The sequence below is a fragment of the Anomaloglossus baeobatrachus genome, chromosome 2 (assembly GCF_048569485.1).
Source record: "Anomaloglossus baeobatrachus isolate aAnoBae1 chromosome 2, aAnoBae1.hap1, whole genome shotgun sequence".
NCBI lineage: Eukaryota > Metazoa > Chordata > Amphibia > Anura > Aromobatidae > Anomaloglossus > Anomaloglossus baeobatrachus.
This window is the reverse complement of record NC_134354.1, coordinates 356,019,966-356,075,595: the sequence shown is the minus strand read 5'-3', so window position 1 is coordinate 356,075,595 and position 55,630 is coordinate 356,019,966. Positions and strand designations below refer to the sequence as shown.

General features: G+C 43.5%; 7 non-coding genes across 7 annotated transcripts; all 7 read left to right on the top strand.

Annotated features, from left to right (window-relative positions):
- Positions 1-12,996: 12,996 nt before the first annotated feature.
- Positions 12,997-13,069, top strand: TRNAV-CAC (transfer RNA valine (anticodon CAC)). The gene has a single exon. It is a non-coding gene; the product is annotated as a tRNA-Val (tRNA).
- A 417-nt stretch (positions 13,070-13,486) lies between these two features.
- Positions 13,487-13,559, top strand: TRNAV-AAC (transfer RNA valine (anticodon AAC)). The gene has a single exon. It is a non-coding gene; the product is annotated as a tRNA-Val (tRNA).
- A 5,281-nt stretch (positions 13,560-18,840) lies between these two features.
- TRNAV-UAC (transfer RNA valine (anticodon UAC)) lies at positions 18,841-18,913 on the top strand. Its single transcript has one exon. It is a non-coding gene; the product is annotated as a tRNA-Val (tRNA).
- A 22,472-nt stretch (positions 18,914-41,385) lies between these two features.
- On the top strand, positions 41,386-41,458 carry TRNAV-UAC (transfer RNA valine (anticodon UAC)). Its single transcript has one exon. It is a non-coding gene; the product is annotated as a tRNA-Val (tRNA).
- Positions 41,459-41,632: 174 nt separating this feature from the next.
- Positions 41,633-41,705, top strand: TRNAV-CAC (transfer RNA valine (anticodon CAC)). Its single transcript has one exon. It is a non-coding gene; the product is annotated as a tRNA-Val (tRNA).
- Positions 41,706-43,110: 1,405 nt separating this feature from the next.
- TRNAV-UAC (transfer RNA valine (anticodon UAC)) lies at positions 43,111-43,183 on the top strand. Its single transcript has one exon. It is a non-coding gene; the product is annotated as a tRNA-Val (tRNA).
- Positions 43,184-46,064: 2,881 nt separating this feature from the next.
- Positions 46,065-46,137, top strand: TRNAV-UAC (transfer RNA valine (anticodon UAC)). The gene has a single exon. It is a non-coding gene; the product is annotated as a tRNA-Val (tRNA).
- The last annotated feature ends 9,493 nt before the right edge of the window (positions 46,138-55,630 follow it).

Below are 55,630 nucleotides of genomic sequence, written 5' to 3'. Positions count from 1 at the left end.
CTTCTTTTAAAAACAATGTAAGCAAGGGTTACTCCAAGCGGAGTCTCTCTTTTTTTCCAAAAATTGGGCCACACAGACACCCACCCCATCAGTGGCAGCACTTGGGCCCTAGTTGCAAACAGGATGTTTTGATTTGCATCAAGCACATTCAAAAATACGCCATTCTTATCCGTCCCCAGGATGACACCGGGGTAGGTAGCAAAGTCTTTCCTGATCCCAGCTCTGTTCATCTTGGCTTCTTTTAAAAACACAGCAAGCAAGGGTTACTCCAAGCGGAGTCTCCCTTTTTTCCAAAAATTGGGCCACACAGACACCCACCCCATCAGTGGCAGCACTTGGGCCCTAGTTGCAAACAGGATGTTTTGATTTGCATCAAGCACATTCAAAAATACGCCATTCTTATCCATCCCCAGGATGACACCGGGGTAGGTAGCAAAGTCTTTCCTGATCCCAGCTCTGTTCATCTTGGCTTCTTTTAAAAACACAGCAAGCAAGGGTTACTCCAAGCGGAGTCTCCCTTTGTTCCAAAAATTGGGCCCACACACACCCACCCCTTCAGTGGCAGCAGTTGTGCCCCAGTTGTACACTTCACAGCTAGATTTGCATCAAGCACATTCAAAAATACGCCATTCTTATCCGTCCCCAGGATGACACCGGGGTGGGTAGCAAAGTCTTTCCTGATCCCAGCTCTGTTCATCTTGGCTTCTTTTAAAAACACAGCAAGCAAGGGTTACTCCAAGCGGAGTCTCCCTTTTTTCCAAAAATTGGGCCACACAGACACCCACCCCATCAGTGGCAGCACTTGGGCCCTAGTTGCAAACAGGATGTTTTGATTAGCATCAAGCACATTCAAAAATACGCCATTCTTATCCGTCCCCAGGATGACACCGGGGTAGGTAGCAAAGTCTTTCCTGATCCCAGCTCTGTTCATCTTGGCTTCTTTTAAAAACACAGCAAGCAAGGGTTACTCCAAGCGGAGTCTCCCTTTTTTCCAAAAATTGGGCCCACACACACCCACCCTTTCAGTGGCAGCAGTTGTGCCCCAGTTGTACACTTCACAGCTAGATTTGCATCAAGCACATTCAAAAATACGCCATTCTTATCCGTCCCCAGGATGACACCGGGGTAGGTAGCAAAGTCTTTCCTGATCCCAGCTCTGTTCATCTTGGCTTCTTTTAAAAACACAGCAAGCAAGGGTTACTCCAAGCGGAGTCTCCCTTTTTTCCAAAAATTGGGCCACACAGACACCCACCCCATCAGTGGCAGCACTTGGGCCCTAGTTGCAAACAGGATGTTTTGATTTGCATCAAGCACATTCAAAAATACGCCATTCTTATCCGTCCCCAGGATGACACCGGGGTAGGTAGCAAAGTCTTTCCTGATCCCAGCTCTGTTCATCTTGGCTTCTTTTAAAAACACAGCAAGCAAGGGTTACTCCAAGCGGAGTCTCCCTTTTTTCCAAAAATTGGGCCCACACACACCCACCCCTTCAGTGGCAGCAGTTGTGCCCCAGTTGTACACTTCACAGCTAGATTTGCATCAAGCACATTCAAAAATACGCCATTCTTATCCGTCCCCAGGATGACACCGGGGTAGGTAGCAAAGTCTTTCCTGATCCCAGCTCTGTTCATCTTGGCTTCTTTTAAAAACACAGCAAGCAAGGGTTACTCCAAGCGGAGTCTCCCTTTTTTCCAAAAATTGGGCCACACAGACACCCACCCCATCAGTGGCAGCACTTGGGCCCTAGTTGCAAACAGGATGTTTTGATTTGCATCAAGCACATTCAAAAATACGCCATTCTTATCCGTCCCCAGGATGACACCGGGGTAGGTAGCAAAGTCTTTCCTGATCCCAGCTCTGTTCATCTTGGCTTCTTTTAAAAACACAGCAAGCAAGGGTTACTCCAAGCGGAGTCTCCCTTTTTTCCAAAAATTGGGCCACACAGACACCCACCCCATCAGTGGCAGCACTTGGGCCCTAGTTGCAAACAGGATGTTTTGATTTGCATCAAGCACATTCAAAAATACGCCATTCTTATCCGTCCCCAGGATGACACCGGGGTAGGTAGCAAAGTCTTTCCTGATCCCAGCTCTGTTCATCTTGGCTTCTTTTAAAAACACAGCAAGCAAGGGTTACTCCAAGCGGAGTCTCCCTTTTTTCCAAAAATTGGGCCACACAGACACCCACCCCATCAGTGGCAGCACTTGGGCCCTAGTTGCAAACAGGATGTTTTGATTTGCATCAAGCACATTCCAAATCCACAAGCATTTACTCTCCCCAGGATGACACAGGGGTAGTAAATTCCTTCTGGATCCATGACTTGTTCATTTTGATGAACGTCAGTCTGTCCACATTGTCACTGGACAGACGCGTGCGCTTATCTGTCAGCACACACCCAGCAGCACTGAATACACGTTCAGAGACAACGCTGGCAGCTGGACACGACAAAATCTCCAAGGCGTAACTGGAGAGCTCTGGCCATTTTTCTATGTTTGAAGCCCAAAAGGAGCAAGGCTCCAGTTGCACAGTCATGGCATCGATGTTCATTTGGAGATACTCCTGTATCATCCTCTCCAGCCGTTGAGTATGTGTCAGACTTGTTGTCTCTGGTGGCCTTGCAAAAGAGGGTCTAAAAAAATTATGAAAAGATTCCATAAAATTGCTGTTACCGGCACCAGATACGGTCCTACTGGTACGGGTAGACTGGTGAAGATGACGAGACCGTCCCATGTTTGTCAAGTTACAACTGGGAGATTCCCTCCCTGCACCTGCACGGTTGTTTAGTGGAAAAGCCGAGCTAAGATCGAGTAACAGCTTCTGCTGATACTCCTGCATACGTGCGTCCCTTTCTATGGCTGGAATTATGTCACAAAATTTGGACTTGTACCGGGGATCTAATAGTGTGGCAATCCAGTAGTCATCATCACTTCTAATTTTGACAATACGACTGTCATGTTGGAGGTAGTGCAACAAGAAGGCACTCATGTGTCTTGCGCAGCCATGCGGACCAAGTCCACGCTGTGTTTGTGGCATAGAGGTGCTAACCGTTCTTTCTTCCTCTGACATCTCCCCCCAACCTCTTTCAACTGAAATTTGACCAAGGTCTCCCTCATCCGCTGAGTCTTCCATGTCCATGGACAGTTCGTCCTCCATTTCTTCATGTTCTCCTGCACCTTGCTCAACATTTCGCCTGCTGCTATGCGCCCTTGTCGATCCCTGTTCCCCATGGTCCCATGCCTGCTGCGTTGGTGATGATGAACGTCTGGATCTTGGTGATGTTGTTGTCCCTTGCACATATGAATCCTCCTGTAGTTCCTCACCTTCATGTTGTCCCACCCCCTGACTCCGAATAGTGTTTAGCGTGTGCTCCAGCATGTAAATGACTGGAATCGTCATGCTGATAATGGCATTGTCAGAGCTAAACATATTCGTCGCCATGTCGAAACTGTGCAGAAGGGTGCATAGGTCCTTGATCTGAGACCACTCCATCAGGGTGATCTGCCCCACCTCTGCATCTCGTTGGCCCAGGCTATACGTCATGACGTATTGCACCAGGGCTCTGCGGTGCTGCCACAGTCGCTGTAACATGTGTAGAGTTGAATTCCAGCGTGTCGCCACATCGCATTTCAGGCGATGAACCGGCAGGCCGAAAGACTTCTGGAGCGATGCAAGTCGCTCAGCTGCGGCGCTTGAACGCCGGAAGTGAGCAGACAGTTTTCGTGCCCTGTTCAGAAGGCCATCTAGGCCGGGATAGTGTGTTAAAAATTGCTGCACGACAAGGTTCAACACGTGAGCCATACAAGGTACGTGTGTCACCTTGCCCAGGCGAAGGGCCGCACCCAGGTTTGCAGCATTGTCGCACACGGCCTTACCAGGCTGCAGGTTGAGTGGAGACAACCATTTATTAAACTCGGACCGCAGAGCTGACCACAACTCCTCAGCTGTGTGACTCTTATTACCAAGACATGTCAAGCTAAAGACCGCCTGATGCCGTTGCGCTCGGCTGCCAGCATAGTAATGAGGCGTGCGTGATTCCTTCTGCGCAGTGAGAACGCTGGTGGCCTGACCAGGCAGGCTTGGGGCGGAGGTGGAGGACCCAGATGAGGTGGAGGATGCAGAAGCTGTGGCGGAACTTGGACAGACAGAGGATTGACACACAAGTCGTGGGGACGGCAAGACTTGTGCAGCAGACCCTTCACCATCTATCACCATAGTTACCCAGTGCCCAGTCAGCGACATGTAACGTCCCTGTCCATGCTTACTGGTCCAAGTATCGGTGGTGAAATGCACCCGTTCACACACAGAGTTTCTCAAGGAAGCGGTGATGTTGTGTGCGACATGCTGGTGTAGCGCGGGCACACCTTTCTTAGAGAAGTAGTGGCGACTAGGCATCTGGTACTGGGGCACAGCGACAGACATAAGGTCTCTAAAATCCTGTGTGTCCACTAGGCGGAAAGGCAGCATTTCGGTAGCCAACAGCTTACAGAGGGATAGAGTCAACCTCTTAGCTTTGTCATGGGTCGGAGGAAGTGGCCTTTTATTTGACCACATCTGAGGGACAGAGATCTGGCTGCTGTGTGTAGACGGTGTTGAGTAGGGTGTCCCTGGAAAAATGCAGGTTTGTGAGGAAAGTGCAGGCGGAGACATGATGTTGCCTTCATCCAACGTTGGTGCTATCGATGTCTGAGAGAGCTGTACACACTCACTTGTTTCCCCTTCCAAACCAACTGACGACCTTACAAGCAAACTGCCTGTTGCGGTTACAGTGGTGGAAGTTTTGCGTGGAAAAACAGGTGTGACAGCTGTCCCCACAGTCCTAGAAGATGAAGAGCGCGCGGATGCACTGAAAGGGGCGGGCGGTGGATGGTTCGCTCCGCTAGCCGGCATTGCAGCACGGTGAGCTTCCCACCGGGACTTATGATATTTATTCATGTGACGATTCATGGAAGAAGTTGTCAAACTGCTGAGGTTTTGACCTCTACTAACAGAATCATGACAAATGTTACATATCACATGAGTTGGGCGATCTTTTTCGATGTGAAAAAAGGCCCAGGCTAGGCAAGGCTTAGAGGCCATGCGACCTGTTGATCCACCCCGAATAATGCTCATAGGCAGAGTGGTGGCTGAGGATGCAGTTGTAGACGTGCTACCAGTGCTCCGACTCTGTCCAGGAAGGCGCAAGGTAACTTCGTCGTCGGTTGCATCCTCCTCCACCGCCTCTGTTGACCTCCTCGAGTGCCTGACTGGGGGTTGACAGTAGGTGGGATCTAGAACGTCATCATCAATTGTTGTGTTTGCACTCCCCTCCCCCTCAGACCGAGCCTCTTCTTGCTCTGACCGAATATTTAAGTTGTCATCCCAATCGGGTATCTGCGTCTCATCTTCATCAGTATGTTCCTCATTGTCTATAACCACAGGTGTTACAGTTTGTGACAAAGGGTCAACATTATGCTCAGAAACTTGGTCCTCACGGCCTGAATCTGAGTCACAAAGGTTCTGGGCATCACTGCAGACCATTTCCTGTTCTGTACTCACTGTAGCTTGGGAGCAGACCTCTGATTCCCAGGCTATAGTGTGACTGAACAGCTCTGCAGACTCAGCCATCTCAGTTCCACCATACTGTGCAGGGCTGATGGAGACTTCAGAGCTGGGAGAAATCAAGTGTGATTGGGATGACAACTCAGAGGAATGGTGTTTTTTGGATGCGGTACTTGAAGTGGCTGAGAGGGCACTTGTTGGACCACTTGAGATCCATTCAAGCATTTTCCTTTTTTGCCCATCATCTACCTTTGTTCCTCTTGTTCATGTCCGTAAAAAAGGGAGCACATCGGATTGTCCACAATAAGTAGTAGACATCTTACTTTTGCTAGTAGATGGTCTATCTTCAGCAGATGATAATGGAGCTTTGCCACCTTCCCCACTGACAAAACATTTTTTGCCTTTTCCACCACGCCTCTTCCCCTTTCCACCAGCATCTGTCATTTTGCCACTCATGTTGATTGCGACAAGATTGTGGACTGAAAATGTGGTAGTAAAAATTGAGAGGTGGTGAAGATTGCAGTGGTGGTCTAGCTTTATTAACAGCAGAATAATAAAGAATAAATATCCCTGACAATGTAACTTAGTTATAATTCGTTGGAGTGTGCAACGCAGGCAGACGTGCTGCAAATGTCTTGGCACTAGTGGGACTATAGCAAAGTCCAATAGCCACGTATAGGATGCCACTAGGTACACTGAGTGTTTGCTAGTATAATGGCTTCGTTATAATTAGTTGGAGTGTGCAACGCAGGCAGATGTGCTCTGCAAATGTCTTGGCACTAGTGGGACTATAGCAAAGTCCAATAGCCACGTATAGGATGCCACTAGGTACACTGAGTGTTTGCTAGTATAATGGCTTCGTTATAATTAGTTGGAGTGTGCAACGCAGGCAGATGCGCTCTGCAAATGTCTTGGCACTAGTGGGACTATAGCAAAGTCCAATAGCCACGTATAGGATGCCACTAGGTACACTGTGTGTTTGCTAGTATAATGGCTGAGTTTAAAAAACTTGGAGTGTGCAATGCAGGCAGATGTGCTCTGCTAATGTCTTTGCACTAGTGGGACTATAGCAAAGTCCAATAGCCACGTATAGGATGCCACTAGGTACACTGAGTGTTTGCTAGTAAAATTGCTTAGTTTAAAAAACTTGGAGTGTGCAATGCAGGCAGATGTGCTCTGCAAATGTCTTGGCCCTAGTGGGACTATAGCAAAGTCCAATAGCCACGTATAGGATGCCACTAGGTACACTGAGTGTATGCTAGTATAATGGCTTCGTTATAATTAGTTGGAGTGTGCAACGCAGGCAGATGCGCTCTGCAAATGTCTTGGCACTAGTGGGACTATAGCAAAGTCCAATAGCCACGTATAGGATGCCACTAGGTACACTGAGTGTTTGCTAGTATAATGGCTTCGTTATAATTTGTTGTAGTGTGCAACGCAGGCAGATGCGCTCTGCAAATGTCTTGGCACTAGTGGGACTATAGCAAAGTCCAATAGCCACGTATAGGATGCCACTAGGTACACTGAGTGTGTGCTAGTATAATGGCTTCGTTATAATTAGTTGGAGTGTGCAACGCAGGCAGATGCGCTCTGCAAATGTCTTGGCACTAGTGGGACTATAGCAAAGTCCAATAGCCACGTATAGGATGCCACTAGGTACACTGAGTGTTTGCTAGTATAATGGCTTCGTTATAATTAGTTGGAGTGTGCAATGCAGGCAGATGCGCTCTGCAAATGTCTTGGCACTAGTGGGACTATAGCAAAGTCCAATAGCCACGTATAGGATGCCACTAGGTACACTGTGTGTTTGCTAGTATAATGGCTGAGTTTAAAAAACTTGGAGTGTGCAATGCAGGCAGATGTGCTCTGCTAATGTCTTTGCACTAGTGGGACTATAGCAAAGTCCAATAGCCACGTATAGGATGCCACTAGGTACACTGAGTGTTTGCTAGTAAAATTGCTTAGTTTAAAAAACTTGGAGTGTGCAATGCAGGCAGATGTGCTCTGCAAATGTCTTGGCACTAGTGGGACTATAGCAAAGTCCAATAGCCACGTATAGGATGCCACTAGGTACACTGAGTGTTTGCTAGTATAATGGCTTCGTTATAATTTGTTGGAGTGTGCAACGCAGGCAGATGCGCTCTGCAAATGTCTTGGCCCTAGTGGGACTATAGCAAAGTCCAATAGCCACGTATAGGATGCCACTAGGTACAGAGTGTTTGCTAGTATAATGGCTGAGTTTAAAAAACTTGGAGTGTGCAATGCAGGCAGATGTGCTCTGCTAATGTCTTTGCACTAGTGGGACTATAGCAAAGTCCAATAGCCACGTATAGGATGCCACTAGGTACACTGAGTGTTTGCTAGTAAAATTGCTTAGTTTAAAAAACTTGGAGTGTGCAATGCAGGCAGATGTGCTCTGCAAATGTCTTTGCACTAGTGGGACTATAGCAAAGTCCAATAGCCACAGATAGGATGCCACTAGGTACACTGAGTGTTTGCTAGTATAATGGCTTAGTTAGAATGAGTTGGAGTGTGCAGAGGACAAGAGGGTACAGTGGCAGGATTGTGGTGCTCTGGGTAGAGGAATGGAAGCCTGCCTTTCTATTCCCTCCTAATGGTGAAATGCAGGGAGGAAATCCCTGACCTGGGCTACACAGACGCTGTTGCTGTTTGCAGGACCTGTCACCTATGGCTCTCTGACCCTGCCGGTACGAGCCCTTAAAAGGACTGCTAGAATGTGCTCTCCCTAAGCTGTCTAACGCTGTGTATGCAGCGCATACAGCTGTATCGGCGATAGGACAAAGGACGGAACTGCGACAGTGATGTCTGACACCAAAGACGCAGAAGGCAGATAATGGCGATCGTGAAGAAAATGTCCGGTTTTATAATGCAGGGACATGTGACATGCAGATCCTATCACACATGCCGTTGCTTCTCTGCCTCAAAGTCCACTTAGGTGTGTGTGTGTCTGTGATTGGCTGACATGCTGGCCAGCCCCACAAGACGCGCGCGCTTAGGGAAGGAAGACAAGAAAAAAAAAAAAAAAATGGCGATCGCCATTATAGAAACAGCAGTGATCTGAAGGCGCTGTTCACGCACACTATACACTGAAATGTGATAATAGTTTGATTCACAGAGTGACTTACACTATTACAGCAGAAACCAAGCTAAGATTTAGCTGTTTTTTGGCTGCTAGAACCGTTCTCGAACGTTTCTAGAACTATCGAGCTTTTGCAAAAAGCTCGAGTTCTAGTTCGATCTAGAACATGCCCCAAAATCACTCGAGCCTAGAACTGGAGAACCACGAACCACGAACCGCGCTCAACTCTAGTGAAGACTACGTCATTTGTTTTCTAATTATTTAATGAAATTCATGAAATAATAAAAAAAGGGCTTCCCTTTATTTTTGGTTCCCAGCCGGGTACAAATAGGCAACTGGGGGTTGGGGGCAGCCGTACCTGCCTGCTTTACCTGGCTAGCATACAAAAATATGGCGAAGCCCACATAATTTTTTCAGGGGGCAAAAAACTTCTGCATACAGTCCTGGATGGAGTATGCTGAGCCTTGTAATTCTGCAGCTGCTGTGTGTCTGTATGGAGAAGAGCAGACAGCAGCTGCAGAACTACAAGGCTCAGCATACTCCATCCAGGACTGTATGCAGAATTTTTTTGCCCACCAAAAAAATGACGTGGGCTTTGCCATATTTTTGTATGCTAGCCAGGTACAGCAGGCACCCACGGGCTGCCTCCAACCCCCAGTTGCCTATTTGTACCCGGCTGGGAACCAAAAATATAGGGAAGCCCGTTTTTTTTAATTATTTCACTTATTTCATGAAATAATTAAAAAACAAATGACGTGGGCTTCGCCCCATTTTTTATGTCCAGCCGGGTACAACTAGGCAGCTGGGGATTGGAATCCGCAGCACAGGTTAGCCCGAGGTTTCTGGGCGCCTCTGCTGCGAATTTCAGTCCGCAGCCGTCCCAGAAAATGGCGCTCTCATAGAAGCGCCATCATCTGGCGCTGTATCCAACTCTTCCAACAGCCCTGAAGCCGGGTGGCTTGTTGGTTAATCATGAGTTAATACTGGCTTTGTTTTACTAGCCAGAATTAAGCCAGAGATTCTTAATGTCAGGCACGTTTGACCCGGACATTAAGAATCTCCAATAAAGGGTTAAAAAAAACACCACACAGAGAAAAAAATACTTTAATAGAAATAAATACACAGACACATTAGAGACTCCATCTTTATTACCCCCTGTCAGCCCTCCACGATCCTGCTCTTCTGTCTTCTTTCTTTCTAGTGTAGTAGTAGTGACGATTGTAGTGAGGATGAGGTTCACCAGCTCATCACTTGGGGATGAGGAACCTCATCCTCACGACAATCCTCACTAGTGTAGTAGTAGTGACGATTGTAGTGAGGATGAGTTTACCCAGCTCATCACTTGGGGCTGAGGAACCTCATCCTCACTACAATCCTCACTAGTGTAGTAGTAGTGACGATTGTAGTGAGGATGAGTTTACCCAGCTCATCACTTGGGGCTGAGGAACCTCATCCTCACTACAATCATCACTAGTGTAGTAGTAGTGACGATTGTAGTGAGGATGAGTTTACCCAGCTCATCACTTGGGGCTGAGGAACCTCATCCTCACTACAATCATCACTAGTGTAGTAGTAGTGACGATTGTAGTGAGGATGAGTTTACCCAGCTCATCACTTGGGGCTGAGGAACCTCATCCTCACTACAATCCTCACTAGTGTAGTAGTAGTGACGATTGTAGTGAGGATGAGTTTACCCAGCTCATCACTTGGGGCTGAGGAACCTCATCCTCACTACAATCCTCACTACAATCGGGAAGCAGCGTGCAGCCTTCACTCCGTGAGTGATCAGTGCTGGCTGTCAGCGGTAACAGCGGTAACGCTGACAGACGCGTTACCATAGCAACGGTGCTCTCGGAGCCGCGGTTAGCGGTGACGTCACCACTAACTGCGTTGCTATGGCAACGGTGATCTCCGTTAATGACCGGCTATGTCAGCCGGTCCCCAACGGAATGGGGAGTCGACCGTGTGCTAGAGCATGTCGCCGGTACACGGCGATACACATATGTGCACCGTATACCGGAGAGATGCACTCGCAGGTCCTACATGACGCGTCATAGTCATGTGACCAGTCTGTAGCCAATGAGATAATAGCCACGTGACTGGTCACATGGCTATTTTGACGTCATGATAGGTCCTGCATCTCTGCTGGCAGTGCTGGTCACGGGGAGGATTCAGCGATCATCGGATGGAATAGCGGCAGGAGACAGAGTACAGGAGGGATCGCAGGGACCGGTAAGTGTTATGGCAATGTTTATTAACTGTTTGTGTACATTTATAATGCATTTTTATGTGTTTGTGATTGCCTCCCATTATAGCCTATTGGTTCGAGTTCGGTTCGTCGAACGTTCGACGAACCGAACTCGAACGGGACCCCCGTTCGGCGAACCGACTCGAGCCGAACCACGACCGGTTCGCTCATCTCTAGTCCTGGGTTTAATCCCCAGTGAAACCAATCTGTTCTTAGTGTTGAAATAATACGCTATCCAACTTCAATATATGAAGTTCTCGGCTTTGTTGCCGAATGACGAGATGTTTTGGCTTCCATCACAAACAGAACTACAAATTATTTTTTTTTTTCCCCTGGCGGTCAAAACTCGTCTCTAAATGCCATTACTTTGGAGGATTTCACAGGTTTCATAGTGGAGTCGTCATCACGTCTACTTCACACGCAGAAGGTCCTGGGTTCAATCCCCAGTAAAAACAAGCCGTTTTTGCTGTTGAAGTAATTTGCTATCAACCTGTAACATATGAAATTCTTTGTTTTGTTGCCAACTGATAATATATTTTGGCTTCCATCACCAAGAGAACTACAATTTTGGGTTTCTTTTTTATTGACCATTTTAGCAGAAAACATAATCCCATATTATAAAAATCCTATTTGTTTCAAAATATATAGTTCCCATAAATACAAAAGCAAAAGACCAAACTATGGAGAAAAAAGTAACACATTCAATATAAACTTCAATTTAAGCAAAATCCCTTTGTAGGAATAAAACTGGTAAAATATGTAATAATAATTGTAAATGTTTCATTAACCAAAAATACTTTCCTTCAGCAATAAAAAGGCCCCGTCAGTCACAATTCTGCTCTGCTAGCCAATACACAGTAACTTTCCATCAGGTTTCATAGAGTAGTGGTCATCACGTCTGCTTTACATGTAGAAGGTCCTGGGTTCAATCCCCAGTGAAATCAATCTGTTCTTAGTTTTGAAATAATACGCTATCCAACTACAATATATGAAGTTCTCGGCTTTGTTGCCGAATGACGGGATGTTTTGGCTTCCATCACAAACAGAACTACAAATTATTTTTTTTTTTTCCCCTGGCGGTCAAAACTCGTCTCTAAATGCCATTACTTTGCAGGTTTTCACAGGTTTCATAGTGGAGTCGTCATCACGTCTACTTCACACGCAGAAGGTCCTGGGTTCAATCCCCAGTAAAAACAAGCCGTTTTTGCTGTTCAAGTAATTTGCTATCAACCTGTAACATATGAAATTCTTTGTTTTGTTGCCAACTGATAATATATTTTGGCTTCCATCACCAAGAGAACTACGATTTTGGGTTTCTTTTTTATTGACCATTTTAGCAGAAAACATAATCCCATATTATAAAAATCCTATTTGTTTCAAAATATATAGTTCCTTTAAATACAGAAGCAAACAACTAAACTATGTGGAAAAAAGTAACACATTCAATGTAAACTTCCTTTTAAGCAAAATCCCTTTGTAGGAATAAAACTGGTAAAATATGCAATAAAAATTGTGAATGTTTCATTAACCAAAAATACTTTCCTTCAGCAATAAAAAGGCCCCGTCAGTCACAATTCTGCTCTGCTAGCCAATACACAGTAACTTTCCATCAGGTTTCATTGAGTAGTGGTCATCACGTCTGCTTAACACGCAGAAGGTCCTGCGTTCAATCCCCAGTAAAACCAATCTGTTCTTGGTGTTGAAATAATACTCAATTAAACTACAATATATGAAGTTCTTGGCTTTGTTGCCGAATGATGGGATGTTTTGGCTTCCATCCCCAACAGAGCTACGAATTTGTTTTTTTTTTCCCTGGCGGTCAAAACTCGTCTCTAATTGCCATTACTTTGCAGGCTTTCAAAGGTTTCATAGTGTAGTGGAAATCACGTCTGCTTTACACGCAGAAGGTCCTGGGTTTAATCCCCAGTGAAACCCATGTGTTCTTGGTGTTGAAATAATCCCCTATCAACCTGCAGTATATAAAATTCTTGGCTTTGTTGCTGAATAACGGGATGTTTTAGCTTCCATCACCAACAGAGCTACGAATTTGTTTTTTCCCCCTGGCGGTCAAAACTCGTTTCAAATTGCCATTACTTTGCAGGATTTCGAAGGTTTCATAGTGTAGTGGTCATCACATCTGCTTCACACGCAGAAGGTCCTGGGTTCAATCCCCAGTGAAACCAATCTGTTTTTGGTGTTGAAGTAATTTCCTATCGACTTGTAATATGTGAAATTCTTGGTTTCGTTGCCAAATGACAATACATTTTGGCTTCCATCACAAAGAGAACTACGATTTTGGGTTTCTTTTTTATTGACCATTTTAGAAGAAAACATAATCCCATATTATAAAAATCCTATTTGTTTCAAAAAATATAGTTCCCATAAATACAAAAGCAAAAGACCAAACTATGGAGAAAAAAAGTAACACATTCAATATAAACATCAATTTAAGCAAAATCCCTTTGTAGGAATAAAACTGGTAAAATATGTAATAATAATTGTAAATGTTTCATTAACCAAAAATACTTTCCTTCAGCAATAAAAAGGCCCCGTCAGTCACAATTCTGCTCTGCTAGCCAATACACAGTAACTTTTTGTCAGGTTTCATAGTGTAGTGGTCATCACGTCTGCTTAACACGCAGAAGGTCCTGGGTTCAATCCCCAGTGAAACCAATCAGTTCTTAGTGTTGAAATAATACGCAATCCAACTACAATATATGAAGTTCTCGGCTTTGTTGACAGATGACGGGATGTTTTGGCTTTCATCACCAACAGAGCTACAAATTATTTATTTTTTCCCCTGACGGTCAAAACTCGTCTCTAAATGTCATTACTTTGCAGGATTTCACAGGTTTCATAGTGGAGTCGTCATCACGTCTACTTCACACGCAGAAGGTCCTGGGTTCAATCCCCAGTAAAAACAAGCCGTTTTCGCTGTTGAAGTAATTTGCTATCAACCTGTAACATATGTAATTCTTTGTTTTGTTGCCAACTGATAATATATTTTGGCTTCCATCACCAAGAGAACTACGATTTTGGGTTTCTTTTTTATTGACCATTTTAGCAGAAAACATAATCCCATATTATAAAAATCTTATTTGTTTCAAAATATATAGTTCCCATAAATACAAAAGCAAAAGACCAAACTATGGAGAAAAAAGTAACACATTCAATATAAACTTCAATTTAAGCAAAATCCCTTTGTAGGAATAAAACTGGTAAAATATGTAATAATAATTGTAAATGTTTCATTAACCAAAAATACTTTCCTTCAGCAATAAAAAGGCCCCGTCAGTCACAATTCTGCTCTGCTAGCCAATACACAGTAACTTTTTGTCAGGTTTCATAGTGTAGTGGTGATCAAGTCTGCTTAACACGCAGAAGGTCCTGGGTTCAATCCCCAGTGAAACCAATCTATTCTTAGTGTTGAAATAATACGCTATCCAACTACAATATATGAAGTTCTCGGCTTTGTTGCCGTATGACGGGATGTTTTGGCTTCCATCACAAACAAAACTACAAATTATTATTTTTTTTTTCCCTGGCGGTCAAAACTCGTCTCTAAATGCCATTACTTTGCAGGATTTCACAGGTTTCATAGTGGAGTCGTCATCACGTCTACTTCACACGCAGAAGGTCCTGGGTTCAATCCCCAGTAAAAACAAGCTGTTTTCGCTGTTGAAGTAATTTGCTATCAACCTGTAAGATATGAAATTCTTTGTTTTGTTGCCAACTGATAATATATTTTGGCTTGTATCACCAAGAGAACTACGATTTTGGGTTTCTTTGTTATTGACCATTTTAGCAGAAAACATAATCCCATTTTATAAAAATCCTGTTTGTTTCAAAATATATAGTTACTTTAAATACAAAAGCAAACAACTAAACTATGTGGAAAAAAGTAACACATTCAATGTAAACTTCCTTTTAAGCAAAATCCCTTTGTAGGAATAAAACTGGTAAAATATGTAATAAAAATTGTAAATGTTTCATTAACCAAAAATACTTTCCTTCAGTAATAAAAAGGCCCCGTCAGTCACAATTCTGCTCTGCTGGCCAATACACAGTAACTTGCCATTAGGTTTCATAGTGTAGTGGTCATCACGTCTGCTTAACATGCAGAAGGTCCTGCGTTCAATCCCCAGTAAAACCAATCTGTTCTTGGTGTTGAAATAATACTCAATTAAACTACAATATATGAAGTTCTTGGCTTTGTTGCCGAATGATGGGATGTTTTGGCTTTCATCCCCAACAGAGCTACGAATTTGTTTTTTTTTCCCTGGCGGTCAAAACTCGTCTCTAATTGCCATTATTTTTCAGGCTTTCAAAGGTTTCATAGTATAGTGGAAATCACGCCTGCTTTACACGCAGAAGGTCCTTGGTTCAATCCCCAGTGAAACTTATGTGTTCTTGGTGTTGAAAAAATCCCCTATCAACCTGCAGTATATTAAGTTCTTGGCATTGTTGCCGAATAACGGGATGTTTTAGCTTCCATCACCAACAGAGCTACGAATTTGTTTTTTTTCCCCTGGCGGTCAAAACTCGACTCTAATTGCCATTACTGTGCAGGATTTCAAAGGTTTCATAGTGTAGTGGTCATCACGTCTGCGTCACACGCAGAAGGTCCTGGGTTCAATCCCCAGTAAAACCAATCTGTTTTTGGTGTTGAAGTAATTTCCTATCGACTTGTAATATGTGAAATTCTTGGTTTCGTTGCCAAATGACAATACATTTTGGCTTCCATCACAAAGAGAACTACGATTTTGGGTTTCTTTTTTATTGACCATTTTAGCAGAAAACATAATCCCATATTATAAAAATCCTGTTTGTTTCAAAATATATAGTTCCCATAAATACAAAAGCAAAAGACCAAACTATGGAGAAAAAAGTAACACATTCAATATAAACTTCAATTTAAGCAAAATATCTTTATAGGAATAAAACTGGTAAAATATGTAATAATAATTGTAAATGTTTCATTAACCAAAAATACTTTCCTTCAGCAATAAAAAGGCCCCGTCAGTCACAATTCTGCTCTGCTAGCCAATACACATTAACCTATCGTCAGGTTTCATAGTGTAGTGGTCATTACGTCTGCTTAACACGCAGAAGGTCCTGGGTTCAATCCCCAGTGAAACCAATCTGTTCTTAGTGTAGAAATAATACGCTATCCAACTACAATATATGAAGTTCTCAGCTTTGTTGCCGTATGACGGGATGTTTTGGCTTCCATCACAAACAGAACTACAAATTATTTTTTTTTTCCCCTGGCGGTCAAAACTCGTTTCTAAATGCTATTACTTTGCAGGATTTCACAGGTTTCATAGTGGAGTCGTCATCACGTCTACTTCACATGCAGAAGGTCCTGGGTTCAATCCCCAGTAAAAACAAGCCGTCTTCGCTGTTGAAGTAATTTGCTATCAACCTGTAACATATGAAATTCTTTGTTTTGTTGCCAACTGATAATATATTTTGGCTTTTATCACCAAGAGAACTGCGATTTTGGGTTTCTTTTTTATTGACCATTTTAGCAGAAAACATAATCCCATATTATAAAAATCCTGTTTGTTTCAAAATATATAGTTCCTTTAAATACAAAAGCAAACAACTAAACTATGTGGAAAAAAGTAACACATTCAATGTAAACTTCCTTTTAAGCAAAATCCCTTTGTAGGAATAAAACTGGTAAAATATGTAATAAAAATTGTAAATGTTTCATTAACAAAAAATACTTTCCTTCAGCAATAAAAAGGCCCCGTCAGTCACAATTCTGCTCTGCTAGCCAATACACAGTAACTTGCCATCAGGTTTCATAGAGTAGTGGTCTTCACGTTTGCTTAACACGCAGAAGGTCCTGCGTTCAATCCCCAGTAAAACCAATCTGTTCTTGGTGTTGAAATAATACTCAATTAAACTACAATATATGAAGTTCTTGGCTTTGTTGCCGAATGATGGGAAGTAATTTGCTATGAACCTGTAACATATGAAATTCTTTGTTTTGTTGCCAACTGATAATATATTTTGGCTTCCATCACCAAGAGAACTACGATTTTGGGTTTCTTTTTTATTGACCATTTTAGCAGAAAACATAATCCCATATTATAAAAATCCTGTTTGTTTCAAAATATATAGTTCCTTTAAATACAAAAGCAAACAACTAAACTATGTGGAAAAAAGTAACACATTCAATGTAAACTTCCTTTTAAGCAAAATCCCTTTGTAGGAATAAAACTGGTAAAATATGTAATAAAAATTGTAAATGTTTCATTAACCAAAAATACTTTCCTTCAGCACTAAAAAGGCCCCGTCAGTCACAATTCTGCTCTGCTAGCCAATACACAGTAACTTTCCATCAGGTTTCATAGAGTAGTGGTCATCACGTCTGCTTAACACGCAGAAGGTCCTGCGATCAATCCCCAGTAAAACCAATCTGTTCTTGGTGTTGAAATAATACTCAATTAAACTACAATATATGAAGTTCTTGGCTTTGTTGCCGAATGATGGGATGTTTTGGCTTCCATCCACAACAGAGCTACGAATTTGTTTTTTTTTTCCCTGGCGGTCAAAACTCGTCTCTAATTGCCATTACTTTGCATGCTTTCAAACGTTTCATAGTGTAGTGGAAATCAAGTCTGCTTTACACGCAGAAGGTCCTGGGTTTTGGGTTTCTTTTTTATTGACCATTTTAGCAGAAAACATAATCCCATATTATAAAAATCCTATTTGTTTCAAAATATATAGTTCCCATAAATACAAAAGCAAAAGACCAAATTATGGAGAAAAAAGTAACACATTCAATATAAACTTCAATTTAAGCAAATCCCTTTCTAGGAATAAAACTGGTAAAATATGTAATAATAATTGTAAATGTTTCATTAACCAAAAATACTTTCCTTCAGCAATAAAAAGGCCCCGTCAGTCACAATTCTGCTCTGCTAGCCAATACACAGTAACTTTTCGTCAGGTTTCATAGTGTAATGGTCATCACGTTTGCTTAACACGCAGAAGGTCCTGGGTTCAATCCCCAGTGAAACCAATCTGTTCTTAGTGTTGAAATAATTCGCTATCCAACTCCTAAATATGAAGTTCTCGGCTTTGTTGCCGAATGACGGGATGTTTTGGCTTCCATCACAAACAGAACTACAAATTATTTTTTTTTTTTCCCCTGGCGGTCAAAACTCGTCTCTAAATGCCATTACTTTGCAGGATTTCACAGGTTTCATAGTGGAGTCGTCATCACGTCTACTTCACACGCAGAAGGACCTGGGTTCAATCCCCAGTAAAAACAAGCCGTTTTCGCTGTTGAAGTAATTTGCTATCAACCTGTAACATATGAAATTCTTTGTTTTGTTGCCAACTGATAATATATTTTGGCTTCCATCACCAAGAGAACTACGATTTTGGGTTTCTTTTTTATTGACCATTTTAGCAGAAAACATAATCCCATATTATAAAAATCCTGTTTGTTTCAAAATATATAGTTCCTTTAAATACAAAAGCAAACAACTAAACTATGTGGAAAAAAGTAACACATTCAATGTAAACTTCCTTTTAAGCAAAATCCCTTTGTAGGAATAAAACTGGTTAAAAATGTAATAAAAATTGTAAATGTTTCATTAACCAAAAATACTTTCCTTCAGCAATAAAAAGGCCCCGTCAGTCACAATTCTGCTCTGCTAGCCAATACACAGTAACTTTCCATCAGGTTACATAGAGTAGTGGTCATCACGTCTGCTTAAAACGCAGAAGGTCCTGCGTTCAATCCCCAGTAAAACCAATCTGTTCTTGATGTTGAAATAATACTCAATTAAACTACAATATATGAAGTTCTTGGCTTTGTTGCCGAATGATGGGATGTTTTGGCTTCCATCCCAAACAAAGCTACGAATTTGTTTTTTTTTTCCCTGGCGGTCAAAATTCGTCTCTAATTGCCATTACTTTGCAGGTTTTCAAAGGTTTCATAGTGTAGTGGAAATCACGTCTGCTTTACACGCAGAAGGTCCTGGGTTCAATCCCCAGTGAAACCCATGTGTTCCTGTGTTTAAATAATACCCTATCAACCTGCAGTATATAAAGTTCTTGGCTTTGTTGCCGAATAACTGGATGTTTTAGCTCCATCACCAACAGAGCTACGAATTTGTTTTTTTTCCCCTGGCGGTCAAAACTCGTCTCTAATTGCCATTACTTTGCAGGATTTCAAAGGTTTCATAGTGTAGTGGTCATCACGTTTGCTTCACACGCAGAAGGTCCTGGGTTCAATCCCCAGTGAAACCAATCTGTTTTTGGTGTTGAAGTAATTTCCTATTGACTTGTAATATGTGAAATTCTTGGTTTCGTTGCCAAATGACTATACATTTTGGCTTCCATCACAAAGAGAACTACGATTTTGGGTTTCTTTTTTATTGACCATTTTAGCAGAAAACATAATCCCATATTATAAAAATCCTATTTGTTTCAAAATATATAGTTCCCATAAATACAAAAGCAAAAGACCAAACTATGGAGAAAAAAGTAACACATTCAATATAAACTTCAATTTAAGCAAAATCCCTTTGTAGGAATAAAACTGGTAAAATATGTAATAATAATTGTAAATGTTTCATTAACCAAAAATACTTTCCTTCAGCAATAAAAAGGCCCCGTCAGTCACAATTCTGCTCTGCTAGCCAATACACAGTAACTTTTCGTCAGGTTTCATAGGGTAGTGGTCATCACGTCTGCTTAACACGCAGAAGGTCCTGGGTTCAATCCCCAGTGAAACCAATCTGTTCTTAGTGTTGAAATAATAAGCTATCCAACTACAATATATGAAGTTCTCGGCATTGTTGCCGAATGACGGTATGTTTTGGCTTCCATCACAAACAGAACTACAAATTATTATTTTTTTTTCCCCTGGCGGTCAAAACTCGTCTCTAAATGCCATTGCTTTGCAGGATTTCACAGGTTTCATAGTGGAGTGGTCATCACGTCTACTTCAAACGCAGAAGGTCCTGCGTTCAATCCCCAGTAAAAATAAGCCATTTTCGCTGTTGAAGTAATTTGCTATCAACCTGTAACATATGAAATTCTTTTTTTTGTTGCCAACTGATAATATATTTTGGCTTCCATCACCAAGAGAACTACGATTTTGGGTTTCTTTTTTATTGACCATTTTAGCAGAAAACATAATCCCATATTATAAAAATCCTGTTTGTTTCAAAATATATAGTTCCTTTAAATACAAAAGCAAACAACTAAACTATGTGGAAAAAAGTAACACATTCAATGTAAACTTCCTTTTAAGCAAAATCCCTTTGTAGGAATAAAACTGGTAAAATATGTAATAAAAATTGTAAATGTTTCATTAACCAAAAATACTTTCCTTCAGCAATAAAAAGGCCCCGTCAGTCACAATTCTGCTCTGCTAGCCAATACACAGTAACTTTCCATCAGGTTTCCTAGAATAGTGGTCATCACGTCTGCTTAACATGCAGAAGGTCCTGCGTTCAATCCCCAGTAAAACCAATCTGTTCTTGGTGTTGAAATAATACTCAATTAAACTACAATATATGAAGTTCTTGGCTTTGTTGCCGAATGATGGGATGTTTTGGCTTCCATCCCCAACAGAGCTACGAATTTGTTTTGTTTTTCCTGGCGGTCAAAACTCGTCTCTAATTGCCATTACTTTGCAGGCTTTCAAAGGTTTCATAGTGTAGTGGAAATCAAGTCTGCTTTACACGCAGAAGGTCCTGGGTTCAATTCCCAGTGAAACACATGTGTTTTTGGTGTTGAAGTAATTTCCTATCGACTTGTAATATGTGAAATTCTTGGTTTCGTTGCCAAATGACAATACATTTTGGCTTCCATCACAAAGAGAACTACGATTTTGGGTTTCTTTTTTATTGACCATTTTAGCAGAAAACATAATCCCATATTATAAAAATCCTATTTGTTTCAAAATATATAGTTCCCATAAATACAAAAGCAAAAGACCAAATTATGGAGAAAAAAGTAACACATTCAATATAAACTTCAATTTAAGCAAATCCTTTTCTAGGAATAAAACTGGTAAAATATGTAATAATAATTGTAAATGTTTCATTAACCAAAAATACTTTCCTTCAGCAATAAAAAGGCCCCGTCAGTCACAATTCTGCTCTGCTAGCCAATACACAGTAACTTTTCGTCAGGTTTCATAGTGTAATGGTCATCACGTCTGCTTAACACGCAGAAGGTCCTGGTTTCAATCCCCAGTGAAACCAATCTGTTCTTAGTGTTGAAATAATTCGCTATCTAACTCCAAAATATGAAGTTCTCGGCTTTGTTTTGTTGCCAACTGATAATATATTTTGGCTTCCATCACCAAGAGAACTACGATTTTGGGTTTCTTTTTTATTGACCATTTTAGCAGAAAACATAATCCCATATTATAAAAATCCTGTTTGTTTCAAAATATATAGTTCCTTTAAATACAAAAGCAAACAACTAAACTATGTGGAAAAAAGTAACACATTCAATGTAAACTTCCTTTTAAGCAAAATCCCTTTGTAGGAATAAAACTGGTTAAAAATGTAATAAAAATTGTAAATGTTTCATTAACCAAAAATACTTTCCTTCAGCAATAAAAAGGCCCCGTCAGTCACAATTCTGCTCTGCTAGCCAATACACAGTAACTTTTCGTCAGGTTTCATAGTGTAATGGTCATCACTAGAGATGAGCGAACCGGTCGCGGTTCGGCTCGAGGTTGGTTCGCCGAACGGACCTCCCGTTCGAGTTCGGTTCGTCGAACGTTCGACGAACCGAACTCGAACTGCATAGGAAACAATGGCAGGCAATCACAAACACAGAAAAACACCTAGAAAACACCCTCAAAGGTGTCCTAAAGGTGACAAACAACTCAAACACATTGGAAAGTGACAAGGACATATACTCATGCAAAAACAAAACAGCTGGACAAGGAAAAAGAGGAGGACACACAGATATAGGCATGGCACGCCCTTCTAAAATCATGTAAAACACCGCAAGGTGACTCCAAGCGGAGTCTCCATTTTTTCCAAAAATTGGGCCACACACACACCCACCCCTTCAGTGGCAGCAGTTGTGCCCCAGTTGTACACTTCATAGCTCCATTTGCATCAAGCACATTCAAAAATACGCCATTCTTATCCGTCCCCAGGATGACACCGGGGTAGGTAGCAAAGTCTTTCCTGATCCCAGCTCTGTTCATCTTGGCTTCTTTTAAAAACACATCAAGCAAGGGTTACTCCAAGCGGAGTCTCCCTTTTTTTCCAAAAATTGGGCTGGGCCACACAGACACCCACCCCATCAGTGGCAGCACTTGGGCCCTAGTTGCAAACAGGATGTTTTGATTTGCATCAAGCACATTCAAAAATACGCCATTCTTATCCGTCCCCAGGATGACACCGGGGTAGGTAGCAAAGTCTTTGCTGATCCCAGCTCTGTTCATCTTGGCTTCTTTTAAAAACACATCAAGCAAGGGTTACTCCAAGCGGTGTCTCCCTTTTTTTCCAAAAATTGGGCCACACAGACACCCACCCCATCAGTGGCAGCACTTGGGCCCTAGTTGCAAACAGGATGTTTTGATTTGCATCAAGCACATTCAAAAATACGCCATTCTTATCCGTCCCCAGGATGACACCGGGGTAGGTAGCAAAGTATTTCCTGATCCCAGCTCTGTTCATCTTGGCTTCTTTTAAAAACACATCAAGCAAGGGTTACTCCAAGCGGAGTCTCCCTTTTTTCCAAAAATTGGGCCACACAGACACCCACCCCATCAGTGGCAGCACTTGGGCCCTAGTTGCAAACAGGATGTTTTGATTTGCATCAAGCACATTCAAAAATACGCCATTCTTATCCGTCCCCAGGATGACACCGGGGTAGGTAGCAAAGTCTTTGCTGATCCCAGCTCTGTTCATCTTGGCTTCTTTTAAAAACACATCAAGCAAGGGTTACTCCAAGCGGAGTCTCCCTTTTTTTCCAAAAATTGGGCCACACAGACACCCACCCCATCAGTGGCAGCACTTGGGCCCTAGTTGCAAACAGGATGTTTTGATTTGCATCAAGCACATTCAAAAATACGCCATTCTTATCCGTCCCCAGGATGACACCGTGGTAGGTAGCAAAGTCTTTGCTGATCCCAGCTCTGTTCATCTTGGCTTCTTTTAAAAACACATCAAGCAAGGGTTACTCCAAGCGGAGTCTCCCTTTTTTTCCAAAAATTGGGCCACACAGACACCCACCCCATCAGTGGCAGCACTTGGGCCCTAGTTGCAAACAGGATGTTTTGATTTGCATCAAGCACATTCAAAAATACGCCATTCTTATCCGTCCCCAGGATGACACCGGGGTAGGTAGCAAAGTATTTCCTGATCCCAGCTCTGTTCATCTTGGCTTCTTTTAAAAACACATCAAGCAAGGGTTACTCCAAGCGGAGTCTCCCTTTTTTCCAAAAATTGGGCCACACAGACACCCACCCCATCAGTGGCAGCACTTGGGCCCTAGTTGCAAACAGGATGTTTTGATTTGCATCAAGCACATTCAAAAATACGCCATTCTTATCCGTCCCCAGGATGACACCAGGGTAGGTAGCAAAGTCTTTGCTGATCCCAGCTCTGTTCATCTTGGCTTCTTTTAAAAACACATCAAGCAAGGGTTACTCCAAGCGGAGTCTCCCTTTTTTTCCAAAAATTGGGCCACACAGACACCCACCCCATCAGTGGCAGCACTTGGGCCCTAGTTGCAAACAGGATGTTTTGATTTGCATCAAGCACATTCAAAAATACGCCATTCTTATCCGTCCCCAGGATGACACCGGGGTAGGTAGCAAAGTCTTTCCTGATCCCAGCTCTGTTCATCTTGGCTTCTTTTAAAAACACATCAAGCAAGGGTTACTCCAAGCGGAGTCTCCCTTTTTTTCCAAAAATTGGGCCACACAGACACCCACCCCATCAGTGGCAGCACTTGGGCCCTAGTTGCAAAAAGGATGTTTTGATTTGCATCAAGCACATTCAAAAATACGCCATTCTTATCCGTCCCCAGGATGACACCGGGGTAGGTAGCAAAGTATTTCCTGATCCCAGCTCTGTTCATCTTGGCTTCTTTTAAAAACACATCAAGCAAGGGTTACTCCAAGCGGAGTCTCCCTTTTTTCCAAAAATTGGGCCACACAGACACCCACCCCATCAGTGGCAGCACTTGGGCCCTAGTTGCAAACAGGATGTTTTGATTTGCATCAAGCACATTCAAAAATACGCCATTCTTATCCGTCCCCAGGATGACACCGGGGTAGGTAGCAAAGTCTTTGCTGATCCCAGCTCTGTTCATCTTGGCTTCTTTTAAAAACACATCAAGCAAGGGTTACTCCAAGCGGAGTCTCCCTTTTTTTCCAAAAATTGGGCCACACAGACACCCACCCCATCAGTGGCAGCACTTGGGCCCTAGTTGCAAACAGGATGTTTTGATTTGCATCAAGCACATTCAAAAATACGCCATTCTTATCCGTCCCCAGGATGACACCGGGGTAGGTAGCAAAGTCTTTGCTGATCCCAGCTCTGTTCATCTTGGCTTCTTTTAAAAACACATCAAGCAAGGGTTACTCCAAGCGGAGTCTCCCTTTTTTTCCAAAAATTGGGCCACACAGACACCCACCCCATCAGTGGCAGCACTTGGGCCCTAGTTGCAAACAGGATGTTTTGATTTGCATCAAGCACATTCAAAAATACGCCATTCTTATCCGTCCCCAGGATGACACCGGGGTAGGTAGCAAAGTCTTTCCTGATCCCAGCTCTGTTCATCTTGGCTTCTTTTAAAAACACATCAAGCAAGGGTTACTCCAAGCGGAGTCTCCCTTTTTTTCCAAAAATTGGGCCACACAGACACCCACCCCATCAGTGGCAGCACTTGGGCCCTAGTTGCAAACAGGATGTTTTGATTTGCATCAAGCACATTCAAAAATACGCCATTCTTATCCGTCCCCAGGATGACACCGGGGTAGGTAGCAAAGTCTTTCCTGATCCCAGCTCTGTTCATCTTGGCTTCTTTTAAAAACACATCAAGCAAGGGTTACTCCAAGCGGAGTCTCCCTTTTTTTCCAAAAATTGGGCCACACAGACACCCACCCCATCAGTGGCAGCACTTGGGCCCTAGTTGCAAACAGGATGTTTTGATTTGCATCAAGCACATTCAAAAATACGCCATTCTTATCCGTCCCCAGGATGACACCGGGGTAGGTAGCAAAGTATTTCCTGATCCCAGCTCTGTTCATCTTGGCTTCTTTTAAAAACACATCAAGCAAGGGTTACTCCAAGCGGAGTCTCCCTTTTTTCCAAAAATTGGGCCACACAGACACCCACCCCATCAGTGGCAGCACTTGGGCCCTAGTTGCAAACAGGATGTTTTGATTTGCATCAAGCACATTCAAAAATACGCCATTCTTATCCGTCCCCAGGATGACACCGGGGTAGGTAGCAAAGTCTTTGCTGATCCCAGCTCTGTTCATCTTGGCTTCTTTTAAAAACACATCAAGCAAGGGTTACTCCAAGCGGAGTCTCCCTTTTTTTCCAAAAATTGGGCCACACAGACACCCACCCCATCAGTGGCAGCACTTGGGCCCTAGTTGCAAACAGGATGTTTTGATTTGCATCAAGCACATTCAAAAATACGCCATTCTTATCCGTCCCCAGGATGACACTGGGGTAGGTAGAAAAGTCTTTGCTGATCCCAGCTCTGTTCATCTTGGCTTCTTTTAAAAACACATCAAGCAAGGGTTACTCCAAGCGGAGTCTCCCTTTTTTTCCAAAAATTGGGCCACACAGACACCCACCCCATCAGTGGCAGCACTTGGGCCCTAGTTGCAAACAGGATGTTTTGATTTGCATCAAGCACATTCAAAAATACGCCATTCTTATCCGTCCCCAGGATGACACCGGGGTAGGTAGCAAAGTATTTCCTGATCCCAGCTCTGTTCATCTTGGCTTCTTTTAAAAACACATCAAGCAAGGGTTACTCCAAGCGGAGTCTCCCTTTTTTTCCAAAAATTGGGCCACACAGACACCCACCCCATCAGTGGCAGCACTTGGGCCCTAGTTGCAAACAGGATGTTTTGATTTGCATCAAGCACATTCAAAAATACGCCATTCTTATCCATCCCCAGGATGACACCGGGGTAGGTAGCAAAGTCTTTCCTGATCCCAGCTCTGTTCATCTTGGCTTCTTTTAAAAACACATCAAGCAAGGGTTACTCCAAGCGGAGTCTCCCTTTTTTTCCAAAAATTGGGCCACACAGACACCCACCCCATCAGTGGCAGCACTTGGGCCCTAGTTGCAAACAGGATGTTTTGATTTGCATCAAGCACATTCAAAAATACGCCATTCTTATCCGTCCCCAGGATGACACCGGGGTAGGTAGCAAAGTCTTTGCTGATCCCAGCTCTGTTCATCTTGGCTTCTTTTAAAAACACATCAAGCAAGGGTTACTCCAAGCGGAGTCTCCCTTTTTTTCCAAAAATTGGGCCACACAGACACCCACCCCATCAGTGGCAGCACTTGGGCCCTAGTTGCAAACAGGATGTTTTGATTTGCATCAAGCACATTCAAAAATACGCCATTCTTATCCGTCCCCAGGATGACACCGGGGTAGGTAGCAAAGTCTTTCCTGATCCCAGCTCTGTTCATCTTGGCTTCTTTTAAAAACACATCAAGCAAGGGTTACTCCAAGCGGAGTCTCCCTTTTTTTCCAAAAATTGGGCCACACAGACACCCACCCCATCAGTGGCAGCACTTGGGCCCTAGTTGCAAACAGGATGTTTTGATTTGCATCAAGCACATTCAAAAATACGCCATTCTTATCCGTCCCCAGGATGACACCGGGGTAGGTAGCAAAGTCTTTCCTGATCCCAGCTCTGTTCATCTTGGCTTCTTTTAAAAACACATCAAGCAAGGGTTACTCCAAGCGGAGTCTCCCTTTTTTTCCAAAAATTGGGCCACACAGACACCCACCCCATCAGTGGCAGCACTTGGGCCCTAGTTGCAAACAGGATGTTTTGATTTGCATCAAGCACATTCAAAAATACGCCATTCTTATCCGTCCCCAGGATGACACCGGGGTAGGTAGCAAAGTCTTTGCTGATCCCAGCTCTGTTCATCTTGGCTTCTTTTAAAAACACATCAAGCAAGGGTTACTCCAAGCGGAGTCTCCCTTTTTTTCCAAAAATTGGGCCACACAGACACCCACCCCATCAGTGGCAGCACTTGGGCCCTAGTTGCAAACAGGATGTTTTGATTTGCATCAAGCACATTCAAAAATACGCCATTCTTATCCGTCCCCAGGATGACACCGGGGTAGGTAGCAAAGTCTTTCCTGATCCCAGCTCTGTTCATCTTGGCTTCTTTTAAAAACACATCAAGCAAGGGTTACTCCAAGCGGAGTCTCCCTTTTTTTCCAAAAATTGGGCCACACAGACACCCACCCCATCAGTGGCAGCACTTGGGCCCTAGTTGTACACTTCACAGCTACATTTGCATCAATCACATTCAAAAATACCCCATAATTAACCGTCCCCAGGATGACACCGGGGTAGGTAGCAAAGTCTTTGCTGACCCATGACTTGTTCATCTTGGCTTCTTTTAAAAACAATGTAAGCAAGGGTTACTCCAAGCGGAGTCTCCCTTTTTTCCAAAAATTGGGCCACACAGACACCCACCCCATCAGTGGCAGCACTTGGGCCCTAGTTGCAAACAGGATGTTTTGATTTGCATCAAGCACATTCCAAATCCACAAGTATTTACTCTCCCCAGGATGACACAGGGGTAGTAAATTCCTTCTGGATCCATGACTTGTTCATTTTGATGAACGTCAGTCTGTCCACATTGTCACTGGACAGACGCGTGCGCTTATCTGTCAGCACACACCCAGCAGCACTGAATACACGTTCAGAGACAACGCTGGCAGCTGGACACGACAAAATCTCCAAGGCGTAACTGGAGAGCTCTGGCCATTTTTCTATGTTTGAAGCCCAAAAGGAGCAAGGCTCCAGTTGCACAGTCATGGCATCGATGTTCATTTGGAGATACTCCTGTATCATCCTCTCCAGCCGTTGAGTATGTGTCAGACTTGTTGTCTCTGGTGGCCTTGCAAAAGAGGGTCTAAAAAAATTATGAAAAGATTCCATAAAATTGCTGTTACCGGCACCAGATACGGTCCTACTGGTACGGGTAGACTGGTGAAGATGACGAGACCGTCCCATGTTTGTCAAGTTACAACTGGGAGATTCCCTCCCTGCACCTGCACGGTTGTTTGGTGGAAAAGCCGAGCTAAGATCGAGTAACAGCTTCTGCTGATACTCCTGCATACGTGCGTCCCTTTCTATGGCTGGAATTATGTCACAAAATTTGGACTTGTACCGGGGATCTAATAGTGTGGCAATCCAGTAGTCATCATCACTTCTAATTTTGACAATACGACTGTCATGTTGGAGGTAGTGCAACAAAAAGGCACTCATGTGTCTTGCGCAGCCATGCGGACCAAGTCCACGCTGTGTTTGTGGCATAGTGGTGCTACCCGTTCTTTCTTCCTCTGACATCTCCCCCCAACCTCTTTCAACTGAAATTTGACCAAGGTCTCCCTCATCCGCTGAGTCTTCCATGTCCATGGACAGTTCGTCCTCCATTTCTTCATGTTCTCCTGCACCTTGCTCAACATTTCGCCTGCTACTATGCGCCCTTGTCGATCCCTGTTCCCCATGGTCCCATGCCTGCTGCGTTGGTGATGATGAACGTCTGGACCTTGGTGATGTTGTTGTCCCTTGCACATATGAATCCTCCTGTAGTTCCTCCCCTTCATGTTGTCCCACCCCCTGACTCCGAATAGTGTTTAGCGTGTGCTCCAGCATGTAAATGACTGGAATCGTCATGCTGATAATGGCATTGTCAGAGCTAAACATATTCGTCGCCATGTCGAAACTGTGCAGAAGGGTGCATAGGTCCTTGATCTGAGACCACTCCATCAGTGTGATCTGCCCCACCTCTGCATCTCGTTGGCCCAGGCTATACGTCATGACGTATTGCACCAGGGCTCTGCGGTGCTGCCACAGTCGCTGTAACATGTGGAGAGTTGAATTCCAGCGTGTCGCCACATCGCATTTCAGGCGATGAACCGGCAGGCCGAAAGACTTCTGGAGCGATGCAAGTCGCTCAGCTGCGGCGCTTGAACGCCGGAAGTGAGCAGACAGTTTTCGTGCCCTGTTCAGAAGGCCATCTAGGCCGGGATAGTGTGTTAAAAATTGCTGCACGACAAGGTTCAACACGTGAGCCATACAAGGTACGTGTGTCACCTTGCCCAGGCGAAGGGCCGCACCCAGGTTTGCAGCATTGTCGCACACGGCCTTACCAGGCTGCAGGTTGAGTGGAGACAACCATTTATTAAACTCGGACTGCAGAGCTGACCACAACTCCTCAGCTGTGTGACTCTTATTACCAAGACATGTCAAGCTAAAGACCGCCTGATGCCGTTGCGCTCGGCTGCCAGCATAGTAATGAGGCGTGCGTGATTCCTTCTGCGCAGTGAGAACGCTGGTGGCCTGACCAGGCAGGCTTGGGGCGGAGGTGGAGGACCCAGATGAGGTGGAGGATGCAGAAGCTGTGGCGGAACTTGGACAGACAGAGGATTGACACACAAGTCGTGGGGACGGCAAGACTTGTGCAGCAGACCCTTCACCATCTATCACCATAGTTACCCAGTGCCCAGTCAGCGACATGTAACGTCCCTGTCCATGCTTACTGGTCCAAGTATCGGTGGTGAAATGCACCCGTTCACACACAGAGTTTCTCAAGGAAGCGGTGATGTTGTGAGCGACATGCTGGTGTAGCGCGGGCACACCTTTCTTAGAGAAGTAGTGGCGACTAGGCATCTGGTACTGGGGCACAGCGACAGACATAAGGTCTCTAAAATCCTGTGTGTCCACTAGGCGGAAAGGCAGCATTTCGGTAGCCAACAGCTTACAGAGGGATAGAGTCAACCTCTTAGCTTTGTCATGGGTCGGAGGAAGTGGCCTTTTATTTGACCACATCTGAGGGACAGAGATCTGGCTGCTGTGTGTAGACGGTGTTGAGTAGGGTGTCCCTGGAAAAATGCAGGTTTGTGAGGAAAGTGCAGGCGGAGACATGATGTTGCCTTCATCCAACGTTGGTGCTATCGATGTCTGAGAGAGCTGTACACACTCACTTGTTTCCCCTTCCAAACCAACTGACGACCTTACAAGCAAACTGCCTGTTGCGGTTACAGTGGTGGAAGTTTTGCGTGGAAAAACAGGTGTGACAGCTGTCCCCACAGTCCTAGAAGATGAAGAGCGCGCGGATGCACTGGAAGGGGCGGGCGGTGGATGGTTCGCTCCGCTAGCCGGCATTGCAGCACGGTGAGCTTCCCACCGGGACTTATGATATTTATTCATGTGACGATTCATGGAAGAAGTTGTCAAACTGCTGAGGTTTTGACCTCTACTAACAGAATCATGACAAATGTTACATATCACATGAGTTGGGCGATCTTTTTCGATGTGAAAAAAGGCCCAGGCTAGGCAAGGCTTAGAGGCCATGCGACCTGTTGATCCACCCCGAATAATGCTCATAGGCAGAGTGGTGGCTGAGGATGCAGTTGTAGACGTGCTACCAGTGCTCCGACTCTGTCCAGGAAGGCGCAAGGTAACTTCGTCGTCGGTTGCATCCTCCTCCACCGCCTCTGTTGACCTCCTCGAGTGCCTGACTGGGGGTTGACAGTAGGTGGGATCTAGAACGTCATCATCAATTGTTGTGTTCGCACTCCCCTCCCCCTCAGACCGAGCCTCTTCTTGCCCTGACCGAATATTTAAGTTGTCATCCCAATCGGGTATCTGCGTCTCATCTTCATCAGTATGTTCCTCATTGTCTATAACCACAGGTGTTACAGTTTGTGACAAAGGGTCAACATTAAGCTCAGAAACTTGGTCCTCACGGCCTGAATCTGAGTCACAAAGGTTCTGGGCATCACTGCAGACCATTTCCTGTTCTGTACTCACTGTAGCTTGGGAGCAGACCTCTGATTCCCAGGCTATAGTGTGACTGAACAGCTCTGCAGACTCAGCCATCTCAGTTCCACCATACTGTGCAGGGCTGATGGAGACTTCAGAGCTGGGAGAAATCAAGTGTGATTGGGATGACAACTCAGAGGAATGGTGTTTTTTGGATGCGGTACTTGAAGTGGCTGAGAGGGCACTTGTTGGACCACTTGAGATCCATTCAAGCATTTTCCTTTTTTGCCCATCATCTACCTTTGTTCCTCTTGTTCGTGTCCGTAAAAAAGGGAGCACATCGGATTGTCCACAATAAGTAGTAGACATCTTACTTTTGCTAGTAGATGGTCTATCTTCAGCAGATGATAATGGAGCTTTGGCACCTTCCCCACTGACAAAACCTTTTTTGCCTTTTCCACCACGCCTCTTCCCCTTTCCACCAGCATCTGTCATTTTGCCACTCATGTTGATTGCGACAAGATTGTGGACTGAAAATGTGGTAGTAAAAATTGAGAGGTGGTGAAGATTGCAGTGGTGGTCTAGCTTTATTAACAGCAGAATAATAAAGAATAAATATCCCTGACAATGTAACTTATTTATAATTCGTTGGAGTGTGCAACGCAGGCAGACGTGCTGCAAATGTCTTGGCACTAGTGGGACTATAGCAAAGTCCAATAGCCACGTATAGGATGCCACTAGGTTCACTGAGTGTGTGCTAGTATAATGGCTTAGTTATAATTAGTTGGAGTGTGCAACGCAGGCAGATGCGCTCTGCAAATGTCTTGGCACTAGTAGGACTATAGCAAAGTCCAATAGCCACGTATAGGATGCCACTAGGTACACTGAGTGTGTGCTAGTATAATGGCTTAGTTATAATTAGTTGGAGTGTGCAACGCAGGCAGACGTGCTGCAAATGTCTTGGCACTAGTGGGACTATAGCAAAGTCCAATAGCCACGTATAGGATGCCACTAGGTACACTGAGTGTGTGCTAGTATAATGGCTTAGTTATAATTAGTTGGAGTGTGCAACGCAGGCAGACGTGCTGCAAATGTCTTGGCACTAGTGGGACTATAGCAAAGTCCAATAGCCACGTATAGGATGCCACTAGGTACACTGAGTGTGTGCTAGTATAATGGCTTAGTTATAATTAGTTGGAGTGTGCAACGCAGGCAGACGTGCTGCAAATGTCTTGGCACTAGTGGGACTATAGCAAAGTCCAATAGCCACGTATAGGATGCCACTAGGTACACTGAGTGTGTGCTAGTATAATGGCTTAGTTATAATTAGTTGGAGTGTGCAACGCAGGCAGACGTGCTGCAAATGTCTTGGCACTAGTGGGACTATAGCAAAGTCCAATAGCCACGTATAGGATGCCACTAGGTACACTGAGTGTGTGCTAGTATAATGGCTTAGTTATAATTAGTTGGAGTGTGCAACGCAGGCAGACGTGCTGCAAATGTCTTGGCACTAGTGGGACTATAGCAAAGTCCAATAGCCACGTATAGGATGCCACTAGGTACACTGAGTGTGTGCTAGTATAATGGCTTAGTTATAATTAGTTGGAGTGTGCAACGCAGGCAGACGTGCTGCAAATGTCTTGGCACTAGTGGGACTATAGCAAAGTCCAATAGCCACGTATAGGATGCCACTAGGTACACTGAGTGTGTGCTAGTATAATGGCTTAGTTATAATTAGTTGGAGTGTGCAACGCAGGCAGACGTGCTGCAAATGTCTTGGCACTAGTGGGACTATAGCAAAGTCCAATAGCCACGTATAGGATGCCACTAGGTACACTGAGTGTGTGCTAGTATAATGGCTTAGTTATAATTAGTTGGAGTGTGCAACGCAGGCAGACGTGCTGCAAATGTCTTGGCACTAGTGGGACTATAGCAAAGTCCAATAGCCACGTATAGGATGCCACTAGGTACACTGAGTGTGTGCTAGTATAATGGCTTAGTTATAATTAGTTGGAGTGTGCAACGCAGGCAGACGTGCTGCAAATGTCTTGGCACTAGTGGGACTATAGCAAAGTCCAATAGCCACGTATAGGATGCCACTAGGTACACTGAGTGTGTGCTAGAATAATGGCTTAGTTATAATTAGTTGGAGTGTGCAACGCAGGCAGACGTGCTGCAAATGTCTTGGCACTAGTGGGACTATAGCAAAGTCCAATAGCCACGTATAGGATGCCACTAGGTACACTGAGTGTGTGCTAGTATAATGGCTTAGTTATAATTAGTTGGAGTGTGCAACGCAGGCAGACGTGCTGCAAATGTCTTGGCACTAGTGGGACTATAGCAAAGTCCAATAGCCACGTATAGGATGCCACTAGGTACACTGAGTGTGTGCTAGTATAATGACTTAGTTATAATTAGTTGGAGTGTGCAACGCAGGCAGACGTGCTGCAAATGTCTTGGCACTAGTGGGACTATAGCAAAGTCCAATAGCCACGTATAGGATGCCACTAGGTACACTGAGTGTGTGCTAGTATAATGGCTTAGTTATAATTAGTTGGAGTGTGCAACGCAGGCAGACGTGCTGCAAATGTCTTGGCACTAGTGGGACTATAGCAAAGTCCAATAGCCACGTATAGGATGCCACTAGGTACACTGAGTGTGTGCTAGTATAATGGCTTAGTTATAATTAGTTGGAGTGTGCAACGCAGGCAGACGTGCTGCAAATGTCTTGGCACTAGTGGGACTATAGCAAAGTCCAATAGCCACGTATAGGATGCCACTAGGTACACTGAGTGTGTGCTAGTATAATGGCTTAGTTATAATTAGTTGGAGTGTGCAACGCAGGCAGACGTGCTGCAAATGTCTTGGCACTAGTGGGACTATAGCAAAGTCCAATATCCACGTATAGGATGCCACTAGGTTCACTGAGTGTTTGCTAGTATAATGGCTTAGTTATAATTAGTTGGAGTGTGCAACGCAGGCAGATGCGCTCTGCAAATGTCTTGGCACTAGTAGGACTATAGCAAAGTCCAATAGCCACGTATAGGATGCCACTAAAAAACACTTAGTGTGTGCAAGTATAATGGCTTAGTTATAATTAGTTGGAGTGTGCAACGCAGGCAGATGCGCTCTGCAAATGTCTTGGCACTAGTGGGACTATAGCAAAGTCCAATAGCCACGTATAGGATGCCACTAGGTACACTGAGTGTTTGCTAGTAAAATTGCTTAGTTTAAAAAAGTTGTAGTGTGCAATGCAGGCAGACGTGCTCTGCAAATGTCTTTGCACTAGTGGGACTATAGCAAAGTCCAATAGCCACGTATAGGATGCCACTAGGTACACTGAGTGTTTGCTAGTAAAATTGCTTAGTTTAAAAAACTTGGAGTGTGCAATGCAGGCAGATGTGCTCTGCTAATGTCTTTGCACTAGTGGGACTATAGCAAAGTCCAATAGCCACGTATAGGATGCCACTAGGTACACTGAGTGTGTGCTAGTATAATGGCTTAGTTATAATTCGTTGGAGTGTGCAACGCAGGCAGATGCGCTCTGCAAATGTCTTGGCACTAGTGGGACTATAGCAAAGTCCAATAGCCACGTATAGGATGCCACTAGGTACACTGAGTGTTTGCTAGTAAAATTGCTTAGTTTAAAAAAGTTGTATAGTGTGCAATGCAGGCAGACGTGCTCTGCAAATGTCTTTGCACTAGTGGGACTATAGCAAAGTCCAATAGCCACGTATAGGATGCCACTAGGTACACTGAGTGTGTGCTAGTATAATGGCTTAGTTATAATTAGTTGGAGTGTGCAACGCAGGCAGACGTGCTGCAAATGTCTTGGCACTAGTGGGACTATAGCAAAGTCCAATAGCCACGTATAGGATGCCACTAGGTACACTGAGTGTGTGCTAGTATAATGGCTTAGTTATAATTAGTTGGAGTGTGCAACGCAGGCAGACGTGCTGCAAATGTCTTGGCACTAGTGGGACTATAGCAAAATCCAATAGCCACGTATAGGATGCCACTAGGTACACTGAGTGTGTGCTAGTATAATGGCTTAGTTATAATTAGTTGGAGTGTGCAACGCAGGCAGACGTGCTGCAAATGTCTTGGCACTAGTGGGACTATAGCAAAGTCCAATAGCCACGTATAGGATGCCACTAGGTACACTGAGTGTGTGCTAGTATAATGGCTTAGTTATAATTAGTTGGAGTGTGCAACGCAGGCAGACGTGCTGCAAATGTCTTGGCACTAGTGGGACTATAGCAAAGTCCAATAGCCACGTATAGGATGCCACTAGGTACACTGAGTGTGTGCTAGTATAATGGCTTAGTTATAATTAGTTGGAGTGTGCAACGCAGGCAGACGTGCTGCAAATGTCTTGACACTAGTGGGACTATAGCAAAGTCCAATAGCCACGTATAGGATGCCACTAGGTACACTGAGTGTGTGCTAGTATAATGGCTTAGTTATAATTAGTTGGAGTGTGCAACGCAGGCAGACGTGCTGCAAATGTCTTGGCACTAGTGGGACTATAGCAAAGTCCAATATCCACGTATAGGATGCCACTAGGTTCACTGAGTGTGTGCTAGTATAATGGCTTAGTTATAATTAGTTGGAGTGTGCAACACAGGCAGATGCGCTCTGCAAATGTCTTGGCACTAGTAGGACTATAGCAAAGTCCAATAGCCACGTATAGGATGCCACTAAAAAACACTTAGTGTGTGCAAGTATAATGGCTTAGTTATAATTAGTTGGAGTGTGCAACGCAGGCAGACGTGCTGCAAATGTCTTGGCACTAGTGGGACTATAGAAAAGTCCAATAGCCACGTATAGGATGCCACTAGGTACACTGAGTGTGTGCTAGTATAATGGCTTAGTTATAATTAGTTGGAGTGTGCAACGCAGGCAGACGTGCTGCAAATGTCTTGGCACTAGTGGGACTATAGCAAAGTCCAATAGCCACGTATAGGATGCCACTAGGTACACTGAGTGTGTGCTAGTATAATGGCTTAGTTATAATTAGTTGGAGTGTGCAACGCAGGCAGACGTGCTGCAAATGTCTTGGCACTAGTGGGACTATAGCAAAGTCCAATAGCCACGTATAGGATGCCACTAGGTACACTGAGTGTGTGCTAGTATAATGGCTTAGTTATAATTAGTTGGAGTGTGCAACGCAGGCAGACGTGCTGCAAATGTCTTGGCACTAGTGGGACTATAGCAAAGTCCAATAGCCACGTATAGGATGCCACTAGGTACACTGAGTGTGTGCTAGTATAATGGCTTAGTTATAATTAGTTGGAGTGTGCAACGCAGGCAGACGTGCTGCAAATGTCTTGGCACTAGTGGGACTATAGCAAAGTCCAATAGCCACGTATAGGATGCCACTAGGTACACTGAGTGTGTGCTAGTATAATGGCTTAGTTATAATTAGTTGGAGTGTGCAACGCAGGCAGACGTGCTGCAAATGTCTTGGCACTAGTGGGACTATAGCAAAGTCCAATAGCCACGTATAGGATGCCACTAGGTACACTGAGTGTGTGCTAGTATAATGGCTTAGTTATAATTAGTTGGAGTGTGCAACGCAGGCAGACGTGCTGCAAATGTCTTGGCACTAGTGGGACTATAGCAAAGTCCAATAGCCACGTATAGGATGCCACTAGGTACACTGAGTGTGTGCTAGTATAATGGCTTAGTTATAATTAGTTGGAGTGTGCAACGCAGGCAGACGTGCTGCAAATGTCTTGGCACTAGTGGGACTATAGCAAAGTCCAATATCCACGTATAGGATGCCACTAGGTTCACTGAGTGTGTGCTAGTATAATGGCTTAGTTATAATTAGTTGGAGTGTGCAACGCAGGCAGATGCGCTCTGCAAATGTCTTGGCACTAGTAGGACTATAGCAAAGTCCAATAGCCACGTATAGGATGCCACTAAAAAACACTTAGTGTGTGCAAGTATAATGGCTTAGTTATAATTAGTTGGAGTGTGCAACGCAGGCAGATGCGCTCTGCAAATGTCTTGGCACTAGTGGGACTATAGCAAAGTCCAATAGCCACGTATAGGATGCCACTAGGTACACTGAGTGTTTGCTAGTAAAATTGCTTAGTTTAAAAAAGTTGTAGTGTGCAATGCAGGCAGACGTGCTCTGCAAATGTCTTTGCACTAGTGGGACTATAGCAAAGTCCAATAGCCACGTATAGGATGCCACTAGGTACACTGAGTGTTTGCTGGTAAAATTGCTTAGTTTAAAAAACTTGGAGTGTGCAATGCATGCAGATGTGCTCTGCTAATGTCTTTGCACTAGTGGGACTATAGCAAAGTCCAATAGCCACGTATAGGATGCCACTAGTTACACTGAGTGTGTGCTAGTATAATGGCTTAGTTATAATTCGTTGGAGTGTGCAACGCAGGCAGATGCGCTCTGCAAATGTCTTGGCACTAGTGGGACTATAGCAAAGTCCAATAGCCACGTATAGGATGCCACTAGGTACACTGAGTGTTTGCTAGTAAAATTGCTTAGTTTAAAAAAGTTGAAGTGTGCAATGCAGGCAGACGTGCTCTGCAAATGTCTTTGCACTAGTGGGACTATAGCAAAGTCCAATAGCCACGTATAGGATGCCACTAGGTACACTGAGTGTGTGCTAGTATAATGGCTTAGTTATAATTAGTTGGAGTGTGCAACGCAGGCAGACGTGCTGCAAATGTCTTGGCACTAGTGGGACTATAGCAAAGTCCAATAGCCACGTATAGGATGCCACTAGGTACACTGAGTGTGTGCTAGTATAATGGCTTAGTTATAATTAGTTGGAGTGTGCAACGCAGGCAGACGTGCTGCAAATGTCTTGGCACTAGTGGGACTATAGCAAAGTCCAATAGCCACGTATAGGATGCCACTAGGTACACTGAGTGTGTGCTAGTATAATGGCTTAGTTATAATTAGTTGGAGTGTGCAACGCAGGCAGACGTGCTGCAAATGTCTTGGCACTAGTGGGACTATAGCAAAGTCCAATAGCCACGTATAGGATGCCACTAGGTACACTGAGTGTGTGCTAGTATAATGGCTTAGTTATAATTAGTTGGAGTGTGCAACGCAGGCAGACGTGCTGCAAATGTCTTGGCACTAGTGGGACTATAGCAAAGTCCAATAGCCACGTATAGGATGCCACTAGGTACACTGAGTGTGTGCTAGTATAATGTCTTAGTTATAATTAGTTGGAGTGTGCAACGCAGGCAGACGTGCTGCAAATGTCTTGGCACTAGTGGGACTATAGCAAAGTCCAATAGCCACGTATAGGATGCCACTAGGTACACTGAGTGTGTGCTAGTATAATGGCTTAGTTATAATTAGTTGGAGTGTGCAACGCAGGCAGACGTGCTGCAAATGTCTTGGCACTAGTGGGACTATAGCAAAGTCCAATAGCCACGTATAGGATGCCACTAGGTACACTGAGTGTGTGCTAGTATAATGGCTTAGTTATAATTAGTTGGAGTGTGCAACGCAGGCAGACGTGCTGCAAATGTCTTGGCACTAGTGGGACTATAGCAAAGTCCAATAGCCACGTATAGGATGCCACTAGGTACACTGAGTGTGTGCTAGTATAATGGCTTAGTTATAATTAGTTGGAGTGTGCAACGCAGGCAGACGTGCTGCAAATGTCTTGGCACTAGTGGGACTATAGCAAAGTCCAATAGCCACGTATAGGATGCCACTAGGTACACTGAGTGTGTGCTAGTATAATGGCTTAGTTATAATTAGTTGGAGTGTGCAACGCAGGCAGACGTGCTGCAAATGTCTTGGCACTAGTGGGACTATAGCAAAGTCCAATAGCCACGTATAGGATGCCACTCGGTTCACTGAGTGTGTGCTAGTATAATGGCTTAGTTATAATTAGTTGGAGTGTGCAACGCAGGCAGATGCGCTCTGCAAATGTCTTGGCACTAGTAGGACTATAGCAAAGTCCAATAGCCACGTATAGGATGCCACTAAAAAACACTTAGTGTGTGCAAGTATAATGGCTTAGTTATAATTAGTTGGAGTGTGCAACGCAGGCAGATGCGCTCTGCAAATGTCTTGGCACTAGTGGGACTATAGCAAAGTCCAATAGCCACGTATAGGATGCCACTAGGTACACTGAGTGTTTGCTAGTAAAATTGCTTAGTTTAAAAAAGTTGTAGTGTGCAATGCAGGCAGACGTGCTCTGCAAATGTCTTTGCACTAGTGGGACTATAGCAAAGTCCAATAGCCACATATAGGATGCCACTAGGTACACTGAGTGTTTGCTAGTAAAATTGCTTAGTTTAAAAAACTTGGAGTGTGCAATGCAGGCAGATGTGCTCTGCTAATGTCTTTGCACTAGTGGGACTATAGCAAAGTCCAATAGCCACGTATAGGATGCCACTAGGTACACTGAGTGTGTGCTAGTATAATGGCTTAGTTATAATTCGTTGGAGTGTGCAACGCAGGCAGATGCGCTCTGCAAATGTCTTGGCACTAGTGGGACTATAGCAAAGTCCAATAGCCACGTATAGGATGCCACTAGGTACACTGAGTGTTTGCTAGTAAAATTGCTTAGTTTAAAAAAGTTGTAGTGTGCAATGCAGGCAGACGTGCTCTGCAAATGTCTTTGCACTAGTGGGACTATAGCAAAGTCCAATAGCCACGTATAGGATGCCACTAGGTACACTGAATGTTTGCTAGTATAATGGCTTACTTAGAATGAGTTGGAGTGTGCAGAGGACAAGAGGGTACAGTGGCAGGATTGTGGTGCTCTGGGTAGAGGAATGGAAGCCTGCCTTTCTATTCCCTCCTAATGGTGAAATGCAGGGAGGAAATCCCTGACCTGGGCTACACAGACGCTGTTGCTGTTTGCAGGACCTGTCACTTATGGCTCTCTGACCCTGCCGCTTTGAGCCCTTAAAAGGACTGCTAGAATGTGCTCTCCCTAAGCTGTCTAACGCTGTGTATGCAGCGCATACAGCTGTATCGGCTATAGGACTCAGGAGGACGGAGCTGCGACACTGATGTCTGACACCAAAGACGCAGAAGGCAGATAATGGCGTTCGTGAAGAAAATGTCCGGTTTTATAATGCAGGGACATGTGACATGCAGATCCTATCACACATGCCGTTGCTTCTCTGGCTCAAAGTCCACTTAGGTGTGTGTGTGTCTGTGATTGGCTGACATGCTGGCCCGCCCCACAAGACGCGCGCGCTTAGGGAAGGAAGACAAGAAAAAAAAAAAAAAAATGGCGATCACCATTATAGAAACAGCAGTGATCTGAAGGCGCTGTTCACGCACACTATACACTGAAATGTGATAATAGTTTGATTCACAGAGTGACTTACACTATTACAGCAGAAACCAAGCTAGGATTTAGCTGTTTTTTGGCTGCTAGAACCCTTCTCGAACGTTTCTAGAACTATCGAGCTTTTGCAAAAAGCTCGAGTTCTAGTTCGATCTAGAACATGCCCCAAAATCACTCGAGCCGTGACCTGGAGAACCATGAACCACGAACCGCGCTCAACTCTAGTCATCACGTCTGCTTAACACGCAGAAGGTCCTGGGTTCAATCCCCAGTGAAACCAATCTGTTCTTAGTGTTGAAATAATTCGCTATCCAACTCCAAAATATGAAGTTCTCGGCTTTGTTGCCGAATGACGGGATGTTTTGGCTTCCATCACAAACAGAACTACAAATTATTTTTTTTTTTCCCCTGGCGGTCAAAACTCGTCTCTAAATGCCATTACTTTGCAGGATTTCACAGGTTTCATAGTGGAGTCGTCATCACGTCTACTTCACACGCAGAAGGACCTGGGTTCAATCCCCATTAAAAACAAGCCGTTTTCGCTGTTGAAGTAATTTGCTATCAACCTGTAACATATGAAATTCTTTGTTTTGTTGCCAACTGATAATATATTTTGGCTTCCATCACCAAGAGAACTACGATTTTGGGTTTCTTTTTTATTGACCATTTTAGCAGAAAACATAATCCCATATTATAAAAATCCTGTTTGTTTCAAAATATATAGTTCCTTTAAATACAAAAGCAAACAACTAAACTATGTGGAAAAAAGTAACACATTCAATGTAAACTTCCTTTTAAGCAAAATCCCTTTGTAGGAATAAAACTGGTTAAAAATGTAATACAAATTGTAAATGTTTCATTAACCAAAAATACTTTCCTTCAGCAATAAAAAGGCCCCGTCAGTCACAATTCTGCTCTGCTAGCCAATACACAGTAACTTTCCATCAGGTTACATAGAGTAGTGGTCATCACGTCTGCTTAAAACGCAGAAGGTCCTGCGTTCAATCCCCAGTAAAACCAATCTGTTCTTGATGTTGAAATAATACTCAATTAAACTACAATATATGAAGTTCTTGGCTTTGTTGCCGAATGATGGGATGTTTTGGCTTCCATCCCAAACAAAGCTACGAATTTGTTTTTTTTTTCCCTGGCGGTCAAAATTCGTCTCTAATTGCCATTACTTTGCAGGCTTTCAAAGGTTTCATAGTGTAGTGGAAATCACGTCTGCTTTACACGCAGAAGGTCCTGGGTTCAATCCCCAGTGAAACCCATGTGTTCCTGTGTTTAAATAATACCCTATCAACCTGCAGTATATAAAGTTCTTGGCTTTGTTTCCGAATAACTGGATGTTTTAGCTCCATCACCAACAGAGCTACGAATTTGTTTTTTTTCCCCTGGCGGTCAAAACTCGTCTCTAATTGCCATTACTTTGCAGGATTTCAAAGGTTTCATAGTGTAGTGGTCATCACGTCTGCTTCACACGCAGAAGGTCCTGGGTTCAATCCCCAGTGAAACCAATCTGTTTTTGGTGTTGAAGTAATTTCCTATTGACTTGTAATATGTGAAATTCTTGGTTTCGTTGCCAAATGACTATACATTTTGGCTTCCATCACAAAGAGAACTACGATTTTGGGTTTCTTTTTTATTGACCATTTTAGCAGAAAACATAATCCCATATTATAAAAATCCTATTTGTTTCAAAATATATAGTTCCCATAAATACAAAAGCAAAAGACCAAACTATGGAGAAAAAAGTAACACATTCAATATAAACTTCAATTTAAGCAAAATCCCTTTGTAGGAATAAAACTGGTAAAATATGTAATAATAATTGTAAATGTTTCATTAACCAAAAATACTTTCCTTCAGCAATAAAAAGGCCCCGTCAGTCACAATTCTGCTCTGCTAGCCAATACACAGTAACTTTTCGTCAGGTTTCATAGGGTAGTGGTCATCACGTCTGCTTAACACGCAGAAGGTCCTGGGTTCAATCCCCAGTGAAACCAATCTGTTCTTAGTGTTGAAATAATAAGCTATCCAACTACAATATATGAAGTTCTCGGCATTGTTGCCGAATGACGGTATGTTTTGGCTTCCATCACAAACAGAACTACAAATTATTATTTTTTTTCCCCTGGCGGTCAAAACTTGTCTCTAAATGCCATTACTTTGCAGGATTTCACAGGTTTCATAGTGGAGTGGTCATCACGTCTACTTCAAACGCAGAAGGTCCTGCGTTCAATCCCCAGTAAAAATAAGCCATTTTCGCTGTTGAAGTAATTTGCTATCAACCTGTAACATATGAAATTCTTTTTTTTGTTGCCAACTGATAATATATTTTGGCTTCCATCACCAAGAGAACTACGATTTTGGGTTTCTTTTTTATTGACCATTTTAGCAGAAAACATAATCCCATATTATAAAAATCCTGTTTGTTTCAAAATATATAGTTCCTTTAAATACAAAAGCAAACAACTAAACTATGTGGAAAAAAGTAACACATTCAATGTAAACTTCCTTTTAAGCAAAATCCCTTTGTAGGAATAAAACTGGTAAAATATGTAATAAAAATTGTAAATGTTTGATTAACCAAAAATACTTTCCTTCAGCAATAAAAAGGCCCCGTCAGTCACAATTCTGCTCTGCTAGCCAATACACAGTAACTTTCCATCAGGTTTCCTAGAATAGTGGTCATCACGTCTGCTTAACATGCAGAAGGTCCTGCGTTCAATCCCCAGTAAAACCAATCTGTTCTTGGTGTTGAAATAATACTCAATTAAACTACAATATATGAAGTTCTTGGCTTTGTTGCCGAATGATGGGATGTTTTGGCTTCCATCCCCAACAGAGCTACGAATTTGTTTTGTTTTTCCTGGCGGTCAAAACTCGTCTCTAATTGCCATTACTTTGCAAGCTTTCAAAGGTTTCATAGTGTAGTGGAAATCACGTCTGCTTTACACGCAGAAGGTCCTGGGTTCAATCCCCAGTGAAACCCATGTGTTTTTGGTGTTGAAGTAATTTCCTATCGACTTGTAATATGTGAAATTCTTGGTTTCGTTGCCAAATGACAATACATTTTGGCTTCCATCACAAAGAGAACTACGATTTTGGGTTTCTTTTTTATTGACCATTTTAGCAGAAAACATAATCCCATATTATAAAAATCCTATTTGTTTCAAAATATATAGTTCCCATAAATACAAAAGCAAAAGACCAAATTATGGAGAAAAAAGTAACACATTCAATATAAACTTCAATTTAAGCAAATCCCTTTCTAGGAATAAAACTGGTAAAATATGTAATAATAATTGTAAATGTTTCATTAACCAAAAATACTTTCCTTCAGCAATAAAAAGGCCCCGTCAGTCACAATTCTGCTCTGCTAGCCAATACACAGTAACTTTTCGTCAGGTTTCATAGTGTAATGGTCATCACGTCTGCTTAACACGCAGAAGGTCCTGGTTTCAATCCCCAGTGAAACCAATCTGTTCTTAGTGTTGAAATAATTCGCTATCTAACTCCAAAATATGAAGTTCTCGGCTTTGTTGCCGAATGACGGGATGTTTTGGCTTCCATCACAAACAGAACTACAAATTATTTTTTTTTTTCCCCTGGCGGTCAAAACTCGTCTCTAAATGCCATTACTTTGCAGGATTTCACAGGTTTCATAGTGGAGTCGTCATCACGTCTACTTCACACGCAGAAGGACCTGGGTTCAATCCCCAGTAAAAACAAGCCGTTTTCGCTGTTGAAGTAATTTGCTATCAACCTGTAACATATGAAATTCTTTGTTTTGTTGCCAACTGATAATATATTTTGGCTTCCATCACCAAGAGAACTACGATTTTGGGTTTCTTTTTTATTGACCATTTTAGCAGAAAACATAATCCCATATTATAAAAATCCTGTTTGTTTCAAAATATATAGTTCCTTTAAATACAAAAGCAAACAACTAAACTATGTGGAAAAAAGTAACACATTCAATGTAAACTTCCTTTTAAGCAAAATCCCTTTGTAGGAATAAAACTGGTTAAAAATGTAATAAAAATTGTAAATGTTTCATTAACCAAAAATACTTTCCTTCAGCAATAAAAAGGCCCCGTCAGTCACAATTCTGCTCTGCTAGCCAATACACAGTAACTTTCCATCAGGATTCATAGGGTAGTGGTCATCACGTCTGCTTAACACGCAGAAGGTCCTGCGTTCAATCCCCAGTAAAACCAATCTGTTTTTGGTGTTGAAATAATACTCAATTAAACTACAATATATGAAGTTCTTGGCTTTGTTGCCGAATGATGGGATGTTTTGGCTTCCATCCCCAACAGAGCTACGAATTTGTTTTTTTTTTCCCTGGCGGTTAAAACTCGTCTCTAATTGCCATTACTTTGCAGGCTTTCAAAGGTTTCATAGTGTAGTGGAAATCACGGCTGCTTTACACGCAGAAGGTCCTGGGTTCAATCCCCAGTGAAACCCATGTGTTCTCGGTGTTGAAATAATCCCCTATCAACCTGCAGTATATAAAGTTCTTGGCTTTGTTGCCGAATAACGGGATGTTTTAGCTTCCATCACCAAAAGAGCTACGAATTTGTTTTTTTTTCCCTGGCGGTCAAAACTCGTCTCTAATTGCCATTACTTTGCAGAATTTCAAAGGTTTCATAGTGTAGTGGTCATCACGTCTGCTTCACACGCAAAAGTTCCTGGGTTCAATCCCCAGTGAAACCAATCTGTGTTTGGTGTTGAAGTAATTTCCTATCGACTTGTAATATGTGAAATTCTTGGTTTCGTTGCCGAATGACAATACATTTTGGCTTCCATCACAAAGAGAACTACGATTTTGGGTTTCTTTTTTATTGACCATTTTAGCAGAAAACATAATCCCATATTATAAAAATCCTATTTGTTTCAAAATATATAGTTCCCATAAATACAAAAGCAAAAGACCAAACTATGGAGAAAAAAGTAACACATTCAATATAAACTTCAATTTAAGCAAATCTCTTTCTAGGAATAAAACTGGTAAAATATGTAATAATAATTGTAAATGTTTCATTAACCAAAAATACTTTCCTTCAGCAATAAAAAGGCCCCGTCAGTCACAGTTCTGCTCTGCTAGCCAATACACAGTAACATTTCGTCAGGTTTCATAGTGTAGTAGTCATCACGTCTGCTTAACACGCAGAAGGTCCTGGGTTCAATCCCCAGTGAAACCAATCTGTTCTTAGTGTTGAAATAATAAGCTATCCAAGTACAATATATGAAGTTCTCGGCATTGTTGCCGAATGATGGAATGTTTTGGCTTCCATCACAAACAGAACTACAAACTATTTTTTTTTTCCCCTGGCGGTCAAAACTCGTCTCTAAATGCCATTACTTTGCAGGATTTCACAGGTTTCATAGTGGAGTCGTCATCACGTCTACTTCACACGCAGAAGGTCCTGGGTTCAATCCCCAGTAAAAACATGCCGATTTCGCTGTTGAAGTAATTTTCTATCAACCTGTAACATATGAAATTCTTTGTTTTGTTGCCAACTGATAATATATTTTGGCTTCCATCACCAAGAGAACTACGATTTTGGGTTTCTTTTTTATTGACCATTTTAGCAGAAAACATAATCCCATATTATAAAAATCCTGTTTGTTTCAAAATATATAGTTCCCATAAATACAAAAGCAAAAGACCAAACTATGGAGAAAAAAGTAACACATTCAATATAAACTTCAATTTAAGCAAATTCCCTTTGTAGGAATAAAACTGGTAAAATATGTAATAACAATTGTAAATGTTTCATTAACCAAAAATACTTTCCTTCAGCAATAAAAAGGCCCCATCAGTCACAATTCTGCTCTGCTAACCAATACACAGTAACTTTCAATCAGGTTTCATAGTGTAGTGGAAATCACGTCTGCTTTACACGCAGAAGGTCCTGGGTTCAATCCCCAGTGAAACCCATGTGTTCTTGGTGTTGAAATAATATCCTATCAGCCTGCAATATTTGAAGTTGTTGGCTTTGTTGCCGAATAACGAGATGTTTTAGCTTCCATCACCAACAGAGCTACGAATTTGTTTTTTTTCCCCTGGCGGTCAAAACTCGTCTCTAATTGCCATTACTTTGCAGGATATCAAAGGTTTCATAGTGTAGTGGTCATCACGTCTACTTCACACGCAGAAGGTCCTGGGTTCATTTCCTAGTGAAACCAATCTGTTTTTGGTGTTGAAGTAATTTCCTATCGACTTGTAATATGTGAAATTCTTGGTTTCGTTGCCAAATGACAATACATTTTGGCTTCCATCACAAAGAGAACTACGATTTTGGGTTTCTTTTTTATTGACCATTTTAGCAGAAAACATAATCCCATATTATAAAAATCCTATTTGTTTTAAAATATATAGTTCCCATAAATACAAAAGCAAACGACTAAGCTATGTAGAAAAAAGTAACACATTCAATAAAAACTTCAATTTAAGCAAAATCCCTTTGTAGGAATAAAACTAGTAAAATATATAATAAAAATTGTAAATGTTTCATTAACCAAAAATACTTTCCTTCAGCAATAAAAAGGCCCCGTCAGTCACAATTCTGCTCTGCTAGCCAATACACAGTAACTTTTCGTCAGGTTTCACAGTGTAGTGGTCATCACGTCTGCTTAACACGCAGAAGGTCCTGGATTCAATCCCCAGTGAAACCAATCTGTTCTCAGTGTTGAAATAATACGCTATCCAACTACAATATATGAAGTTCTCGGCTTTGTTGCCGAATGATGGGATGTTTTGGCTTCCATCACAAACAGAACTACAAATTATTATTTTTTTTTTTCCCCTGGCGGTCAAAACTCGTCTCCATATGCCATTACTTTGCAGGGTTTCACAGCTTTCATAGTGGAGTGGTCATCACGTCTACTTCACACGCAGAAGGTCCTGGGTTCAATCCCCAGTAAAAACGAGCCGTTTTTACTGTTGAAGTAACTTGCTATCAACCTGTAATATATGAAATTCTTGGTTTTGTTGCCAACTGATAATATATTTTGGCTTCCATCACCAAGAGAACTACGATTTTGGGTTTCTTTTTTATTGACCATTTTAGCAGAAAACATAATCCCATATTATAAAAATCCTGTTTGTTTCAAAATATATAGTTCCTTTAAATACAAAAGCAAACGACTAAACTATGTAGAAAAAAGTAACACATTCAATGTAAACTTCCATTTAAGCAAAATCCCTATGTAGGAATAAAACTGGTAAAATATGTAATAAAAATTGTAAATGTTTCATTAACCAAAAATACTTTCCTTCAGCAATAAAAAGGCCCGTCAGTCACAATTCTGCTCTGCTAGCCAATACACAGTAACTTTCCATCAGGTTTCATAGAGTAGTGGTCATCACGTCTGCTTAACACGTAGAAGGTCCTCTGTTCAATCCCCAGTAAAACCAATCTGTTCTTGGTGTTGAAATAATACCCAATTAAACTACAATCTATGAAGTTCTTGGCTTTGTTGCCGAATGATGGGATGTTTTGGCTTCCATCACCAACAGAGCTACGAATTTGTTTTTTTTTTCCCTGGCGGTCAAAACTCGTCTCTAATTGCCATTACTTTGCAGGATTTCAAAGGTTTCATAGTGTAGTTTTTATCACGTCTGCTTCACACGCAGAAGGTCCTGGGTTCAATCCCCAGTGAAACCAATCTGTTTTGGTGTTGAAGTAATTTCCTATCGACTTGTAATATGTGAAATTCTTGGTTTCGTTGCCAAATGACAATACATTTTGGCTTCCATCACAAAGAGAACTACGATTTTGGGTTTCTTTTTTATTGAACATTTTAGCAGAAAACATAATCCCATATTATAAAAATCCTATTTGTTTTAAAATATATAGTTCCCATAAATACAAAAGCAAACGACTAAACTATGTAGAAAAAATAACACATTCAATGTAAACTTCAATTTAAGCAAAATCCCTTTGTAGGAATAAAACTGGTAAAATATGTAATAATAATTGTAAATGTTTCATTAACCAAAAATACTTTCCTTCAGCAATAAAAAGGCCCCGTCAGTCACAATTCTGCTCTGCTAGCCAATACACAGTAACTTATCATCAGGTTTCATAGTGTAGTGTTCATCACGTCTGCTTAACACACAGAAGGTCCTAGGTTGAATCCCCAGTAAAACCTATCTGTTCATGGTGTTGAAATAAAACCCTATCAACCTGCAGTATATGATGTTCTTGGCTTTGTTGCAGGATGACGGGATGTTTTAGCTTCCATCACTAACAGAGCTACAAATTTGTTTTTTTTCCCCTGGCGGTCAAAACTCGTCTCTAATTGCCATTACTTTGCAGGATTTCAAAGGTTTCATAGTGTAGTGGTCATCACGTCAACTTCACATGCAGAAGGTCCTGGGTTCAATCCACAGTAAGAACAAGCTGTTATCGCTGTTGAAGTAATTTGCTGTCAACCTGTAATATATGAAATTCTTGGTTTTGTTGACAACTGATAATATATTTTGGCTTCCATCACCAAGAGAACTACGATTTTAGGTTTCTTTTTAATTGACCATTTTAGCAGAAAACATAATCCCATATTATAAAAATCCTGTTTGTTTCAAAATATATAGTTTCTTTAAATACAAAAGCAAACGACTAAACTATGTAGAAAAAAGTAACACATTCAATGTAAACTTCAATTTAAGCAAAATCCCTTTGTAGGAATAAAACTGGTAAAATATATAATAAAAATTATAAATGTTTCATTAACCAAAAATACTTTCCTTCAGCAATAAAAAGGCCCCGTCAGTCACAATTCTGCTCTGCTAGCCAATACACAGTAAATTTTTCGTCAGGTTTCATAGTGTAGTGGTCATCACTAGAGATGAGCGAACCGGTCCCGGTTCAGCTCGAGGTCGGTTCGCCGAACGGAAGTCCTGTTCGAGTTCGGTTCGTCGAACGCTCGACGAACCGAACTCGAACTGCATAGGAAACAATGGCAGGCGTTCACAAACACATGACAACACCCTCAAAGGTGTCCAAAAGGTGACAAACAACTCAAACACATGGGAAAGTGACAAGGACATATACTCATGTGAAAACAAAAGAGCTGGACAAGGAAAGAGAGGAGGACACACAGATATATGAGTATATGCAAGGAAACATCGATTCCATTATTGTACAACTTGAGCCCTGCTCATTTTAGGCTTCCAATCTGGATAAATTGCCTGAGCTCGCCACGTACGCCTTGGGGATCTTGTCGTGTCCTGCAGCCAGCGTTCTCTCGGAACCTGTCTTCAGTGCTGCTGGGGGTCTGCTGGTAGATAAGAACACGTGTCTGTCCACTGACAATGTGGACATGGCTCTCAGAGGACTTTTCTTCCCCTGGGTCAGCCAGGGGACAGGAAAGGCACGCGTATTTTTGAGAGTGCTTCATGAAAAGCATATTTTTCTTTTTCAAAAGGGGGGTCAAGTGATGCCAGTCAAGTGGGGTGTGTGTGGCCCAATTAGTGGCAACGAAGGAGACTGTGGTTGGAGTCCCCTCGCTGTGTTTCTAAAAGAACCAAGATGAACAAGTCATGGCTCTCAGAGGACTTTTCTTCCCCTGGGTCAGCCAGGGGACGGGAAAGGCACGCGTATTTTTGAGAGTGCTTCATGCAAAGCATCTTTTTCTTTTTCAAAAGGGGGCTCAACCGATGCCAGTCAAGTGGGGTGTGTGTGGCCCAGTTAGTGGAAACGAGGGAGACTGTGGTTGGAGTCCCCTCGCTGTGTTTCTAAAAGAACCAAGATGAACAAGTCATGGCTCTCAGAGGACTTTTCTTCCCTTGGGTCAGCCAGGGGACGGGAAAGGCACGTGTATTTTTGAGAGTGCTTCATGCAAAGCATCTTTTTCTTTTTCAAAAGGGGGCTCAACCGATGCCAGTCAAGTGGGGTATGTGTGGCCCAGTTAGTGGCAACGAGGGAGACTGTGGTTGGAGTCCCCTCGCTGTGTTTCTAAAAGAACCAAGATGAACAAGTCATGGCTCTCAGAGGACTTTTCTTCCCCTGGGTCAGCCAGGGGACGGGAAAGGCACGCGTATTTTTGAGAGTGCTTCATGCAAAGCATCTTTTTCATCTTGAAAATGCGGGTCAACCGATGCCAGTCAAGTGGGGTGTGTGTGGCCCACTTAGTGGCAACGAGGGAGACTGTGGTTGGAGTCCCCTCGCTGTGTTTCTAAAAGAACCAAGATGAACAAGTCATGGCTCTCAGAGGATTTTTCTTCCCCTGGGTCAGCCAGGGGACGGGAAAGGCACGCGTATTTTTGAGAGTGCTTCATGCAAAGCATCTTTTTCTTTTTCAAAAGGGGGCTCAACCGATGCCAGTCAAGTGGGGTGTGTGTGGCACAGTTAGTGGCAACGAGGGAGACTGTGGTTGGAGTCCCCTCGCTGTGTTTTACATGCTTTTAGAAGGGCATGACATGGCTTAGAGGTTGACTTTCAGCATCTGGAAACTGTTGGCTACCAAAATGCTGCCTTTCCAACCTTTTTAACCGATGATTTTTGAGACCTTATGCCCATCGCAGTGCCCCAAGAGCCGATGCCCAGGCGCCACTCCTTCTCCAACAAAGGCGTGCACGCGCTACACCAGCATGTCGCACTAAACAGCAATGATTCCTTGAGAAACTCTGTGTGACAGGGTGCATTTCACCACAGATAATTGGCCCAGTAAGCATGGACAGGGGCGTTACATGTCGCTGACTGGGCAATGGGTTACTGTGGGGAGAGATGGAGAAGGGTCTGCTGTACAAGTCTTGCCGTCCCCACGAGTTGTTTCAATCCTTCTTCTGTATGTAGAAGTTAATACACTGCTTCTGCCTCTTCAACCTCGTGTGGGTCCTCCACCTTGGCACAAACCCTGTGTGGTCAGGCCACCCTTCCTTGTAACTGTGCACAAGGAATACCACACACCTGCTTACTATGCTGGCAGCAGAGCTCAATGCCATCAGGCGGTCAAAGGTTTACTTTGAAATGTATGGGAAATGTGAGTCACACCGCTGAGAAGTTGTGGACGGTTAGCTCTGGAGACCGAGTTTCATCAATGGTTGTCTCCACTCAACCAGCAGCCAGGGAAGGCCGGGTGCGACAATGATGCAAACATGGGTGCGGCCCTTCGCTGTGACAATGTGACACACATGCCTTGTGTGGTTCACGTGTTGAACCTGGTTGTCCAGCAATTTTTAAAGCACTATCCTGGCCCACATGGCCTTCTGCAGAGAGCACGGTGTAATGCCTTCCTTGATCCACACACTCAGATGGGCTGTAAATGATAGGCTAGAGGGAAGCCACTCACCAAGCAGGACCCCTAGAACCCTGAAACCCTTTAACCCCTATACAGGGATTAGGAATTACACAGGGCCCAAGGTGATTAATACCTGTGGAACGCTGCAGTTCCAGAGAATAGTAGACTGGCAGGGTCAAAACATTAATTGAGGAACAGGAACAGAATGGGACGGCCAGGACTTAATCAGAAAACAAGCAGAGGTGAAATGCGGATCGGCCAACAAGGTACATAAACAGCAAGCAGGAAAAGTAGTCAGGTAACAAGCACACAAAATCATAAAACTGAACTGGGGGTAAAATTAACCAGAGGTTCATAGCTATGTCTGGCAGTGGTCTGCAGACAAGATGGGCATAAAAAAAAAGGTGTGGTGTCTTCCCATTGGTTGTAGCTGAATGATGGTATTTCATCTGTGAGATACCCACCAGCTACATTCAGCCAGAGATTCTGCATCTGTCAAGGTAATGCAGCCCAGTGGGTGAGCATAACCTGCGTCCACCTGCGCCGCTGGCATCGACTCCTCTCCCATCATCAGCACTATGCATGAAAGGAACACGTTGTCACCTGGCGACCGGAGTACAAATTGACGGAGCGTACTCCGTTGGTGACTTAACAGCCGTGTGCGGCAATGATGCAAACCTGGCTGCGGGCCATCGTCAGGGCAATGTGACACACGTGCCTTGTATGGCTCACGTGTTGAACCTAATTCTCCAGCAATTTTTAAAACACCATCCCGGCCTACATGGCCTTGTGCAGCGGGCACGCTCGCTATGTGCTCACTTCCATCGTGCGCACACAGCAGCTCAACAACTATCGTCACTACAGAAGTCTTTAGGTCTGGTGGTTAAACGCCTGAAATGCGATGTGCCCACACGCAGGAATTTGAATCTGCACATGTTGCAGCGTTTGTGGCAGCACCGCCGAACCCTGCTGCAATACGTTATGACATATAGCCTGGGATAACTTGATCCAGAGGTGGTGCAGATCATGCTGCTGGAGTGGTGTCAGATCAAGGACCTATGCACCCTGCTACACAGTTTACAAATGTCGACGAAGATGTTTAGCACTGGCAATGTCATTCTCAGCGTGAAAATTCTGGTCATCTACATGATGGAGCACACTGTAATTATTATTCGGAGTCAGGTGTTGGGACAAGAGGAAGGGGAGGAAGTACAGGAGGAGTCATATGCGGAAGGGATAACAAGATCTACGAGGTCCAGATGGTCAGCGGCACCTATGCGGCAGTCATGGTGAGGGAGAGGGATTAACAAGGGCGCATAGTATCAGCAAAAAGTGTTGAGGAAGGTGCAGGAGCCCATGAAGAAATGGAGGACGAACTGGCGATGGGCATGGAAGACTCAGCAGATGAGTGAGAGCTTGCTCACATTTCGGTTGTGCGAGGTTGTGGGGAGAGGGCAGAGGAAGGAGGCACGATTCTCACCTCTCTGCCACCAACACACCAAGGACTTGGTCCTCCTGGATGCACAAGACACATGAGCGCCTTCTTGCTGCACTACCTACAACATGACCCTCGGATTGTACGAATTCAAAGTAATCCAGAATACTGGGTTGCCACACTGTTAGATCCCCGGTACAAGACAAAATTTGGCGAAATAATTCCTGCCATCGAAATGGACGCACGTATACAGGAGTATCTGCAGAATGTGGTACGCAATCTTAGATCTGCTTTTCCATTAAACACCAGTGCTGCACAGAGTGAATCTCAACGCTTTGTCATGGATAGGAGGAAATGGTCTTTTACTTGTCCACATCTGAGGGACCGAGGGCTGGCTGCTGTGCTGAGATGGCGTTGAGTACGGTGTCCCAGCAGAGTTGCACTTTTGGTCATATACCAAAATGAGTTGAAAAAGGACCGATGCTGGTGGAAAGGGGAACAGGTGTGTTGGAAAGGGGAAAAAAGTTTTGGTCCGTGGATTTGGTGGTTAAGCAACAGTAACATTTGCTGAAGAAACACCATCTGTTACAGTGGGACTGGCAGATTTGGATAAAGTGGTATATACTATGTTACCGCTATATAACGAAAATTAATAAGAAAAGAAAGAGAAAGGTATATATCCCAATCAGCAGTCAGTGTCCACCGTGCTCCCAGTTGGAAAAGGAGAGGTTGGCAACTGGAAGGTTTGGTGGAGGATACAGAGCTGTGTGGCTATGAAACTAATAGTAGCCTGAACCGAGTTAGACGCCATTCGGATCTGGAGACTGGGAGCCCTGTTAGCGTCACAGGGTCCACATGCCCACCCAGCCCAGGAACTCCCTGTTAACAACACAGTGGCCATTGAGTACGCTGACCGTGTGCGTAGGGGCACACCTGTGGACAGCAGGCGCATCAGCAGCAGCAGGCCTGTTAAAGCCACTGGGCTGCACAAGCAGGACTGGTAGGACAGGAGCTGGTCTTAACCGTTCTGCGTTACCAACTGTGGTGGTGGCCTGCATCGACACCCTATCCCTGCCTACCTGTGGCCTAAAGCCGCAATGGGTTCAACACATGGAGGTGTGCTCTTTCGGAGCATAATAGAAGACTGCGCACCTCCTTGTTGGCTCCAGCCCCTTTTATAACCTGGGTCCGCCCCAAACCAGGGTGAACCACAATGCACCTCCTGGAGACAAAAGTAGAGTGACACGTCATGAGTGGCATAACTAGCGTCCTATTTGGAACCGCAACTTCAATGATGACCTCATGGCTGCCATGACCCAAACACCTCACCAGTCATCGTCTGACCATCAATAATGCGGTGACAAGTCATAGGGGCGGGCCTCTGCAAGCCATTTGGGAGTGTCCTGGCCACATCGTCAGGACACCTGATGCCCTGTGGTCTAAATGGGCCCCCCACATCAGGGGCAGGGCCAAAGAGTTCATTACCGGACCTAGTTTCTGATGCAGTAAGTGCCTGACCATGGTCAGTTGCATGAAATACAGTCTCTGATAAAAGACTATCAGCTTTAGCATGGTGTCTAGGCACAACACAGGACTTAGACCCGGCACGGAGTGCAAGTACCTGTGCAAAGAGGCTTTTCGCACTAAGCGTGGGAGCATGCGCTGTAGCCCGAAATGAAGACTTAGCCTCAGGAATGGCACAGTCAGGCTGAGCATACTCACTAGGCGAAACACTGGAGTTAGGCTGCAGCTGTGGTAAATCGGCACACGCATGCGCACTAGCTGCCTCTCCACACTTAGACGTGGAGGAGAAAGCAGCCAGCTGGACAACCCGAGGCACAGGCCTACATGGCAGCTGATGCCTGGGCGCAACTGAAACCGCAGCAGGCTGCTTGCGTTTAAGGCGTCACCGTTTTGTAACAACAAATAACATCAAAAAGAACAGGTGTACTTCTTCCCATGGATAATCTGATATGATCCCTTTTTTCATGGACACGACCATCGCTAACAAATGTAGATGAGGCCAAATCAGCAGCTGCTTCAATGGATCTGAATTGCTCCATAAAGTGGCCTCTCCTCCACCCCAATTTAAAGATCCCAAATACTCCATTCCTCTGTGGTGTCAATCCAATCGCACTTGCTTCCTAACAGCTCTCAAGTTTCCACCAGCCCTGCTGAGTTTGCATAGCTGTTCAGTCGCACTATAGCCTGGGAATCAGAGGTCTGCTCCAAAGCTGCAATGAGTACAGACAAGGAAGTTATTATTATTTTTATTATTATTGATTTATAGAGCACCATTGATTCCGTGGTGCTGTACATGAGAAGGGGGTTATATACAGAATACATATACAAGTAACTATAGACAGACTGGTACAGAGGGAAGAGGGCCCTGCCCTTGCGGGATTACATTCTAAAGGATTTTTGGGAGGAGACAGTAGGAGTTGTTTAGGTTGAGCGTCAAGTACGTATGGTGGTGGTGTCATTGAAGGTTATAGTCATTTCTGAACAGATGAGTTTTCAGATTCAGTTTGAAGCTTGCGTGTGTAGCATATAATCTAACGTGTTGAGGTAGCGAGTTCCATGAGACAGGGAAAATGATCTGCGCAGATAGCCTGAAGCTTTATGACTGGGATCCAGGCCCCGATGAAGAAGGTGCTGTGCCTAATCTACACCCTCATTTCCAAAAATTAAATCCTCCTGGTGGAGACAATGGGGAACATGATGAGGAGCACAGATACCTGATTGGAAGGA